This window comes from Ambystoma mexicanum, chromosome 5p, assembly GCF_040938575.1.
Source record: "Ambystoma mexicanum isolate Mex_15411 chromosome 5p, UKY_AmexF1_1, whole genome shotgun sequence".
Classification (NCBI taxonomy): domain Eukaryota; kingdom Metazoa; phylum Chordata; class Amphibia; order Caudata; family Ambystomatidae; genus Ambystoma; species Ambystoma mexicanum.
Window position 1 is genome coordinate 14,576,535 of NC_090930.1, and position 72,089 is coordinate 14,648,623.

The window sequence follows — 72,089 nt, forward strand, 5'->3', positions numbered from 1 at the left end:
GTCCTATCATTGCATCTACTGTAGGTGTGTCCTATAATGTCCTATCATGTCCTATCATCTAGTGTAGGTGTGTCCTATAATGTCCTGTCATGGCATCTACTGTCCTATCATGTCCTATCATTGCATCTACTGTAGGTGTGTCCTATAATGTCCTGTCATGGCATCTACTGTAGGCGGGTCCTATAATGTCCTATCTTGGCATCTACTGTAGGCGTGTCCTATAATGTCCTGTCATGGCATCTACTGTAGGCATGTCCTATAATGTCCTGTCATGGCATCTACTGTAGGCGTGTCCTATAATGTCCTGTCATGACATCTACTGTCCTATAATGTCCTATCATTGCATCTACTGTAGGTGTGTCCTATAATGTCCTATCATGTCCTATCATTGCATCTACTGTAGGCGTGTCCTATAATGTCCTGTCATGGCATCTACTGTAGGCGTGTCCTATAATGTCCTGTCATGGCATCTACTGTAGGCGTGTCCTATCATGTCCTATCATGTCCTATCATTGCATCTACTGAAGGCGTGTCCTATAATGTCCTGTCATGGCATCTACTGTAGGCATGTCCTATAATGTCCTGTCATGGCATCTACTGTAGGCGTGTTCTATCATGTCCTATCATGTCCTATCATTGCATCTACTGTAGGTGTGTCCTATAATGTCCTATCATGTCCTATCATTGCATCTACTGTAGGCGTGTCCTATAATGTCCTGTCATGGCATCTACTGTAGGCGTGTCCTATAATGTCCTGTCATGGCATCTACTGTAGGCGTGTCCTATCATGTCCTATCATGTCCTATCATTGCATCTACTGAAGGCATGTCCAATAATGTCCTGTCATGGCACCTACTGTAGGCATGTCCTATAATGTCCTGGCATGGCATTTACTGTAGGCGTGTCCTATAATGTCCTGGCATGGCACCTACTGTAGGCGTGTCCTATAATGTCTGTCATGGCATCTACTGTAGGCGTGTCCTATAATGTCCTGGCATGGCACCTACTGTAGGCGTGTGCTATAATGTCCTGTCATGGCATCTACTGTAGGCGTGTCCTATAATGTCCTGGCATGGCATCTACTGTAGGCGTGTCCTATAATGTCCTATCATGGCATCTACTGTAGGCGCGTCCTATAATGTCCTGTCATGGCATCTACTGTAGGCGCATCCTATAATGTCTTGTCATGGCATCTACTGTAGGCGTGTCCTATAATGTCCTGTCATGGCATCTACTGTAGGCGTTTCCTATAATGTCCTGTCATGGCATCTACTGTAGGCGCGTCCTATAATGTCCTGTCATGGCATCTACTGTAGGCGTGTCCTATAATGTCCTATCATGGCATCTACTGTAGGTGCGTCCTATAATGTCCTGTCATGGCATCTACTGTAGGCACGTCCTATAATGTCCTGTCATGGCATCTACTGTCCTATCATGTCCTATCATTGCATCTACTGTAGGTGTGTCCTATAATGTCCTATCATGTCCTATCATTGCATCTACTGTAGGCCTGTCCTATAATGTCCTATCATTGCATCTACTGTAGGCGTGTCCTATAATGTCCTGTCATGGCATCTACTGTCCTATCATGTCCTATCATTGCATCTACTGTAGGCGCGTCCTATAATGTCCTGTCATGGTATCTACTGTAGGTGCGTCCTATAATGTCCTCTCATGGCATCTACTGTAGGCATGTCCTATAATGTCCGTCATGGCATCTACTGTAGGCGTGTCCTATAATGTCCTGGCATGGCATCTACTGTAGGCATGTCCTATAATGTCCTGGCATGGCATCTACTGTAGGCGTGTCCTATAATGTCCTATCATGGCATCTACTGTAGGAGCGTCCTATGATGTCCTGTCATGGCATCTACTGTAGGCGTGTCCTATAATGTCCTGTCATGGCATCTACTGTAGGCGTTTCCTATAATGTCCTGTCATGGCATCTACTGTAGGCGCGTCCTATAATGTCCTGTCATGGCATCTACTGTAGGCATGTCCTATAATGTCCTGTCATGGCATCTACAGTAGGTGTGTCCTATAATGTCCTATCATGTCCTATCATTGCATCTACTGTAGGCCTGTCCTATCATTGCATCTACTGTAGGCGTGTCCTATAATGTCCTGTCATGGCATCTACTGTCCTATCATGTCCTATCATTGCATCTACTGTAGGCGCGTCCTATAATGTCCAGTCATGGCATCTACTGTAGGCGCGTCCTATAATGTCCTGTCATGGCATCTACTGTAGGCGTGTCCTATAATGTCCTGTCATGGCATCTACTGTAGGCGTTTCCTATAATGTCCTGGCATGGCATCTACTGTAGGCGTGTCCTATAATGTCCTATCATGGCATCTACTGTAGGCGCGTCCTATAATGTCCTGTCATGGCATCTACTGTAGGCGCATCCTATAATGTCCTGTCATGGCATCTACTCTAGGCGTGTCCTATAATGTCCTGTCATGGCATCTACTGTAGGCGTTTCCTATAATGTCCTGTCATGGCATCTACTGTAGGCGCGTCCTATAATGTCCTGTCATGGCATCTACTGTAGGCGTGTCCTATAATGTCCTATCATGGCATGTACTGTAGGCGCGTCCTATAATGTCCTGTCATGGCATCTACTGTAGGCGCGTCCTATAATGTCCTGTCATGGCATCTACTGTCCTATCATGTCCTATCATTGCATCTACTGTAGGTGTGTCCTATAATGTCCTATCATGTCCTATCATTGCATCTACTGTAGGCCTGTCCTATAATGTCCTATCATTGCATCTACTGTAGGCGTGTCCTATAATGTCCTGTCATGGCATCTACTGTCCTATCATGTCCTATCATTGCATCTACTGTAGGCGCGTCCTATAATGTCCTGTCATGGTATCTACTGTAGGTGCGTCCTATAATGTCCTCTCATGGCATCTACTGTAGGCATGTCCTATAATGTCCGTCATGGCATCTACTGTAGGCGTGTCCTATAATGTCCTGGCATGGCACCTACTGTAGGCGTGTGCTATAATGTCCTGTCATGGCATCTACTGTAGGCGTGTCCTATAATGTCCTGGCATGGCATCTACTGTAGGCGTGTCCTATAATGTCCTATCATGGCAGCTACTGTAGGCGCGTCCTATAATGTCCTGTCATGGCATCTACTGTAGGCGCGTCCTATAATGTCCTGTTATGGCATCTACTGTAGGCGTGTCCTATAATGTCCTGTCATGGCATCTACTGTAGGGGTTTCCTATAATGTCCTGTCATGGCATCTACTGTAGGCGCATCCTATAATGTCCTGTCATGGCATCTACTGTCCTATCATGTCCTATCATTGCATCTACTGTAGGTGTGTCCTATAATGTCCTATCATGTCCTATCATTGCATCTACTGTAGGCCTGTCCTATCATTGCATCTACTGTAGGCGTGTCCTATAATGTCCTGTCATGGCATCTACTGTCCTATCATGTCCTATCATTGCATCTACTGTAGGTGTGTCCTATAATGCCCTATCATGTCCTATCATTGCATCTACTGTAGGCCTGTCCTATAATGTCCTATCATTGCATCTACTGTAGGCGTGTCCTATAATGTCCTGTCATGGCATCTACTGTCCTATCATGTCCTATCATTGCATCTACTGTAGGCGTGTCCTATAATGTCCTGTCATGGCATCTACTGTCCTATCATGTCCTATCATTGCATCTACTGTAGGTGTGTCCTATAATGTCCTATCATGTCCTATCATTGCATCTACTGTAGGCCTGTCCTATAATGTCCTATCATTGCATCTACTGTAGGTGTGTCCTATAATGTCCTATCATGTCCTATCATTGCATCTACTGTAGGCCTGTCCTATCATTGCATCTACTGTAGGCGTGTCCTATAATGTCCTGTCATGGCATCTACTGTCCTATCATGTCCTATCATTGCATCTACTGTAGGTGTGTCCTATAATGTCCTATCATGTCCTATCATTGCATCTACTGTAGGCCTGTCCTATAATGTCCTATCATTGCATCTACTGTAGGCGTGTCCTATAATGTCCTGTCATGGCATCTACTGTCCTATCATGTCCTATCATTGCATCTACTGTAGGCGCGTCCTATAATGTCCTGTCATGGTATCTACTGTAGGTGCGTCCTATAATGTCCTCTCATGGCATCTACTGTAGGCATGTCCTATAATGTCCGTCATGGCATCTACTGTAGGCGTGTCCTATAATGTCCTGTCATGGCATCTACTGTAGGCGTGTCCTATAATGTCCTGTTATGGCATCTACTGTAGGCGTGTCCTATAATGTCCTGTCATGGCATCTACTGTAGGCGTTTCCTATAATGTCCTGTCATGGCATCTACTGTAGGCGCGTCCTATAATGTCCTGTCACGGCATCTACTGTAGGCATGTCCTATAATGTCCTATCATGGCATCTACTGTAGGCGCGTCCTATAATGTCCTGTCATGGCATCTACTGTAGGTGTGTCCTATAATGTCCTATCATGTCCTATCATTGCATCTACTGTAGGCGTGTCCTATAATGTCCTGAGATGGCATCTACTGTCCTATCATGTCCTATCATTGCATCTACTGTAGGCGCGTCCTATTATGTCCAGTCATGGCATCTACTGTAGGCGCGTCCTATAATGTCCTGTCATGGCATCTACTGTAGGCGTGTCCTATAATGTCCTGTCATGGCATCTACTGTAGGCGTTTCCTATAATGTCCTGGCATGGCATCTACTGTAGGCGTGTCCTATAATGTCCTATCCTGGCATCTACTGTAGGCGCGTCCTATAATGTCCTGTCATGGCATCTACTGTAGGCGCATCCTATAATGTCCTGTCATGGCATCTACTGTAGGCGTGTCCTATAATGTCCTGTCATGGCATCTACTGTAGGCGTTTCCTATAATGTCCTGTCATGGCATCTACTGTAGGCGCGTCCTATAATGTCCTGTCATGGCATCTACTGTAGGCGTGTCCTATAATGTCCTATCATGGCATCTACTGTAGGCGCGTCCTATAATGTCCTGTCATGGCATCTACTGTAGGCGCGTCCTATAATGTCCTGTCATGGCATCTACTGTCCTATCATGTCCTATCATTGCATCTACTGTAGGTGTGTCCTATAATGTCCTATCATGTCCTATCATTGCATCTACTGTAGGCCTGTCCTATAATGTCCTATCATTGCATCTACTGTAGGCGTATCCTATAATGTCCTGTCATGGCATCTACTGTCCTATCATGTCCTATCATTGCATCTACTGTAGGCGCGTCCTATAATGTCCTGTCATGGTATCTACTGTAGGTGCGTCCTATAATGTCCTCTCATGGCATCTACTGTAGGCATGTCCTATAATGTCCGTCATGGCATCTACTGTAGGCGTGTCCTATAATGTCCTGGCATGGCACCTACTGTAGGCGTGTGCTATAATGTCCTGTCATGGCATCTACTGTAGGCGTGTCCTATAATGTCCTGGCATGGCATCTACTGTAGGCGTGTCCTATAATGTCCTATCATGGCATCTACTGTAGGCGCGTCCTATAATGTCCTGTCATGGCATCTACTGTAGGCGCGTCCTATAATGTCCTGTTATGGCATCTACTGTAGGCGTGTCCTATAATGTCCTGTCATGGCATCTACTGTAGGGGTTTCCTATAATGTCCTGTCATGGCATCTACTGTAGGCGCGTCCTATAATGTCCTGTCATGGCATCTACTGTAGGCGTGTCCTATAATGTCCTATCATGGCATCTACTGTAGGCGCGTCCTATAATGTCCTGTCATGGCATCTACTGTAGGCGCGTCCTATAATGTCCTGTCATGGCATCTACTGTCCTATCATGTCCTATTATTGCATCTACTGTAGGTGTGTCCTATAATGTCCTATCATGTCCTATCATTGCATCTACTGTAGGCCTGTCCTATCATTGCATCTACTGTAGGCGTGTCCTATAATGTCCTGTCATGGCATCTACTGTCCTATCATGTCCTATCATTGCATCTACTGTAGGTGTGTCCTATAATGTCCTATCATGTCCTATCATTGCATCTACTGTAGGCCTGTCCTATAATGTCCTATCATTGCATCTACTGTAGGCGTGTCCTATAATGTCCTGTCATGGCATCTACTGTCCTATCATGTCCTATCATTGCATCTACTGTAGGCGCGTCCTATAATGTCCTGTCATGGTATCTACTGTAGGTGCGTCCTATAATGTCCTCTCATGGCATCTACTGTAGGCATGTCCTATAATGTCCGTCATGGCATCTACTGTAGGCGTGTCCTATAATGTCCTGGCATGGAACCTACTGTAGGCGTGTGCTATAATGTCCTGTCATGGCATCTACTGTAGGCGTGTCCTATAATGTCCTGGCATGGCATCTACTGTAGGCGTGTCCTATAATGTCCTATCATGGCATCTACTGTAGGCGCGTCCTATAATGTCCTGTCATGGCATCTACTGTAGGCGCGTCCTATAATGTCCTGTTATGGCATCTACTGTAGGCGTGTCCTATAATGTCCTGTCATGGCATCTACTGTAGGGGTTTCCTATAATGTCCTGTCATGGCATCTACTGTAGGCGCGTCCTATAATGTCCTGTCATGGCATCTACTGTAGGCGTGTCCTATAATGTCCTATCATGGCATCTACTGTAGGCGCGTCCTATAATGTCCTGTCATGGCATCTACTGTAGGCGCGTCCTATAATGTCCTGTCATGGCATCTACTGTCCTATCATGTCCTATCATTGCATCTACTGTAGGTGTGTCCTATAATGTCCTATCATGTCCTATCATTGCATCTACTGTAGGCCTGTCCTATCATTGCATCTACTGTAGGCGTGTCCTATAATGTCCTGTCATGGCATCTACTGTCCTATCATGTCCTATCATTGCATCTACTGTAGGTGTGTCCTATAATGTCCTATCATGTCCTATCATTGCATCTACTGTAGGCCTGTCCTATCATTGCATCTACTGTAGGCGCGTCCTATAATGTCCTGTCATGGCATCTACTGTAGGTGTGTCCTATAATGTCCTGTCATGGCATCTACTGTAGGCGTGTCCTACAATGTCCTATCATGGCATCTACTGTAGGCGCGTCCTATAATGTCCTGTCATGGCATCTACTGTAGGCGCGTCCTATAATGTCCTGTCATGGCATCTACTGTCCTATCATGTCCTATCATTGCATCTACTGTAGGTGTGTCCTATAATGTCCTATCATGTCCTATCATTGCATCTACTGTAGGCCTGTCCTATCATTGCATCTACTGTAGGCGCGTCCTATAATGTCCTGTCATGGCATCTACTGTAGGCGCGTCCTATAATGTCCTGTCATGGCATCTACTGTAGGTGTGTCCTATAATGTCCTGTCATGGCATCTACTGTAGGCGTGTCCTACAATGTCCTATCATGGCATCTACTGTAGGCGCGTCCTACAATGTCCTATCATGGCATCTACTGGAGGCGTGTCCTATAATGTCCTGTCATGGCATCTACTGTAGGCGTGTCCTATAATGTCCTGTCATGGCATCTACTGTAGGCGCGTCCTATAATGTCCTATCATGGTATCTACTGTAGGTGCGACCTATAATGTCCTCTCATGGCATCTACTGTAGGCATGTCCTATAATGTCCTGTCATGGCATCTACTGTAGGCGTGTCCTATAATGTCCTGTCATGGTATCTAGTGTAGGCATGTTCTATAATGTCCTATCATGGCAACCCATTTCCCTACCCAAACTATGTCCTGTAAGGGAATCCCTGAGAACTAGCCCTGATTACATAAAAGCCATGGGCATGACCCGCAAGTCGACCCTCCACTCACTAACACATCCATTCTTTGGCATGTGTCCAGTTAAGAGGTATGCATTCTGGAGCATGTGAGCGAGATATTCTCCCTGCTGACGCGGTCGGTGGGGAGACTCTACTTTTCTTACTCTCTAGCTGGAGAAGTTGAGACTCATTGACACTGCAGTGTGGAGAGGCCAATCCATGAGTCATGAGGAGGTGTATTGGTGGCAGGCACTGTGGTGGATTTGACATCTTATGGCCCCAAAGCATGACATTGAATGATGATAGAACATGGCATGAAGGCGCGAGTGATTCTATGAAAAGTCAGGGTAGGCCTGAATATTCTGTACCAGCCTCTGTACTGAGCTCCTAAGAGTAATCGTGCACTCTTGTTGTTTTGTTACAGGTTTTCAATCGCGCCATGGCTGGACAATATGCACTCGTTACTCTGGCGGTCCTGATGTTGGCCCTTGTGTTCTATTTCGCAGGTTTGTGCAGCTAAACATTCTATTAAATTCAATCAAAAGATCAAGCAGGTTTTTCTTTGACACCCTGCGCCCCCACTCTGATACTGATATGGGCATGAAATGCAATGTATACAGTTCCTGCCCACCACTGACAGACATCCATTACAGACATCAAATAGAGATGCCTGGTAGAAGCAGAATATATAAGGGGCTGTTCCCTCCAAGGTATACAGACACCTGATGCAGACATCAGATGTGATCTAGCACTCCATCTCATTGATCCAGAATCCTGTTACAGACATGAAATATAGAGGCTCTCAGAATCACAGACTCCTGAAAGGGACATCATGTATAATTTAGCACTCAATTCTATTTACTATACATCCTGTCCCAGACATCAAGTGTCGGTTTCTTAGACTCACAGATGACTGAATCAGACATCATGTTTGCATCACACTCTCAATCTTTTCAACTAAATGCTTATGATTCTAAATAGCATTGAGCCTATGGAAACGGCCTACAGACAACCCCAACATTGCATCGCACTTTCTAAAATGATAGAACAAGAACATTTACAGTGAATCTGTCTAAACAATAAAGTAAAAAATGAAAACCCTTCTGAAAGGATTCACAAATCCCCCAGATGTGTGAATCCTTCACCTTGTCACTCTCCTTTCACCCTCGTAACCTTCATCAGATTCTTAATACTATTCTTTCTCCTGCCCTCCTTATCCCTCTCATTCTTCCTCTGTCGGCTTCTGACATTGCTAATTATTTCACCACCAAGTTTCTAATCTTCGTGCTACTTTTCGGCCTTCCTCTTCTTCTCTTTCTTCTTAGCTTCCTCCCTCTTTATGTCCCGCTCCTTCCTTTGTTGCTTTTTCTCCTCTTACGGAGACTGACACTGCTCTCTTTCTTCCTTGTGCCCATCCTACGGCCTCTCTGTCTGATCCTATCCCATCTACATGAATTGCTCCTGTATATCCTCAGCTCGCCTCATATCTTACTGCTCATATTAACCTTTCTCTCTCCACGGCTGTCTTTCCTAGCTCTCTTACGCATGCTTCCGTTATTCCATCCTAAAAAACCCTCACTTGGACCCCTCTCTCGCTGTCATTTATTTGCTCACTCCACTGAAATTGCTCTCCTCCACGTCTCTGACACTCTTCTTTCGACTCTGCACGATAAACTATCCTCGATTCTAATTCTTCATGATCTCTCTTCTCTTTTTGATACCGTGGACCATCCTATTTTGCCATCTACTCTCTCTTCCATGGGTATATCTGGTTCCTCCCGTGCTTGCTTCGAATCTTACCTTTTCTTCTAACTCTGTGGCCCTCATTACGACCTTGGCGGAGAACCATGGTGCTATTAGCACCATGGTCCATGGCGCTAAATTGCCAACTCCGCCATGGTGGTTGGCGGACTTACCGCCCCATTCCGACCTTGGCGGGGCGGTAAGTCCCCAATCCCCATTTACCCTTCCCCATTCCCATTTTTGCCCCATAGGGCATAATGGGAGTGGGGAAGGCGTTAATTACGCCACCGTAAATTACGGTGGCGTAATTAACAACAAGTCCCTTAGCGCCATGGATTTTACCGCCTGCAAAAAGCAGGTGTAAAAATCACCATGGCGCTACGGGAACTCGTACTCAGGCGGTAAGGGTCGGCGAAGTTTACGCCGGCGTAAACCCCTTACCGCCTGGGTCGTAATGAGGGCCTGTGTCCTGGTGGTTGGGGGGCAGCTTAGCCCTCTCTGTGTTCTTCAGTATGGGGTGCCTGAAGTCTCTATCCTTGGCCCTCTTCTATTTTCTTTAGATACCATCGCCCTTTCTGCTCTTGTTTCTTCTTTCCATCTCTCCTGTAAATTTTATGCCAACGACTCACAATTCTTATTTTCTTTCTCTGAATTCTCTGAATCTCTCCACTGTACAGTATCTACTCATCTCTCTTCTGTCCACGTATGAATGCCTTCTCATTTTCTTATTTAAACCTGTCTAAAACAGAAGTACTTTTCTTCCCTTCTTCTTTCCCTTCTCCTTCTGCCATTCCATCGTCTCTCTTTTTTTCCGCCTTCTCAGCATCCCGTTGTTCAGTAACTTGGGAGTGCTCTCGGACTCCTCGCTGTCCTTTTCCTCTCATATCTCTCTTACAGCTCGGAACTGTAGCTTTCTCCTCTTCAATCTCCGTTGCGCTCGTCCGTGTCTATCCTTTCATGCTACTAAACTTCTTAAATTTGCCTTAGTTTTCTCTCCTATCGACTACTGCTCTGCTCTGCTGATTGGGTTAGCTGCTACCTGTCTGGCCACTCTTTGCTCTCTATGTAATTTGGCTATCCGTCTTCTCTTTGAACTCTCAACTCGTACTTCTATTTCAGCTGCTCTCTCCTCTGCCCTTATTATCTTTGAGTCTCGTTTAGTGTTTCACTTTTTCTCTTCACGATCTTGCTCCTTCCTATCTCACCTCCTTGGTTTCCTTTTATTCTCCTTCCTGCCCTCTTTGTCCCCAATCCACTTATCATTTACTTGTCTCTGGCCCCCTTTGTGCATTATCTGGTTTCTGTTCTTTTTCTCTTCTTGCCCCTCTTCACTGGAATTCCCGCCCTATTTCTATTTGTTCCTCCCCACTTATTCTCCTATCTCCTATCCATGCCCGCTGCCTTATGGTCTTCATCCCAGATTAGCCTTGATTGACTGTACCGTTTTGCTGTTAAATTGTGTTGGTGCTTCGGCAAAACCGCAGGGCATACAAACTACAAGTGGCGTTCATACCTAACCTAACCTTTCCAGGTAAACCCCTGCTCAACACACACCCAACTACACCCACATCCTGCTGGGGTCACCACAATGTGGAGGAAGTGAGAGCACTAGTTCTGTTACACTGTGATTATTACTACAATCTGTAGATAGGCTTTCCCGAGAAAGTCATGAACAGACAACGGCTGACCCAGCTTATAACTCAGAGGTAGCGAGGCACTTTACAAGGGAATTACATCTACAATATTAATAAACAGATAAAACAATCAAGAGATTAAACAAAATACATGTGAATTAAGGACTATCCTTAAACCACAGATCAAACACAATGCAAGAGGGACAAGCTTTATGCATTCTCTTTTATTTAGTCAATTTATTTATTTATTTATTTATTTATTCAAATTTGTTGAGCGCACATCAGCCCAGAGGCATCGTGGCGCTTGTTACAGACATCTTAGTTGCAGAGGAAACCGTAGTTACAAGCAGTACATAAATTACAGGGGAAATATATACAATAGCATAGCTAGCGAATAAAAGGGCCCTCCCTCCATTCATGTAAAGCTCTGTGATTGACATCAGGGAGACCATGGGTGACGTCACGTAATGCCATTCAGGATGATTTGGGTGCATTCGGACGTCCGGCGTATGAAGCATCCCGAAAGCGTCTTTACCCCACCCTCTGCCTGACTGTCTCGGGCTGGGGGCTCAGTCCCTTTTGCAGATTTGTGAAGATAATGTATGCCCCACCAATTAAACAATTCAGTAGACGCCACTGGGCACGGCTCTCCCTCACACCAAGGGATTGGATTAATAAATGGACCTGCCTGTACCTATTTCCTTATGATACAACAATATACACGGACACTGCCAAATGAATGACCGGTGTGATGAATCCCGAGATTTCGTGACTTCTCCCCGAGGCAGAGCCTCTTCACTTGAGGCTAGGGTAGTGAGGCCACTACACGATAGTTCCGCTGGGGGTGGTACACAACGAGAGGATCTCATGGGGAGGACCACCCTCTGGGGACAAGGGAGAACATCTTGGGAGAATGTGGTATGCTAACCCTCCACCAACCACCTTTACATCTTCCTATCCCATGAACCCCACCTCCTTATCCCACCCTTCTATCTATGGCTGAAATCTTAACATCTACTGAGATGAGGAAAAGCAAGGACCACCTAACAGAGAACTACTACTCAAGAAGTAGGACGAGGAGGAGGTGCAGAACAATTAAGAGCACCAGTGATAATTTGAATGAACGTTCTATTTAGTTTTGTCCATCAACCATATGAAGGAAGGAAGGACTCACAATGTTGTCAAACCATCCCTAGAGGTGAGCAGGTAAGTGGTTCGGCATGGAAGAGAGAAGAGGCTGACCGGGATCCTGCTGAGAAGGCAGAGACATCCTTGCACAGTCTGACGTTGAAGGGCCGGTCTGGAAGCTGGCGAAGTAGAGGTTCAGGCCAGTGAAAGAGCTTGACTGCACAGTCAAGCACAGAAAAGCAGTCTGCAATGGGGCAGAGACTGCAGAGCTGCCGCAGAGCACCATTGGGCGAGGGATGCCACGAACATCATTGCAGAGTGAAGAAGTAGTAGTCAAGTTAGATCCAGATAGTCCTACTTCATTTACCATGTAATGTCTCATACGTAGACTGACACATCTGCCTCATAGATTCTGAGTAATGAGCCAATGTCTGTCAGAGGTTCAAGTAATTGGTATGAATGTAGAACATCTGTGATCCAATTACCCACGTGCAGAATAGTTTGTGTGCGGTGTAAGGGTGCAGAAGAAGAAGACTGACACACAGGTGGCATAGTGGTGGCTATAAACCTTTTGTCATAAAAGTAAAGAGAAAACCTAACACCCCCTTTCTCTAAGAGGGGTTTCCCTGCCTCAACTAAAACACTAAGGAAAATTCAGTCAGAACGTCCCTACCTAGCTAAGTCTTTCTAATTATTTAATGATTTGGAATAAACATAAACAGCTCTCCTCTATCTGTGAGCAGCAAAAGCACCATTCCAAAACTCACTTTAAAAGACAGGCTACTTAACAGTCCCACATGCAAGTTGCGTGCAAAAAGGAAAATGTATGTTTACTGTGTATTTTGGCGATATTGCCTTCAGTGTTGTTTCTATTGCCTTAGTGTGTAATAGTGTACATCTGTTATTTTCTATTGCAACTTAAAGGTGAGACAATGGATGGCTGTTAATAGCCCTTTGCCCCCTTTTCTTGAGTGGACCAACATCAATTAGAGGCATCTGTTTGGTAATGAAACCAGGAAATGACTTCCATTACATTCGTTTTCTAGTTATTTCTGCTCCCGATCCTTGCTTGATCATTGCACAAAGGAGGAGCATGGATGTCCCCATATACACACCGTTTGGATCTATTTGGTCAAATCCATAATTCGAGACGCACATATGCTTCTGAAATATTTACTAATTTCTCAGGATATGATATGATGATAGTTTATTTATATTGCACCTATACACAATGTGTTTCAAAGCGGTTCAAGGCAAGGGAGGGAACAAGGGAAAATACTTACAGGCCATGAACCATAAGGATGTGAAATCAACTATCATACTTTGCCTGACTAGAGCCAGAGAAAAGCAAAGGTGAGGGAGAGGGGTGCAGAAAGGGAGGGAAGGAACAAAACAAGCGACTATCGTACTAGGCCTTACGACATTTCAGATAGTGCTGGAAGGGGGACAGTAAGGGGTGGGGGCAGGAGAGACAGACGAGGTTGCTATCATACTAGGTCCAGGGACAATTCTGATAGAGTAAGTGCATAGAAGAAAGTAAGGGGAAGAGGGGAGGAGATAGGAAAAGGGAGAAAGGGAGAGGAGGAGAGAACAGAGAGTTAGCAGTCAGAAAGTGTGGAGAAGCAAGAGGGGAGAGCGAATACAATTGCGGAAGTCAGTAGTAACACATAATGTTGCAAGCCAGGATACAAGATGAAGATGAGAAGAGCATGTTTCAGGTCCACCATCAGTACAGGATGCAAAGGAAGTCCAGCATAAGAGGATGTACAGTCAAGTTATATACTCCCACTCCCTCAGTACATCCACACATTAAATCTTGGCTGGGATTTAATCTTGTCCCCTTTAGAGTATCGATTCGCTCAGAATGATTTTCCCTTAATATGATACTTACATAGGAATTGCTTTTTGGCTGTCTCACAGACAGCTGGGCACCCTCTTAAGGACTGGTCCAATTCCCCCCTCTGTGAACAGGTGGTCATCAATCAGCAAGATGGGGACAACTTCCCTCAACAGCCTGGTTTCCCTCCTTCTGTGCTGAGCCTGTCTGCTGCCTCTTCAGCTGCAGAAGACCTGTGGTATAAATTCCAAGTAGGCCCGAATTACACAGTTAGTGAGCAAGTGAGTCCCCCAGAATTCATGGGTTTGGACCTTTATAGACCAGAAACTACTCCCTTTAGAAGTATGTATCATTTCTCTAATCTAATTGATTAGTCTATGTGACTGGAGAGTGTTCCAAAAGTGACATCCCAATAATCAATCCCCTCTGTACTCATTGGGCATAATGGGAAAGACTTCAAAACCCAGTTTCCCTCCCATTTGATGTGATGTCATTTTGGATACGTCTACATTAAATTCAATCAACTATAATTTTCTGAAACATCATGTTCCTCATATGTGATCATATTCAAAATCAGTTCATCTGATTGCTCTCACTCAGTGAGTCAAATGATGTGATTCTCATCTTGGCACGATCTGTGATGTGCGCGTCACAGAGTTTTCCTTTTTGTTCTCAGATACGTTTACACAAAAATTCCAATCCCATCTCAGAATAAAGGGCTCGCCGGCATAGACACTATGACATATGAATCACTGGCACATGCCATTTTAAGCACGAAAATATCCACCTTTGCACTGGTGGCTCGTCTATAATGAGGGGGCATCAACACACCGGCCTGCTCGCCCATTATGAAGGAGCCAAAGAGCCAGCCCAGTGAAACACAGAGCGCTCCCTCATCTGTTTTTTCCAGCTGAGGGTGCACTCCTGGGCTGGATCTGGCTGAGCTTTCAAAGGGAAATACAGTTCCCTTTGACATTTCAGTTCAGTTCAGTTCCCCAGCCGCGCATGCTCACTAAGCCATGCAAGGCTGTTTTTTTTATTTGCTTCCCATAGCTCATTGGTAATGATGACTGAGGAACTACATGTCTGTATGTGCGAGGGGGCACTCCTGCGTCTTCCCCTCACATACAGACAGAGCAGGCCGGAGCAGAGTGTTTCATCACCCACCCTCAGACCCCTGCACATGTGCAGGAACCAGGAAGGGACCAGGAAGGGAGGAAACCTCAGGAGCGGGACAGAAGGTAAGTTATGTTTGTTTATTGATTTTTTAAATATGTGTATGGATGCGTGGATGCTTGTGTTGTTATGAGTGAGTTTATGATGATGGGTGCTCGTGTGAATGGGTAGGTGCATGCTGTGTGAATGTGTACGTATGTGTGTGTGTGCTGTTCCATTGAGCTGATTTTGGCGAGTTGGGGGAGGAGGGTTGTACAAAAAAGGCATTTTAAAAATGCCTTTGTTGCACAATCCCTCTCCCCACCAGCCAACATCAGCTCTCTTTCAGAGGTGCTGTGGGGGCCAGGGAACAGGGATGGCATTTTATTTTACTGGTGTAAAGGTAGACCTCCAACAACCAAACAGGTAAAAGCAATCCTCTAGGGAAAAAAGCTTGGTGCACCTCTTTGCAAGGAAAACAAGGTTTATTGTGTATACAAAAATAAAACTATGAAGCCCAACTGCCCCAGAGCTCTCTGGTTAGTTCAAAGGATACAAGCCATCATAAAGCATGTCATTGTCACTCATGAAACACCCGATATACAGTGTTTATCCCCCACACTCACTGGCTTCCACCTATTTACAAGCTAACAGTCCCCTATGTTTCCTCATCCAATTGGACATATCCGACTCCATGCCTGCCATCTAACACGTGGGCATCTGCTCCGTCACCTTGGATCCATGCTACCCAATTGGTGGGTTGCATGGTAAGTTCCCCTCCCCATGGGTCTATTCCCGTGGTACGGACCTGGCCGTCAACATAAGCTCAGTGGACACACAAGGTCAAATCATCCCACCCATGGATTTGTTCTTCGGGACAAGCGCAGCCCAGCCAGTGCTCGGCCATTCATAACGTGGCAGAACTATAGCAGCACAGATTTGGGCCTACGTTTCCCCTACTATTCAATACACTTCTATTGTTCTTCATAAGTTTAATATAAGTGTAACATGCCCTACAGTGGAACCTACTTATATTATCACATCTGTTATACTATACCATTGTTATACTATCTGCTGTTTGCACCTAACCCCCTTTGGTTGCATTTTCTCGCACACTCGTTTATTTTCAGCAACCAAAATGTTTTTAGCGGAGCTGGGAGCAGGACATGCATCCCAACATTCACCCCTTTAGTTAATCCTACATTAACAAACCCAGTTGCTTCCTGCCACCTAGGGGTAGTCTCCCATGTAGACCTGAGTATCCTCTATTCAATGGCCAAGAGAGGGCCATCGCTCTTGGATCCCAATCCTGGGGGTGGACGAGCGAGGGAGGATCACCTGGGTAGGGGAGTCGGGGGTTGCCCTCATGGCAATACCCCAGGTGAGACACAGTATCCCCACAGGACGGTAGGTGAGGGGGAAGAGGTCCCGGAAGCCTTTATGGGATATCCAAGTCCCAATGTCTCCAAACCAAGACAGAGGTGGAAATATCCGGCCAGACAAAGATATGACTCTAACAGCAACATCTATTTATCCTCCTCTTATTCAGGGCCTAGGGAGTATTACCAAGACGTGCCTCTTTATTCTATCAGTCCACTTGCCATAATTCCACCTACAAATGGCCCTTTCCATCTTGTCCTGTCTCGCTCTCCCCAATTACAACAGGTACTGGGATGAGGATGAGGCGACCGAAAGCAATGAAGATTACCCATAGAAACAACATGGAGATGCAAAGAGAGGCCTGCTACATATCGCCATTAGGCTGCCCCAATAGTAGCGTCAGGCAAGGTCAGTCCCTTTACTACAACTGTGCACACCTGATTCCACTTGACTCTTCCCCTACACTATAAAAGGGGTGGTTCTGACAGAAATAGTGGGATTGCTGGTTAGAAGGTGGATGCTGCAGCACAAGAAGCCTGTGAAATCAAAGGGAAGAACGAGATGCCGGGAGGCTGTCCCTGCAGGGTTGAAGAGCTAAAGCGTGGCACGGAAGTTGTGTCTCCGTGAAGATAAAGTAAGGACATTGAAGGACAGAAAGAGGGGGCGCGAGCAACCTGAAACAAAAGGAAGGGTGTGAGCGACCCAAAAGACAAAGTGTGATTTAAGAAAACGGAAAGCCAAGAAAGGAACGAAAGGGCGAAGCTACCCGAAAGACAGGAGAAGGGTGCGAGCGACCGAAAGATAAACAAAGGGTGATATAAACAAACAAAAAGCCAAGAGATGGTACAAGTGACCCGGAAATAGGAAAAGAGTGTGCCAAGGGCACGGAAGAGCAAGGAGTGTGCAGGAAGTGCAAGGGTGCACAAGAAAATTGAAAAGTGTGCCAGGGCACCGAAGAGCAAGCGGAGTAAACAGGACGCACAACAGAAGCAAAAGACGATGCAGGTGTGCACGTAAATTGGAAAGAAAGAAGAAAGGAAAACAAGAAGAAAGTGGGAAGGCGCCAGAGGGAAAAAGTGCCAGAAGAAAAGATTACCAAGCGTGAAGAGAGGGGTCAAAAGTCAGAGAGGTCACGCAGGGTTGGAGCCAAGCCTGGCATTTTCAAAGGTCTCTGACATGACCCCCTTGAAGGAGCTGAGTGAACTTTTTACCCGAGGGGCCTAATCCTGGGGAAGGGAACCCCAAGAGGCCCACAGAGACAATTGTCTACCTTGACAGGAGAGGCCTAAGCTTGGGGAAGGGAATCTGGAGAAGCCTAGTGAGATTGTGTGCCTTTTTTGTGTTTGAGGCTTAAGACTTGAGGAAGGGAACCCTAACAGGCCTGAAAGTTACCATATCCTGTTCTGTGGAACTGGAAGGATTGAAGCTTGGGGAAGGGAGCCCCAAGATTCCCAGAGACATTTGGAACTTTATTGACTTACTGCAAGAGCCCTAGATGGAAGGTTCTGAGGGCAACCCTTTTAGATTGAACTATTTTGAAACTGGCAGCAATGCATGTGAGGGTAAGGCTACCTGAAACCAGTCCTAGCTTACATATTTTCTTTTGAGTAACCAAGTTTCCGTAAAGAGGAAGATCACAATCACCTTTTTATCCAAGAGTGAGGCTAAGCATAGGTTGTGACACAGAATGATTTTGATTTTGGACTTACAGACACCAACGGTTTTCAAACTGTTATATTTGCGTCTGTCTCTCTCTTGATACCATGCCTGACTCACAGTACCCATACTATGCACACATGATGCAAGCTTTCTCCAATCTAGGCATATTTCTTTGGGGTACACATGAGATGAATAGAACCACCATCACCAGCTAAATTGACCCAGTGTTCTACATAGTTCTCTGGGTCCACTGGGGGTGAGGTCAATATCCCTGGGCGATCAATGGCTCTTGCAATTCTAACCATTTCTGGCTTTATTGGATCATCTGTTTGGACATGCCTATCCTTTGTACCAGAGGAAGCCATATTCGCTCCTATCGAGACCATCATCATAGCACTGTTTGGGAGTGGTTTTACGTAGCATCGAAGTATCATTTTGCACATGTGGAACATCACCAGCAGGAGAACCATAACATGAACCAATATCTTTACCACTGCTCCGAGCCATGTTGGTGCCCACCAGAACATTGTGTTGAACCAATATTCAGCCTCCCCCTGCTTCAGTTTTCATGCATGAAGGGCTCCTATAATGTGCGGCAAGGACCCATTTTCTGCATCATAAGGTGGATACGTATATACAACATGATAGTCCTATTATTTGGCATATGCCCTCCTCCATTGCCATCAGGTCATCTGATGGATTGCAAGTAGCTCGTTCTTGAGCACATTCAGTCCTGTGCTGTTCTATTCACCAACTGGATCCTTTGCCACCTGACAATCTGCAGCCATTTTACATTGGCTGCAGCCTGGACCCCTGGTAGCAGCAGGGAGGTGAGGAACACCTTTGTTTTAGTGTATGGGCACTATTTATCTGGTATGTTTACAAATAGATTATTTCTGCCATCTTCTCAGTGAGCACTTCTTTCATCGTGCTTGCAGGGATTGGGGCAAAGTTGGGCTCGGTTATGCATCCGCAGGGTGGTGTGCTATGGTCAGATGAGCCTCAGGAACCACAGGACTGCTGAATGTAGAGTTGCTATTGAACATACACCTCTCCATGATGGTGGGAGATACATGCTCGCTGACCACACACCCATAATATGTCCATTAGGGCTGCTGTGACCATGTTAAGATCGGGAATGCTTCGCGTTTTATTGCATTTGTCATTGTTTCCCTTAGGAATCATTCCATTCCCTCGAAAAGAGACCCCATACTCATCCCCTGGTTGTATCTTCACTGGAGCTTCTTTTGCGTCTATCCAAGTTAGTTTTGACACGTATGTAGTCCATATTATAAGACAGTTCTTGATGATTTTTGATTACTTTTTTGCCAAACCCTGCCACCCACCTGCAGCGCAGCTCACTACCACCTCTTCCCATCCGTCTGATGCGAACAATACTCCATCCAGTTTTAGCAATGGAGTGGCTTGCACTGTGGGCCTTTATTGTCCATTCCACACCTTTCTTCATCTTTCTCTGTAAATTCAACTCATACTCTATGTCCCTGGAGCATGCTAGGAACCCGACACAGTGCCAGATGAAGCAAACACTGGGCTTCTAGAGATGGCTTTTCGTGGGGCACTAACATTTGCATTTGACTTCGCGGTATAGGGGAGAAAACAGAACAGCCCCCATTTCACCTCTGCTTCCCCACTGAGCACATGTGACTGTAGCATAAATTATTGAATTCTGGGTGGTGCACATCAGACATCATATCAAACCCCATCCCTTTATACGGATTATACTCTTTTCCCTCCTATACGCCACATTTCACCCAGGGGTGCAGGTGTCATGTTACAGTATCAATTATCTGCATACTTTTTATGTTTATCACTCTAGGCAGAATAGGCTCTTTGTGGGCAATACCATACTCCAACAAATGGTTGTTTAGGTAATCAATTAAACTGTAACGCTCACCTGATTCCCACGGAGGCACTGATCCCGGCTGGGCTGCTATCGTTTCTTCAATTGAGAAGCGTAGAGCTCGGACGACTCTCAGGACTGGGCTTCCTCTTATCGAATGTCTGACTTGCAGGGTAAGTTTTCTGCAGGTGGACGAAAAAGGGTTAATCACCGTTTGATGGGATTTCTTCTCCCACCAATCACCAGTTTCTCCCACAGCCTAGCTTTCTACTTGTCTCGGCGAGCTCTCACCTTAGGCGTATAAATGCTGAGCTCCCCATCCTGCGTCTGGTGCAGGGGTGCGTGGATTCCAGTTACGTCACTGGATGAGTTCAGTGTTGAGGCTCAAGTCTTTTGCGGCCTTAGTTGTGGCACTGGTGCTGGGATGCCGAAGAGCGATGCCGCCGTTACTGCACGAGCAGATGCCTGTAAGTATACTGTAGTCTTTAGGCTTTAAAAGATGGGCACCTCAATAATGTCCCTTTTCCTTTGTTTCAGGCCTCGGGATGCTGTGGGCGTAGTTTTCCGTTGCCGCTGCACGTGCCGATGCACGTAAGTATAATGTTCGTTGGCCGCTTTTAATGGCACCTCTAATAATGTCCTTTTTCTAGTTTTCAGGTGCCGGGATGCTGCGGTTGATGCGGCCGCTTCTGCGCGTGCAAAAACTGGTAAGTTAAGATGAATGCGACTGCCTTCACCCGAACCCCTTTTTTATTTTTTTTTTTTTTTTTTTTTTTTTTTTATTATTTTCAAACAACAAACAACTTCTCACCCACATTAGGGTGGAATTAGCCTATCCATGTCCCCCTCGACCTCCCCCTCTACCTCCACCCCCCGCCCCCCGGCCCCTATCCTGTGTATACTCCCCCAGGTCCATGAGTATGCAATCGAGTCAGCGGTTGGTATGAGAAGGGAAACTTCCCTAGTTGCCATTAACGAGAGGATACAGCTTCTACCGAGAACTGGTCGGCGAGGCAGGAGCCCCCGCTGATTCATTCATCAAAAAGGTTACTAAGGGTCCCCAGATGTCGGGTGGGCGTGCATGTTGTGGCAGCAGCTTAATGAAATCTGTTTCGACATCTTGGCAGTAAAGAATATCTCTGCGCCATGCGGTGACTGTTGGGGGAGGACCACGGCTCCATGCCATGGCGACTCTTCTGCGAGCCAGTGTCAGTAGGATGCCTGCTAGCTTTCTCGTAGGGGCCTTCAACAGTCTGGTCATGCCCAACAGCGCTGCCGTGTTGGCTGGGAGAATCGGCTCACCGATTATCTTGCTCGTGATTTCCAGCACTTGGGGCCAGAATGAGGCCAGTTTAGGGCAGTCCCATGCTAGATGAAAGAAGTTTGCAGATGCCAATCCACACCTCTCACAACTGAAGGATGAATTTGGATGCTGTATTTTTGCTTTGGCTGGTGTAAAGTACGTTTGGTGCAGGTAGTTGAAGTGGATTAACTTGAGGCGGGTGTTGAGGGCAATCTTCTGTGTCTGTCTAAGGATAAAGGACCAATCGGTGTCGGAGAAAGTTATATTTAGGGCCCTTTCCCATCTAGTCTTGGCTCGGGACATAGTGGGAGATGTGTCTGTAGTGATGGTTTTGTAGATCTTAGAGAGGGGTCTCCCTTCACCCTGAGACTGAATTACTGAGTGTAAGAGTTGCCATGTTTGGGGTTGTTGTGGAAAGGTAGGAAGGATTGCTCGCAGAGTGTGGCGTACCCTGAAGTAGATAAAAATGTCTAGCGAGGTAGTGCCACCTTTTTCCTTCGCTTGATCGGGGGTCAGGAAGCTGTCATCAGTGAATAGGTCCCCGAGGTTCTTAATTTGAAGTTTCTCTAGCCATTGGAGGTACACTTTTTCGGACGTCAACGAGATCCCTGGTATGAATTTTGCAGGTAGGAGTGGAGAGTATCGAGTGACGATGTTGTGTTTCTGCGCTAAAAGCGTCCATATCTTGTACGTTGTTAAGATTACATTCATCGTGTCGTTGGGGACCGGGATTTTCCCGAAGATGACTGCTCTCAGTAGATTCGGTGAGGCTAGGGCCCTCTCAATCTGGACATGTGGTCTGACAGGGTTTGTGGCGTACCAGTGGCTAAGAAATTGCGCCTGGGCCGCCCAGTAGTACCTCTCCAGATCGGGGAGCGCCAGGCCACCTTTCGTCACTGGGAGAGTTAGCGTGGAGTGAGCCACTCTGGCGGGTTTACCGGCCCACAATAGTTCCAGGACCAGACTCTTTAGTTTTTTCAGGAAGGGTTGTGGAAGTAGGATGGGAATGTTGGTGAAGAGATAAAGAAGTTTCGGAAGAATCACCATCTTAACAAGAGAGGTTCTTCCCCATAGTGTTAGGGGTAGGGATTTCCATCGGGCCACCTTTTCTGTTAGGGACTTAAACACCACCTCGTAATTGTCCCGGAATACTTCTTGGTGATTTAGTGACATTTGGATGCCTAGGTATCGCACCTTGGATGACTTCCAGGTGAGGTGGAAGTCGTCCTGAAATGGCTGAGTCGCCGGGGTGAGCGGGAAGATAATTGATTTTGTTTGATTGATTTTGAGGCCAGATGCTGCCCCGAATCTGATCACTTCGCGCATGATGGGGTTCAGATTGTCGATTGGGTCTCTTATGTAAAGAACCACGTCATCCGCGTACAGTGAGATGATGAGTTTGTGTGGGCCTATGACCAGACCTCGGTGTTGGCTATGCTCGCGAAGATTGGAGGCAAGGGGTTCCATTACTAGGGCGAATAGTAGAGCTGACAGTGGGCAGCCTTGCCTGGTACCCCGTTGTAAGTTGATGATGGACGATCTAGCTGTGCCGACTAATATGTTGGCTGTAGGTTTAGAGTATAGCAGGGAAACTAGTTTAATGAAGCGAGCCCCCAGGCCCATCCTGGCGAGTACCGAGAAAAGAAATGGCCACTCCACCGAGTCGAACGCTTTTTCAGCATCAAGAAGAAGAGCAACGGCTTGTTGGGCTGGGTCCAGTGCTCCCATCACTCCAAATAGTCTCCTAATGCCGAATGTGGTATTGCGGCCCGGTATGAACCCCGCCTGGTCTGCAAGAACTAGAGCAGGCATTAGTGGCATCAGTCTGCTCGTTAGGATTTTTGCTAGAATCTTGTTGTCTAGATTTAGGAGGGAAATGGGGCGATAGGAAGCACAATTATCCGGTGGTTTGTCTGTTTTGAGCAGGAGAATCACATTGGCTTCACGCATGGTCTGGGGTAGGGTACCGTTCTCTAAGGCTTCCTCGTATACATCGGCTAGAAGGGGAGCAAGGGTAGGCGCGAAGGCTTTATAGAATTCCCCGGTTAAGCCATCAGGGCCGGGGGCTTTGGTGTTCGGAAGTGATTTAATTGCCTCAGCTATTTCTTCTGGGGAAATCAGTTCATTGAGGGGTTCCCTTAGTTGTGCCTCTGCCCAGTATAATTCAGTCTCCCTCAGGTATCTCAGTGGGGCATCAGAATTTCCGGGGTGTTGGGAACTATAAAGCTCCTGGTAGAAGAGCCTAAATTCCTCTGCCATGTCGGCATCTGTGTTCGACGTTCTTCCCTGTTGGCTGCGAATCTCTGTAATAGGCGTCGGTGTGTGGTCAGCCCTCAGCAACCTCGCCAGGAGAGCTCCAGGCTTTTGCCCCTCACCGTATTGCCTGACTACCGTGTCACGGTGGAGAAATTTTAGTTCGCGCTCGGCGAGTGTATTAAACTTCAGCAGTTCTTCTTTCAGGATAGCTTTCGTCTTCGGTTCGTCCGAATCTCTGGTTTTACGTTCGAGATCTTTGAGGCGGTCCTCGCAGGTTTTAAGTTCGCGTCTAATGAGTTTGACGATGCCGTTCTCCTTGGCTTGGCATACGCCTCTTACGAAGCATTTCAGAGACTCCCATAGCACTCCGGCCGAGGAGACTGACCCCACGTTGGCTCTGAGAAAGACTTCGATCTCCTCTTTTAGCTCCGCTGCGAAAACTGTGTCCAGCATGGAACCTGTCTTGAAGCGCCAATTCTGTAGTCTGGGGACAGGCTGGGAGGGGAGGAGACAAAGGACCATTGGCGAGTGGTCTGATAGCGTCCGTGGAAGGATGTGACAGGGACCGGGCTGTAGGGGGCCTGTTCTGGATGTGAACAAGTAGTCGATGCGAGAGCTGGTGTTATGGACCGCTGAGTGGAAAGTGTAGTCCCGCAGATCTCCGTTAACAGTTCTCCAGGCGTCCTTTAAGTCAAAGGCGCGGCAGATTTCTGTTATTTGCAAGCTGGCTTTAGAGGTCTGCTGAGACGAGGAGTGTGATCTGTCTTTGGCCGGGTCTATGACCGTGTTCATGTCGCCACCCCAAACCACCGTGGAATGTTCAAGTGAGGAGAGCTGCGACATCACCCAGCCAAAGTTATCTGGACCATCTACATTGGGGGCGTAGGAGTTAATGAAGGTTATCGCTTTGCCTGCAATTATGCCTCTGACCAGTACGGATCTTCCTATGGAGTCTTTTGCAACGTGTGTGAGACGGAAATTGGTTCTTCTGTGTACTAGAATAGCCACTCCTCTGGAGTAGGAGGAGTAAGATGAATAATATCTATGGCATCCCCACGACTTGGCCCATGTGCGTTCTTTCACGGGTGTTAGGTGGGTTTCCTGTATCATTGCCACATCAATCTCGTGTCTCCTTAGGTATTGTAGGATTTTGCGGGTTTTGGAAGGGATGTTACCTCCCCTTATATTCCATGTCGCAACCTTGAGTGTTGAAAGGAGAAGAAAGTTTGGAATAGCGTTGGGAGTTCTCTGGTCCAACGGTCGTTATATAGTTTGGGGTGGAATGGTGGGCATGGAGCATATCATGGTACATTACATGGAGCATGACGACAGGCAGCAGAGAGCGAGGAGCGAAACCGAGGGGAGGCAACTCGGGAGGGTGCTGGTCTCTCCTAATGAGAGATTTGCACGTAACAAGATCTGGCCGTGCCAGAAGGGTGGTTGTTAACCTGACCCTGAACAAAAAACAATAAACAGTCCAACAGCCCTTAGAACTATTCCCATTTCGCGGACAACCCCCAACATGTCCGACGGGATCCCCCTCAACCTGAGTGAGAAAACAGATGCTGTGCTCGGGGCGCTTGGGGTCCTTCCAAGAACTCTGCCCAGATTTTTAATGGTGAGTGAGCGTGTTCCGGCAGTTTGGGTATATTTCGGAGCCTGGCTTGGGTTTTAAGGAGGATTCCTGGGGACCCTCTCTCTTTGTGCGTGGGGTCGTTGAGGATTGTGAGCTGGGCAACCGTTACGGTCCAGAAATAGATGGACTTCCTCAGGAGAATTAAAGAAGTGGGTCTTTTCGTTGTATTGTACCCTGAGACGAGCAGGGAAAATCATGGAATATGCGAGCTTCCCTTCACGTAGTCGCTGTTTGACGCTGGTGAAAGCTCTCCTCTGGGTCTGTACTGTTGATGAGAAATCGGGGTAAATATGAATTTTGTCTCCGTCATGGTGTAGCTCTCCCTTCTCCCTCGCCAGTCACAGGATGGTGTCGCGGTCTCTGTAATTGAGCAGCCTCGCTATGATGACTCTAGGAGGTGCGCCCGGGGCTGGTCTGGAGGACGGGGTCCTGTGGGCCCTCTCAATCATGAACATTTGCGAGAAGGAGTCTCGGCCGAAGAGGGAGAGGCACACGGACTCTACAAAGACCTCCATCTTCCCTGGGGTAGTGTTTTCCCCAACCCCAACGATTCGGATGTTGTTCCGTCTAGAGCGACCCTCCAGGTCCTCGCACTTGGCCATTGTTGCGGACATTTGGCTTTCAAGTCGCGCGACTTTGTTGGAGAGGGATGTGGCACCGTCATCGAGGCTCGAGATTCTTTGCTCAGCGTCGTTTAGCCGTTCTGTATGTGTGTCTAGGCGATGTTGCATCAGATCAACTTTGGAGGATAGACCATCCATCTTGTTATTTAGACTCCCTATGCCTGCTTTTAGATCTAGAAGGAGTTCTTTTATTTCCATCGGATATCTTTCGGCTACTGGTTGACTGGAACTGCACGGTGACGGGTCATCCCCTTGTTGTGGGTTTGGGGTTTTGGGTGCAGTGTTGCTGTCAAATGTCAGCTTCTTTTGAAGTTTGTCTACTTTGCCCATCTTGGCGGGTGAATGTATGCAGTCTCTGCGAAAAGGGTCAGCGGCGGCGAGGTGGCTTGCAGTTGCCGCCGAGACCGAGGGAGATCCGGCGTTAGGTCGGTGGGGGTGCGACCCCTAGTAAGGTATCAGGAGTTCTGGGGCGAGGTGGTCCTAGGGGTCCCAGGTGTCTTATGGGCTTCTTCGTGGACTGGAGGTAGTTCCGCCCTCCGAGCCGCCGCCACCCACGGCCAACCGTGCCGCGGCCACGTCTGGGGGCCGCAGCAATCTACTCTCGGGGCTCTCGACGAATCCGGGCACGTACCTCAGGTCTTCATCTGTCGGGCGGGCGTCCCAACGTTCCACCGCCCACGTCGCTGCCTCTCGGATTGGTGCGGCCCTGCACGATGGCTGCCCACGGGGTCCGTCGGCGAGGCGGTCCCAGGAAGGATGGGGAGCAGCTGGCTGCCTGCCGGGCCCCCGGCGGTCCCACCAGCACCGGCCAGGGCCCTGATTCCGGAGCGCCGACGCCCCGATCCGGAGGGGGGGGCTCCGCAGGCACGCGTCGGGACTCACTTCGGCCCCGAACCCGGTGTCTGTGGGCGATGGATCTCCGGAGCAAGGAACGATCGCTCAACGGCCTCTGCAAAGCCGCGCCCCGCCCCTCGGCGTTCGCCCGGCGCCCGGGGAGGCCCCGGCCTTCGCGCCGATGAAGTGGTGTGGGGACTTGGACTGGCCGATTCTTCCCCAAATCTCGGCAGGGAGTGTGTGGAGCAAACAGAAGCAGGGAGAAGTCCTCTAATTTCCAAAATGTAGCCGGGAACCGCAGGATTCAGCAGGATTTATTCGGGCAGAGCGGGAGCTCAGGTAAGAGCGGCCATCTTGGTTGGCCCTCTAGCGCCCCCTCATCCACCCGAACCCCTTTTTAATTATGTCCTTTGCCTTTCAGGTGCAGAGAAGCTGCCGAAGAGAAGGCCGCGGTTAGCTCCGTTGCAATCACGGATGGATCAGGTAAGCGGGCGCGGCTGCGAGCGAGTTGCACTTTTCTAACTTTATGTTTATTCTTTGCAGGTTTTGCCGGTGACTGGATTCCGGGATCTGGTAAGTATTGTTCTGTGTCTTTCTTCATCCACAGGTTGCTGCGCGGAAGCTGAAGATGACTCTGGACCTGGAATGCAGGAGCCGACTCGGTGAGCGTCCTGCTGCTGCTGCAGAATAACGCGAAGCACGTGTTTTCCATCGGGCGTGGTTTAAATAGCAGAGAAGTGCTTCCAGTGTGTGTTCTTCCACCGGTTCCACCCAGGTAAGAAAAGAGTTCCTGAATGGAGGGAATAGTTCCTCCCAGCCCTGATGGCTGGGGACTTCAACCAGACTGGATTGTTCTGGGTAAATATACAGCATGGTCTGCCTCAGGTAAGTCCACCCAAGCATTATTACACTGTTTATCAATATGAGCCCGGCGCCTATGGCGCCGGGACTGAAACCCTTCATGAGCCTGGCGCCAAAGGCGCCAGGACACGGTCCAAAGGGCCCCTGTAGGGGTCTGCTGGGTCCGGAGTAGTGGAAGACGGGTCTGCTTCCGAGGGCGCTGGGCCAGTCCTGGCCCCTCGGGAGTAGCGCCCATGACAGCACCCCCTCTCAAGGCCCCTCCCAAACTTGTCCTCCCCGGAGGTTTTGGTTTATCGGGAAAGGTTCGGTGAAATTTCTGGACTAGACGAGGGGCATGGACGTGGTCATAGGGTTCCCATGGCCTTTCCTGAGGTCCGTAGCCTTTCCAGTCGATTAGGTAGAATAGCTTCGATCTGATGATTTTAGAGTCCAAAATGTCTTTTACTTCAAATTCGGGCTCCCCATTCACTTGAATGGGTTCTGGAGGATTGGTCAATCTGGTTCCAGTTTACATGGGTTTCAAAAGAGATACGTGAAATACAGGATGTATTCTCATATGGGTTGGCAATTCTAATTTAACGGCCACTGGATTAATTATGGCCGTAATTGGATATGGTCCCAGGTATTTGGGGTTGAAGGTGCGAGGCCCTTTAAGCGATAAATGTTTGGTGGACAGCCAGACTTGATCCCCAACCTGGTATTGAGGGGCATTGCTTCGGTGTTGATCTGCTCCTTTTTTGTACCTCTCTTTAGCTTGTTGTAGATGTGCAGTCGCTTCCTTAAAAGCTTGGGTAATAACGGTGTGCAATTGATCCACGGCGGGTGTTCCAAGATCTTGAGGTGGATCAAGGTTGGAGGTTCGAGGATGAATCCCATACAAGATGTAGAAGGGACTCTTCCCGGTACCCGAATGAACTGAATTGTTGTAAGCATATTCAGCTATCCAAAGGATGTCCTTCCAGTTACTCTCCGACTGTTGTAGCATGCATCGTAAATATTGCTCGAGAGTCTGGTTTGTTCTCTCGGTTTGCCCGTCGGTCTGGGGATGATGGCTGGTCGAAAGTCTTACATTGATTTGAGCTAATCGACAACAGCTACGCCAAAAGTGGGAAATAAACTGGCTCCCCCTATCTGAGATTAGTACTGACGGGAAGCCGTGTAGCCGGACGATGTTTTCAAGAAATACTTTGGCTAGGACTGATGCTGAAGGTAAGCCTTTTAGCGGAATGAAGTGGGCCATTTTAGAAAACAGGTCCACAATAACAAGAATGGTGTTGTACCCGGAACAGGAGGGTAGGTCTGTGATGAAGTCCATGGAAAGGGTATGCCAGGGACACGGTGGGATGTCTAATGGTTGCAGAAGACCAGACGGCCTCTTCTTCTGACCCTTGTTTTGAGCGCACACACCGCAGGACATCACGAATTCCTTTATGTCTTTTCTCCACGAAGGCCACCAGAAGTGTCTCTTCACCTTTTCTGTGGTTTTGGCAATGTCAGGGTGACCCTCAATTAATGAATCATGATAGCAGGAGATTACCTGTCTTTGTAAATCGGCGTGTGGTAGGAACAATCGTCCTTGGAAATAAGGCAAGTCATTGCTTACGGTGAAATCTTTTCCTTTTTGTAACCAGTTCAGTAAGTCTGGTGAGGTTACAAGTTGTTTAGTTTTTTCTTCAATATCCTCAATGGATTGTGAAGAAATGAGACCCACGATCCTTTGTTCAGGAATTATTGGTACAGGTTCTGGATTGGCAACGTTATCTCCCATTCCAATTCGGGAAAGAGCATCCACTTTGCCGTTCTTGTTGCCGGGGCGATAAGTGATCACGAAGTCAAATTCAGCAAAGAATAGAGCCCAGCAAAGCTGTCTGGAGGATTGAGCCTTGGCGGTTTTCAGATACTGCAGATTTCGATGATCGGTGATCACTGTGACGGTGTGTCTGGCCCCGAGGAGATAATGCCGCCATGCCTTAAAGGCTGATTTAATCGCTAGAAGCTCTTTGTCTGTGATGGTGTAGTTGATCTCAGGCCCCGAGAACTTCCGAGACCAGAATGCCACAGGATGCAGTTGGTTAGTCTCTGGATCTCTTTGTGATAGGACTGCTCCCATTGCTAAGCTGGAGGCGTCGGTTTCAACGATGTAAGGGAGGTCCTGGCGTGGGTGTTGCAGTATTGGCGCCGAGGTGAATTTAGCCTTTAGCTCTTGGAAGGCTTGTTCTGCTTCTGCGGACCATTCAAAGCGTTTATTTTTTCTTAAGAGGGCGGTGATGGGTTGTACCACTCGTGAAAACTCTGGAATAAATCTATGGTAAAAATTGGCAAAGCCCAGCATGCTTTGAACGCCTTTCACGGAAGTAGGAGACGGCCATTTGAGGATAGCGTCTACTTTTCTCGAGTCCATGTGGACTCCTTTGGGTGTCAGAATAAATCACAAAAATTCGACCTCAGTGACATGAAAAACACATTTTTCGAGCTTGGCAAAAAGTTTATGTTGGCGAAGTTTTTCAAGGACCGCCCTAACATGATTTCGATGGTCAGCTTCTGAAGATGAGTACACAAGAATGTCATCTATGTAGACGACAACGCAGACATCAATGAGCTCTCTGAGGACATCATTCATATAATATTGAAGGCGGCCGGTGCATTGCATAGTCCAAATGGCATCACTTGGTATTCAAATAGCCCATACTTAGTGCGAAAGCCCGTCTTCCATTCATCTCCTTCCTTGACCCGTACCAAGTGATAAGCTCCCCGGAGATCAAGCTTAGTATAAATACAGGCGTTTTTTACCTGGTCAAGGAGTTCCGGGATCAGAGGTAAGGGGTACCGGTTTTTTACTGTTATCTGGTTCAGAGCACGATAATCTATACAGGTTCTGAGGTCACCTTCTTTTTTTGGTACGAAGAACAGAGCCGAGGATGCAGGGGACTTCGACGGACGGATAAAGCCATTGGCCAGGTACTGGTCTAAATACTGTCGCAGATGAAGGTTCTCAGGCTCGGTAAGGGCGTAAATCCTACTGCAAGGGAGAGTTGCACCGGGTAGCAAATCTATCTGACAATCGTATGATCTGTGGGGTGGCAAGGTGTTAGCCTGTTCCTTTTGAAAAACATCTTGGAACTCTTGATACTCTAGAGGTAATTGTGGACCGTCAGCCGTCACTGACGCTAGGCCAATGTTGGGTCGTGGATAACAAGTTGGTGTGCACTCTGGGAACTTTATCGTCTTTGCTCGCCAATCAATCTGAGGATTGTGTTTCTCCAACCAAGGAATCCCTAGAATTACTTGGAATTGAGGAGCCTTGATCACGTCGAACACAATTACCTCCTGATGCCCGTCTTGGCCTAGTATCGTCACTTCAATAGTGGTATGGGTCACTGGTCCGGAGGCGATTTCCATCCCATCCACCGTGGTAATGACGTCTTTAACCACCTTTGGACAAAGAGGTAAGTTCATCCTGGAAGCCAATTCGCGGTCCACATAATTTCCAACTGCTCCGCTATCAATGTATGCCTTAATTGCATGCAAACGATCCGGTTGCTCTGGGTTTACGAGGACCATTGGCATTATGAAGTGCGAGGTCAAAGAACTGGTTTTTACGCTCGGCAAGCGGACCTCTACACTTGTCGAGCGAGGTCGTTTCCCGGCTCAAGCTTTTCAGAACTCTTATCAGAAGCTCCCACTGTCTTCTTAGGTGGTTTCACCGGGCAATCTCGAAGAAAATGTCCTGAATTTCCACAATAGAGACATAGTTGCATTTGTCATCTCCTGTCGCGTTCTTTCTGGGTTAGGGGACCCTTTACAACCCCAATTTGCATAGGTTCGACGGCTTCAACTCCTTTGGTGTGACTTTGAGGCTTAGGGAACACTCGTGTTTCAAACCTGGATCGATCCGCCTTTCTGTTTTGTAGTCTGTGATCCAATTGGACCACCAAATCAATGTACTCTGAACAATCCTGAGGAGGATTCACTACCTGGGCAAGGACGTCTTTGAGTTCGCCACGCAAACCCCTGTGAAAAAGCGTGATTCTTTTGTCCTCAGGCCATCTGGTTTCCACGATTAGCCTATTGAATGATGCAATGTAGGCCAAAAGATCTTGATTGCCCTGTCGTAGGGAAAGGAGTTCGTTGTCCAGGGCCTGCCCCTGGGAATGCCTTGCAAAAAGTCTTTCCATATTTGCCTGGAAGGTCGGGAAATCACGAAGGATCGGTTCATCCTGTGTAACCAGAGGGATCGACCAATCATCGGCACTGCCGCTAAGATACGAAAGCACAAAGGCTACCTTAGTCTGGTCAGTCGGAAAGGCTGCAGGTCTACAAACAAAGTGCAATCGGCATTGATTTATAAACACCGCAAACCTTTTAGGGTCACCAGAGAAGCGTTCAGGCGGTGCCAATGGCACATTTCCGGGTAGGTTGATTTGAACAGGATTGGCTGAAGCCACTGGGATATAGCTCCCTCCTGAATTAGGTAGCAGGGTTTGCCCCGCTTGTGTCTGTAATAACTGTCTGGCGAGATCATCAGTTAGTTCTTTTGATATTATCAATTCCCTCCTAAGGGCATTCGTTTCCTGGCGGGCAGCATGAACTTCAGCTCTTAATTCCCCTAATAACTGGGCCAGTTGGTCTGTTTCGGAAGTTTCCATAGCGCCTGGGTAGGAGGTTATTGGTGGTCTTCGCGTTCTGTAACGCTCACCTGATTCCCACGGAGGCGCTGATCCCGGCTGGGCTGCTATCGTTTCTTCAATTGAGAAGCGTAGAGCTCGGACGACTCTCAGGACTGGACTTCCTCTTATCGAATGTCTGACTTGCAGGGTAAGTTTTCTGCAGGTGGAAGAAAAAGGGTTAATCACCGTTTGATGGGATTTCTTCTCCCACCAATCGCCAGTTTCTCCCACAGCCTAGCTTTCTACTTGTCTCGGCGAGCTCTCACCTTAGGCGTATAAATGCTGAGCTCTTCATCCTGCGTCTGGTGCAGGGGTGCGTGGATTCCAGTTACGTCACTGGATGAGTTCAGTGTTGAGGCTCAAGTCTTTTGCGGCCTTAGTTGTGGCACTGGTGCTGGGATGCCGAAGAGCGATGCCGCCGTTACTGCACGAGCGGATGCCTGTAAGTATACTGTAGTCTTTAGGCTTTAAAAGATGGGCACCTCAATAATGTCCCTTTTCCTTTGTTTCAGGCCTCGGGATGCTGTGGGCGTAGTTTTCCGTTGCCGCTGCACGTGCCGATGCACGTAAGTATAATGTTCGTTGGCCGCTTTTAATGGCACCTCTAATAATGTCCTTTTTCTAGTTTTCAGGTGCCGGGATGCTGCGGTTGATGCGGCCGCTTCTGCGCGTGCAAAAACTGGTAAGTTAAGATGAATGGGACTGCCTTCACCCGAACCCCTTTTTAATTATGTCCTTTGCCTTTCAGGTGCAGAGAAGCTGCCGAAGAGAAGGCTGCGGTTAGCTCCGTTGCAATCACGGATGGATCAGGTAAGCGGGCGCGGCTGCGAGCGAGTTGCACTTTTCTAACCTTATGTTTATTCTTTGCAGGTTTTGCCGGTGACTGGATTCCGGGATCTGGTAAGTATTGTTCTGTGTCTTTCTTCATCCACAGGTTGCTGCGCGGAAGCTGAAGATGACTCTGGAATGCAGGAGCCGACTCGGTGAGCGTCCTGCTGCTGCTGCAGAATAACGCGAAGCACGTGTTTTCCATCGGGCGTGGTTTAAATAGCAGAGAAGTGCTTCCAGTGTGTGTTCTTCCACCGGTTCCACCCAGGTAAGAAAAGAGTTCATGAATGGAGGGAATAGTTCCTCCCAGCCCTGATGGCTGGGGACTTCAACCAGACTGGATTGTTCTGGGTAAATATGCAGCATGGTCTGCCTCAGGTAAGTCCACCCAAGCATTATTACACTGTTTATCAATATGAGCCTATGGCGCCGGGACTGAAACCCTTCATGAGCCTGGCGCCAAAGGCGCCAGGACACGGTCCAAAGGGCCCCTGTAGGGGTCTGCTGGGTCCGGAGTAGTGGAAGACGGGTCTGCTTCCGAGGGCGCTGGGGCAGTCCTGGCCCCTCGGGAGTAGCGCCCATGACATAAACCATTCCCACTCATCATACACCCCTTTATATATCCCAATCATATAAACTGGCTGAATTGAGTATATACACAAACCTAATGTGAAACCAATAAAAACATACAAAATAGAACATACTCTACGGGCGCATATTACAAGAACCCTGCAGGGTATAAAAAGAACTTGCTATAGATACAGTATATACAATATCCTTCATATATTATACATAGCAACAATCCATTTGGAGAAATAAAGAAATATGGCATTGATGGAAATACACATTGTTCGACGTTGCAGTCTGTTCCATTGATGATGAGGTAGATGATGTATGTTGTTGAAACGACAGGGGTGAAATACACAACACACTATACTGAAGGGAAATCAAATTCAACAGAGGAAATGCCAGAAATCACCCATCATTCACTAACGGAGGTGCTGCATGCGGTGACCTAGGACATCTGAGAGATGCACCCAATACTGCAGTTCCTTCTCCTTAACCCCAGATGGAGTGGCGTTTATCATGGTGTATGGGCCACTATACCTCAGCTCACTCCACCTGCAGACAAAGCTCCTGATGAATACACTGTCTCCTGGTGACAATTGCAGTGGTGGCAAGCGTGCAGTCTCTGGTGCAGCACTGTTTTCTTCTGTTATCCTTGGCGCAATCTGTCGAGAAAGGAGCTTTAGACACTTAGGGAAGTGACACAGATATGCAGTAAATTCATCACCCAGGATGGTGCAGCCCTGTGAGAACCAGAAGCACTATGTGTAGGTGAAAGTGGCATGTGCATTTGTCGCCCCGTCTAATTTTGTGAGTGGGAGGTGATGCCTTTTGCATGACTGTGTCTGCAAACTGAAGAGGGCCAGGGGCAAACAATGGACCCAATCCTTTTCAGGGTTACACATAGCTTTGATAATATAGCTTTCAACAATCCATTGATTTTCTTGACAACATCGTTGGCCTCGGGTGGTAGATTGTGCAGATTTTATGTTTACTTCCTAAAAGAGCTGTTATCTCTTGCCATTGTCTGAAATAGGGGCTTTCTACACTGCCAGTGAGGAAATACCTCACGTACCAAAAATGTGGCCGCTAATTTAGCTTCTGGATGTGCACAAGTGCCCACCTCAACCCAATGTGAGGAGGGGCATACCATAACAATCAAGTATCAATAGGTATTGCACTGTTCTCCCATATCGGCGAAATCAAGGTGCCGCAACGTTTGCCCAGTATTATTTGTTTGGCAGACTGTACAATTAGAAATGAACACATTCAAAAACTCTTGAATATTGGGCACGTACCAATGCTCTTGTAAGTCTGCAACAATGTGCTGCTTTGATACATGTTAGGGGTAGTGCATTTGCTCAAAGGCATACACATGCGCAGGTCTTGGGCATAACCAGCTTACCTGTGAGGCCCTGTCTCCATATGAGATCAGTGGGAGATTGCTTACACTGTGTGGTTGCTAGTCGTGCCTGGGGCTCCATATCTTCTGAGGCGGTGGGTGCAGTGGATGAAGCTGGGGTCGAAACACATGGCTGGGATGGTTCACTCGATGTCCTTATAGGGCACAAGGGGGTATCGTTTAGATCTTCTACGATCTTCCATAGTTCCAATACCTCCTTTCTATTTTTAATATCTTCCCCTTGTATTTTGCTCTAAAAAAGTGTACCTATGACTCAATACATCTTTATTATAAATTCCCTCTTCTGGCCATGGCCTGTACATGCCCCCCTCAACTCGGCCAACCACATTGTGGTATTTCATGATCTTCACCCTATATAACGGAAGTGCTGTGCAGATATACTCCAATGGGGTCGCCGGCTGCATTTTAGCTGCTCCTTTGGCCTGGTTCCATATGCTACCTCGAACTATCTGGCTCTGTTCCAACAGTGTTCTGTTACTCACCTTCTTTCACCTGTTCCCCGTACCCCAAACTCATCCCACTTCATGCCACACACCTTCACCCCCACTTACCTATTTCTCATCCCATGTCAGCTCACTCCACACACTCACATCACCCGCTCCACACTCTTCAAATACATATATCTCTATAATACAACTGGACCCCCCCTCGGTCCACACTGCCACAAAAAACACCAACAATACTATTTTTTTAATTCTCACGCCCACTTTATATCCAGCAGAGAGATCCGTAGCCCTCTCCATATACAGGGATTCTATGCTTATTCCACTTTGCCGTTTAGCCATACCGCGTCTTCTTCCCCCATTCAGGAAGTAGTAAGAATAGAGTCTCGGGCAACAATTAGCATATCCCACACGTTTTTTGAATTATTCAAAATTCTGAAAGAACAAGAGACCGTTCCAGAACCTGTAGTATCAATGATTATGAAAAATGACGACTGGTGCTTGAATATTCAGAATGCCATGGCCAATAAACTCAATGGCATTCGAGAATCTATAGCAACTAAAAAAAGTGCTCTCGACACACAGGGCACTCACATGGCCAATAACATCTTTACTAGGGATCCAAACATCCCTATCTTTGACTTTGTTCCCATATCAGAGGTGGAGCTTGCCTCCATTATCGACAAACTCAAAGGTACTAACTGCACAGGGGATCCATGTGCTTCCATTATCATTAAACATGCTCCCCCACACTGGTACAGGCTATATGTAAATTCGTTAATGCCTCACTTCAGAGTTGTACGGTTCCAGATGACCTGAAACAAGCCTGGGTTACCCCATTATTGAAAAAACCTAGTCTAGATCAAGGAGTACTCACTAACTATAGGCCAATAACTAATACCCCGTTCCTATTAAAGATACTGGATCGAGTTGCCTATATTCAGTTGGCTCAACACCTTAATTCACACCCTATTCTCAATTCTTTCCCGTCAGGGTTTAGACAAGGCTTCGGCACTGAAACTTCATTACTGGATCTTAAGTCACAACTGCTCCAGAGAATGGACAATCAGAAGGCCTCTCTTCTCATCTCTCTGGACCAATTGGCAGCGTTCGACCTTGTCGATCATAGCATGCTGGCAGAAAGGCTTATGTCTGTAGTCAACTGCTCGCAGTTCGCCACTAATTGGCTACTCTCCTTTCTTTCTTATAGATCTAGTAGAGTACGCGCTCATGATGCCAAAGCTCCTGCTATTAAGATACACTTTGGTGTACCTCAAGGAGCCAGTCTGTCTCCGTGCATATATAATATTTTCATGACTTCTTTCTTCGCCCACCTTGCCCAGGAGGGTATTTTATTTTCTAATTACGCAGATGACACCCAATGTGTCATCCCCCTCACGGGTCAGCACACCCAACACGAAAGAGAACTAAATCGCATATTCACAATCATCGAACACTGGATGATGCTGAATAATCTCACCTTAACTCGAGGCAAGACGAACTCATGGTTGTGGTGGTGCTGGACCAATCGCTTACTATGAATTCCTATGTGGCTAGTACTGTGTCCTCAGCCACCTACTATATTAAATTGCTATCCCACATGCGACCATTTATCTCTCAACCCAATGCAGAGTCCATTGCTCGTGCCATCATAGGATCTAAATTGGATTATGGTTGCAGCCTCTTAGCAGGTGCTAGCAAAAAGACCATTAGTTGCCTTCAGGTGGTGCAGAATGGAGCGGTCAGAGTTATCTGGGGCCTGGCCTACATGGCACATGTGTCTGAGGCACGCCGCGCGTTGCACTGGTTGCCCGTGGATGTGCGTATCACTTTCAGACTCATGGTTATTACTTTCAAATGTCTCAAGGGCACTATGCCCATTTACCTTCAAAGATACATAGGAATAAAATCCAATCTCAGAAATCTTCGCTCCAACAATCGGAACCTGCTCCACCAGCCCAAATTTAAAACCAAAAAAGCCCAATGGGGTGCCTTTGCCTTTGTGGCACCAGCTATCTGGAACACCCTACCACTGCAGTTGAGATACTCTGTAGCCCTGAACAACTTCAAGAAGGACCTAAAAACCTTCCTTTTCAAGTAGTTGTACACGATCCTCAATCTCTCAGTCTGCTTCCGAATCTACTAGTATGCCTGACCTTTCTTCTTTTTGTCTTGTCTGCGCCCTCACACCTACGGGTTTATGGCTGCGCAATGTAAATGTATTAAAGTAAAGTAAAGTAACTAGGTGTATCAGTTCAGGATAATCCTCATATTAGTGTAAAATGACATATTGTTCAGGTTCTTGCATAAGCTGATGAACAATGGGAGATTGCTTTGGCCACACCCTATAATGATACAGTCTGTATTGCTCTTAGTACACCAGGTATTAACTTGCACCCTGCGCAAGATCCTCAAGTTCTGGGTTCTTTTATATTTTTGCCCCATTCTTTGACGCAACCATGCCAACACTTTGTTCCTGAGCGCCTCCGTTGGCTCAGGACCCCGCAAGTTCTCCACATTGGTAATTTTGATGTTTCGTGGGTCCATACACAAGAAGCTCCTTCATGTTTTTGCCAATAACCTTAGGCATTAGGGATTTCGCAATACGAATATCCTTTGGTGGTAAAAAAACCCTGGATGGGTTTAGAAGTAACCACTAATCTAACTGGTTTCAGAAAAGATGGAATAACACCAGGGGGAGGTTCCACCACTGAGCTCTGGGCTGGACAGGGTGGCTCTGCATGGGGTTCGACAGATTCCACAATTCCAATCTTCAGAATTCCCAAAGAAGGGATATCGGTTACATTTGTCTGGCTATGTTGATTAACTCTAAACGTGCCTTGGTCAGTTTGACAAAAATGTCCCACTTTTTCAATGTGCAAACGTACTACCCCCGCGTCCAATATGTCAGCCCAGGAGCAGAATCCTGCGACATTTGTACATGAGTTAAGGTCGCAGATAATAATCTCTTTGATGCGTGACCACCTTTCAGCATTAATTAACTCAGTATCCACCCCCGTCGTGTTCAGGGAGGATTGCACCACGGCTTCCATTATAGCATCCTCAATATTTTTAATCGGAGACTGCACAGGCACAGCTAACGAGGAGGATACAATGTTGGTTCTACAAGTTTGTTTCTTCAAAGGCATTTCCCCGAGAATGTCCATATGTTCCTTCACTAACGGTATAGGGGGATGGGATGATGAGTCCTTTCCCCCTTCCCGCCTCCATGCTGGTCATAGAAATATCCAAGATTAATCCTGAAGGTCCCTGTTCAAAAGCATCATCAAAGGATTAGAGCTTCCTAACCTGGCGTTGTTGTCTCCTCCGAGCACTCCGTGCCATGACTTCGGCCAGTCGACTCCTGTTCCTATTTGAATCTGAAGACTCAGAGGGAGTACCGGGCTGACTAATAACATGCCCAACTTGACGGGACTCGTGACTTGCCCCTAGTCAGAGGGATGTGGACATAGGGGAGGTCTCAAGTGTAGATGATGGCATCATTTGAAGGGAATGGGGATAAGCATACGGTCTGGTGACAGGCATTGTATAGATCACAGATAGCAAGATTAATAAAGTAACCAAAGGTGACCAAGCCTGCCCACACGCAACGGGTAACAGCAACCCCCTGCACTGACGCCTGTGAATATGAGCATTATAGCTCTGGGAAAACCAGGGGCACAAAAGTGGACCAATCTAAAAAAGGCCTAAAGCATGTCCTTTCTGACATGCCCCATGCCTGAACCTGAGGTACTAACTGATATGCAAAACTCAGCATGTACCAATGGATTCACCGGGAGGCAACACAACATGCAGAGCCAGCCCGATCAAAGCCACCAGCGAGCAAACCCCCAGAAGCCAGAAAGGGAACTCCGCTGTTGCGCTGCAACAATCCAGCACAGGCCTACAGAACCAAGGAGAAACTAGGAGCCCCCCTGAGACATGCCTCCACCTCCAGAAGTGCTGGAGCCTCCAGGCATGCAGGGAAGAAGCACGTGAGCCGCCAGCAGCCGCCAAGCCGCACCAGAGCGAGCACAGAAACAGGCACACACACCCGGCCACTTCTCTCAGCTTGGAAATTGACTTTCTTTTGATAAGATTATAGCATGAAGATGAGACCGTTACAATTTAAGAATGTGGGCAGGTTTCCCATTACTCCGTGATTCACATTGGAATTATTGACAACCCAACTCCCCTTCCTTGTAGATTCAAGAAAGCAGCAGAACTCTTCTCTTCAACATCTCTAAGGAAGAGAGAGGCCACCAGCTAGAATAATCCTGATCCTGACTGCAGTTAGGGGCCCTGGAGAGACCACCAGCGAGAAGAACCCCAAGACTGGCTGCAGTTGGGGGCTCGGGAGAGACCACCAGCGAGAAGAACCCCAAGACTGGCTGCAGTTAGGGGCCCTGGAGAGACAACCAGCGAGAAGAACCCCAAAACTGGCTGCAGTTAGGGTCCCAGGCGAGAACAGCAGCTAGAAGAACCCCAAGACTGGCTGCAGTTAAGGGCCCTGGAGAGACCACCAGCGAGAAGAACCCCAAGACTGGCTGCATTCGGGGGCTTGGGCGAGACCACCAGTGAGAAGAACTCCAAGACTGGCTGCAGTTAGGGGCCCTGGAGAGAACACCAGCGGGAAGAACCCCAAGTCTGGCTGCAGTTAGGGGCCCTGGAGAGACCACCAGCGAGAAGAACCCCAAGACTGGCTGCAGTTAGGGGCTCGGGCTAGAATAGCAGCTAGAAGAACCCCAAGACTGGCTGCAGTTAGGGTCCTGGGTGAGAACAGCAGCTAGAAGAACCCCAAGACTGGCTGCAGTTAGGGGCTTGGGCTAGAATAGCAGCTAGAAGAATCGTGAAGCCTGACTATGTGAGCAGGGCGGGGGGACATGTCCCTGGAAACCTTCCTCACTTAGCAAGTGCAGAATGGGTTCAGGTGACTTTTAAGTCAAAGGCAGTTCCCTCTGTCAACACTGTTGCTCAGCATTTGATTTGGAGACAGGTTTGAGTGTGATGAGCCAGGCACAGAATCCCTGCTTTTCGTCACTGAGCCTGCCCTGACTATCAACTGTGATGTCTGCTCCCAGCCATCTTCTGATGATCGAGTTGACTTAATGTCTGAAGATGTCTAGATCCAATCACCTGCTTCTGCTGCGCAGAAAAGTGCCAAGAAGCCCTATTGGCTCTATTCTGCCACCTTAAGGGACAATTGTAGTGATTTTATGGATTAGATGCCCTTGCCAAGTCCTTTCAAAGTCCCCTAGTCACCAGAACCTTACCATGGGCCGTTGATCTGGTTAGGACCACTTTCTATACCTTCCATTATTAATGACGTTTTTGCCGAAGTGAAAAGCAAATCACCATTTAGGTCTTCCTTCCTTTGGCCCAGGTTACCAGTATTCCCGTTTACCACTTTAAACATTATGACTGAAACACCACTGAGACAAGTTGGGGTTCAGGTTTGGGCACAGCACATGGACACTTTGTCTGTCTTGTGTGCATCTTCTAGTCATTATCAGATTGTATCAAAGAGTTTCAAAAACAAGCACTCTAGGCAGTTTTGAGAGCACAAGCTGCATCCGAACCCCCCACGTAACCTCCTATTCTTCTAGACCTAAATGTGTTCTTCGCCCCAGGCCCAGCTGTGCTTGCTGAGCCTGCACAGACAACATTGTAGAGCCAGACAACACATTCTGTTTAGTGCTATCCCAGCCTGCCGAACCTTTCTGACCCCCACTTAACCTCCTATATTTCCAGACCTAATCGTTTACTGCACCCCAGGCCCAGCTAAGCTTGCTTAGCCTGAGCATAGAACACTGAAGAGGCAGCCGACACACCCTGCTCAGAGATATCCCCACCTAGCAAACCTTTCTGAACTCTCATTGAGCCAGCTATACTTCACAGAGATGGTTGCTTTCTTAGCCCCAGGCCCAGCTGTGCTTGCTGAGCCTGAACGGAGACCACTGGAGTGCCAGCCGACACTGGTTGGTGCTATCCATGCCTACCAGTCCTTCCTGAGCTGATCACCACATCAACTGTCTGGAATGTATTGCATTGTTTATTTATAAAGCGCATAGACACAAAAGGAGTGCTTTAAAGCGCTCCAAGACGAGAGGGGTACATGGAATACAATCCTTCATAGGGTCTTGGAAATTTCAGAATGATATACAATAATAATAAAGCATATTAGGCCTGAGGACATTTCTGCTGATTCAAGTTCGTTACCAGGTAGTTGGGGGAGCGAGGAGGGTGGGAGGAGAGGGGGGTACAGGCATGACAAACAATACTGCAAGTGCGTGACAAGAAGTGAGGATAGGAGGGGATATGAGCAGGTTATTACGCATTCATAATGTGCCACTACCCCAAGTGATACAGGTACACAGTGCTCAGGAGGGGGCAAGGGAGACCAAGGAACAGACAGACAATGACCTAGTGGTTAAGGTGTGTATAGGGCATGTAAGTGCCATACCGGAAGGGCGAGGGATGGGCGAAAGGAAGTGCGCCTGGTACAGGGGGCCGGGTTAAGTGCAGAGGGTTATCTCTTAGCAAAGTGCGTAGTGCTGCAAGTAGAGTGGGGGCCTGAAGGCAAGTGCAGGGACTGGTGTGGGTGCCTGGGACCTGTGAGGTACTGAGGCGAGCCAGGCCACCAGTCAGCTAGCTGAGCAGCAGGAGGTGATAGCAGGAAGTGTTAAGAAGGATTTATGAACTCTGACCAGGAGGGGCAGAGGTTCAGAAGGCCAACCCGGTTTCTTGGAACAAGGTAACCTCTGGACAAGCCAGACCAATCAGGGTAGCTATGGCAGGTGGTCAAGACTCAAGAGGGGTGAGGGTGACTGAAAGACCTCTATGAGCGCACAAAGCAAGGACACTTACAAATTAATCCAGACAGGTGTTATATTAAAAATATAGACACATTTATTACAAGGCCTTTGTAATAAAGACCATAGCAAAGAATCACAGTAATACAAAAGTAAACCAATACATCACAACCAACACAAGATATATACAAGACCAAAGGGGTCTAAGGGATTATAAGCACGAAATGTGTAGACCACCTAGATGGGGAGGAAAACAGGCAGTGCAGGTAATCTTTAGACCCAGTTCAACATCAAGAATACACCTAACTAAGAGGAAGTCCAAGCCCTGTTTGTTTGTTTGTTTATTTATTTGATATAGCGCGCAAAACCCAGAGGTAACAGGGCGCAACAGAGAACAGAAGAGTAAGTATACATAAAGGCTTGGTTACAGGGAAGGAAACAGTTGAATGGTGAGCGGAGCATTACATTACTTACAGGGTCTGTTAAGTGGGCATATATACAAATATACATACAGTATTGTACATTTAGCAGGTCAGTTTATACACATATATACAGTGAGGTGGGCTAGGGGTGCAGGGGCATTGTTCAGTCATGGGATCGTTGGAGCGTAACCAGGTGAGGGTGTTTCGCCTAAAACTGTAATAGGATTGGTCAGTTCTGCTGTTGAGAGGGAGGGCATTCCAGTGTTGGGCTGCCATGACAGGGAAGCTGCTACCACCTGTTTTTTTCTGTCTGAATTTGGGTACCTGTAGGCAGTAAGCGTTGGTCATCCTCGTGGGTCTGGTGGAGGTTCCTTTTACTATTCTGGTTGCCAGGTAGGGGGGGCAGCGTTGTTTAAGCATTTGAAGGTGAGTGATGCTGTTTTGAGTGAGATGCGGTCGCAGATTTTGAGCCATTTGTGTTCCCTTCTTTTGTTGGATATATGTTCCTTGTGTGGTAAGTTAAGGGCTGCCCTGAGTGCGTTGTTTTGCAGTTTGGAGTTGTCTGTTATGTATTTGTTGGCTCCTAGATACATGGCATTGCAGTAGTCGAGTCTGGATAGTATTACGGCATTGGCGATGGTAATGCAGCTAGCTTGGGAGAGGAATGCCCTACTTGCCCTGATTAGCTTGCACGTGTAAGCGGTAGAGGATGCTAAAGAGGTCACTTGTTTTTTTAGTGACATGGCTAAGTCAAGGTGAAAGCCTAGAGTTTTCACTGTTTTGGCGACTGTGATAGTGTTGCCGTCTATGTTGAAGGCCTTGTAGTCAGGACTGAGTTTTTTTTGGGTTGATGTTGGATCCGAGGAGCAGTATTTCGGTTTTCTCACCATTCAGGCATAGGCCGTGTGTGGCCATCCATGCCTGAATGATGAGGTATATTTTGTTTACCAAGGCCGTATCTGAGTCGAAGTTGCCCAAAAGGGGTATGAGAATCTGGGTGTCACCTGCATAGTTAGTGTATGAGACACCCAGTTTATCTAACTTGTCAAATAAGGGCTTGGTAAAGATATTGTAGAGGGTGGGGGAGACGCAGGATCCTTGGGGGACACTGCATGTTATTTTGATGGGGTCTGCTGAGGCTAGTGAGGAGAAGACTCTCATGGTTCGATTGTCCAAAAATGTTTGGATCCAGGCTATGGCCTCTTTTGAGAAGTGGGCAGCCGAAGCCAGGTGTTCGCACAGAACTGTGTGATCTACCAGGTCGAAGGCTGCCGACAGATCAAGGAGGAGAAGCATGGCGGTGTTTCCTTTGTCGTTAATCTCATTGATTTGGGTTTTGAGGTCGATTAAGGTGGTTTCTGTGCCGTGTTGCGGTCTGAATCCAGATTGGCGGGCACCTAAGAGTTTGTTGGTTTCTAGATATTGCTGAATTTGTAAGTATGCTACTCTGTCTATTATCTTTAGCAGGAATGGCACCGTGGTGATGGGCCTGTAGTTGGTGGGGATAGTGGGGTCTAGGGTTTGCTTCTTGAGGAGCGGCAGAACCCAGGATTGTTTGAGATTGCTTGGTATTGTGTTGGAGGAGAAGGATGCGTTGATCAATTTGGTTATAAAGCGACCTAAGTCCCTGGCAGCGGCCTTTATTATCTGGGGTGGGCAGTTGTCGCCTTTGCAGTTGGAGGGTTTGAGAGAGGCGATGACCTTTTCTGTTTCTGGTATGGAGATTTTAGCGAATCTGAAGAGGTTTGGGCCTGGTGGGTTAGTTATTTTGACAGGGATGCGAGGTGGTGAGTAGTCGTTAGTGGTTATGGAGTCTTTTTTTAGTGCGATTTTAGTTTGGAGAGTTTTGATTTTGTTATTTAGGGCGTTTTGGACGCTGGTGCTCCATTGTTTGTCTTTGGTTATATTATCTGGTGGGGGTATAGGGGATTCCAGTTCTCTCAGGATTGCGAATAGTTCCCTGGTATTGGAGCTGGATTTTTTTTTTTGTAGTTGTTTGCGAGTTGTTTTAGCTGTAGTTTGTTCTCATCTGTGGGGGTATTGCGCCATTGAGTTTCTAGTTTCCTTTTTTGCATTCTTAGTTCTTTCAGATGGGGGGTGAACCATGCGTTGAGGTGGGCTTGTTGTTTGCTCTTTTGCATTTTTAGGGGGGCAATAGTGTCTAGTCCTGTCTTCATGGCATTGTTGTAACTTTCTACTAGGCACTCTGGGTGTAGGTTGTCGGGGAGAGCGTTAAGGGTTGACAACAGTAGTGGTAGGAGGTTGTCAGGAGTTATGTTTTTTTTGCTCTAGTGTGCAGTGGTGGTGCCATGATTTTCTTCCCATTGACTTCTTTATGGAGTGAGAGAGTGAAGTCGATGAGGTGGTGGTCTGTCCAGTGTTGAGGGGTAGTTTTGGAGATGGTGGTATCGCAGTTCAGTGTGGCAATCCAGTCCAAGGTCCTACCTTTGATGTGGGTGTGGGTGAGCAGATTTTGGATAAGGCCGTGTTCAGCAAGCACATTGGCTACGGCTTGTGCTGGTTTGTCATCAGGATCATTGAGACCAAGATTCAGATTGGCTAGTAATAGTATTTGGGAGGTTTCCTTAGTGTTGTTAGCTAAGAGGCTGGATAAATCTGCCTCGAAAGAGCCAACGGGGCTGGGTGGCCTATAGATCAGGTAGATGGTTAAGGTACGACAGTTAGAGATGGGCAATTTGGCTGTGAGGAGTTCGCAGGATTTGAGAGAAGTTTGGGTTGATAGTCTTAGCTCAAGATCAGTCTTGGCTATGATGGCCAGACCGCCTCCTCTGTTGGTGGGTCTGTCCATTCTGATTATTTGGTTGTTTTCAGGGATGGCTATTGAGAGTGCTGGGCCTGCTGCTTCATGCAGCCAGGATTCGGTAATCGCTAGGAGGTCGAGGTTGTTGGTGGATAGGGTGTCTGCTATTTCTGTGGCGTGGGCTACTAGTGATCTAGCGTTGATTAAGGCTCCGGATATAGTAGTTATGTTGGGTGTGTCCTGGATAGTTATCGGGATGAGTTTGGGTTGGGTGGAGCTATTGCGAGAGAGGGTATCTCGGGAAGTGTGATTTTTAGGGGGAGTTTTGTCTGTGGTATTAGTGGTTTGCGTTAGTGTGGAGAACGGTTTCTTACACCGGGTAGTCGTTCGATTGTTGACATTGTTAGGGAAGTTTCTATAAGGTTCATAGATAGGAGACAATCTAGACCTAAGTCTCAGATTTCTATCCTTAGGAGGGTTTGTTATGATGGCAGTGGTCATAATGGCTATGATGGCACAGGTAAGTAGTGCCGTCTGGGCTAGTTTAGTCAAGTAGGCAGAGGTCATTGTCAAACTATCTAAGTTTTGATTCAGTGTAGATGAAGGGGGGACGGGACTTCTGTGCTATACCTAGCCTATGTTGTAGTTAGAACACATCTAGGCTCGTCAATGCAAAACACATATAAGCTAAATGCAGTTGTAGGCGCAGGGCACATCTAGGCTAGTCAATGCAAAACACACATAGGCTAAATGCTATTGTAGGCGCAGGGCACATCTAGGCTAGTCAATGCAGAACACAAATAGGCTAAATGCAATTGTAGGCGCAGGGCACATCTAGGCTAGTCAGTGCAGAACACGCATAGACTAAATGCAATTGTAGGCGCAGGGCACATCTAGGCTAGTCAGTGCAGAACATGCATAGGCTAAATGCAATTGTAGGCGCAGTGCACATCTAGGCTAGTCAGTGCAGAACACGCATAGGCTAAATGCAATTGTAGGCGCAGGGCACATCTAGGCTAGTCAGTGCAGAACACACATAGGCTAAATGCAATTGTAGGCGCAGGGCACATCTAGGCTAGTCAATGCAAAACACACATAGGCTAAATGCAATTGTAGGCGCAGGGCACATCTAGGCTAGTCAGTGCAGAACACACAGGCTAAATGCAATTGTAGGTGCAGGGCACATCTAGGCTAGTCAGTGCAGAACACACATAGGCTAAATGCAATTGTAGGCGCAGGGCACATTTAGGCTAGTCAATGCAAAACACACATAGGCTAAATGCAATTGTAGGCGCAGGGCACATCTAGGCTGGTCAATGTAGCCTAGTAACAATAATAGATTAGATGCATGTAATTATTTGAAGCAATGAAACTAAGTCTAAATATGGCGGGCACAGTGAAGGCTATGAGTACATATGACTGGTGAAGCAGTGATGATTCAGCTAAATGCTATAGACCCCTATAAGGGCTGATCATACAGCAATAGTAGGGGCTGTTACTTTCATCAGTCTAAGGTCAATAGTTAATAGTTAGGCAGTAATGCAGTGGATGCAGCATGTAGGATACATTTGTCTATTCATCATCTCGCAAAAGTGGGGGGTCATGTAAAAGCACTATGCAGGCACATGATATATCACAGTCACAAACGGGAGCATGGTGAGCAGCAGGACTTAGTGCAGAGAAGTCCTTGGCTTCGGCAGCTGCTGGTGGGAGTAGATTGGGAGGGTGTACTGGGTACGAAGCACAAGTTAAATGCAGACACGTTTAGGGATTTTTAAAGAGAGTCACAAAATGCCAGCCACTAGGCTTTAATTTTACCTTAATTAGCCCTACTAAGAGAGGAGCCTTATGCTCAATGGTACATGCACGCGCTTGTGCCACTGGACAAAATAGGGTCTCTTCAAGGGTCTTTAGCAGCTCAGGAAGGTGGACGTGGCGATGAAGACCAATTTTCCACTATTCAAGCAGGACCTCCACTTGAGGGCAGAGGTAGTTTGAGAGCCTGGGACAGAGTCGCTATTTTGCAATAGCTGTGGAAAGGAAAGGGGCCCTCAGGGGCCACTTCGTGCGTAAAAAGGGGCTCATGCGCTAGAGGCCACCAGTTGGGGTAAGGACTACTCACCGGTCCCCGACGCAGGCAGACCCAAACTTCGCCAGTACAGTCCACTTCGCTGGCAGGTTCGAATGCGACAATCAGGACGTCTTGACACTGCGTAGACTTGGAGATACAGCGGGGATTCCCAAATATGACCGTGGTGATTTCTCCGCTCCGGGAGGAGGAATCGGCCCAATTCCACTGCAGCAGGCTTCAGGGGCAAGGGGGTCACAAATGCAGTGAACCTGCACAGGTCGTTGCCACAGCAGGGTAACACGGTAACCGCGTTTACTCCGGACCGGGCACACTCGTCTCACTTCAGACCTGGGAATGCCAAGTGTACGAAATTCGGTGTGAGGATGCAGTGGACACAGAGCAAGCAGAATACCAAGTTTCGAGGGCCTCCTCAAAACGGCAGCGGTATCAGAGCAAACGTCCCGTGTAAGCTGGTCAGCCCACTGGATGGCCCAGGGACACTTCCGAAGAGGCTTACTTGCAGGGTTTGGTGAAGGTGCCGAGAATAGTTGATCCCACTATTCCAATGGGTCGAAGCATCTTCGCAGACCTTCTAGGACGATCAGATGCAGAGGGGTCCCACGGGACGACAGCAGGCTCATGGTGCCAAACCTTCCAGCGGGTCACCAGCGGTTCCTTGACTCGGCTTCTTGTTGCAGGATACTTGGTTCCTAATCCTTCGTTCGTGTGAACTCAGGAGATCGACCTGGTAGTGGTGTTTCCAGCCTCCTCTTATCCAAAGTTCCCTTCGTGCCAAAATGGAGAGGACCCAATGGGAGATCTGCTCACAAACACTCACTCCATACGTGGACCAATCACAGACCACGGTGGTCCCAGGCATTCAGGACACTCCAGACTCTCTGGCACCCAGGATGTGTATTGGGAACAGCCCACATCCTGGAGGCACACACACAAGGCATGCAGAAGCCCGCAAAAGCATTCGGTTTCGTGGGAAAGTGCATGACCAAATAAGGACTGGCCCGGGTCGGCTCGACCTGGGGAAGTGGAAGCAGCGAGATGGTGAAAGGACAGGACAAAGAACCTCATGGCATGACCATTTTGGAGCCAGGCCACCTATTTGTGCCAAGCGCAGTAAGCGCGTTTTACATGGCAAGAAAGGGTTAAAATTATATGAAAACGATAGCTGCCACCAGTCCTGCCTATGACACATCTGCACAGTTCATTAAAAGTCCAGCAAGAGTTTCTAGGGCCTTTGGAATGACTATAGACCCAAGGGTGCTGTAAAGTAAGTTACATTGCACTCTTGTTACATGTTGCACAAAAGATGCAACATGAGAAAGGACTAAGTCTCCCAGTACTGACTGTCTTAAGGGCATGTCAGTTTCCCCATAAAAAGTGAGCGAAAGCCCAGAGGAGTGCAGCTGAGGGCTATGCTTCTCTGGCAAAGTCTAGACCAGGGGGTAAAACAGCAGCAAAATGTTTGGGGGTTGACACATGGAGGGAAAATTACATACAAATATGAAATCTTTCCTAACAGGAAGAAGCAGTGGATAGTAGGGGAGAGGTCGAGAGAAGGCAGAGAAAAGGAAGGTCTTGAGGAGTTTCGGGAATTTGAGGAGATCCGGCTCGAGGCGAAAAGAGGCAGGGAGACTGTTCCAGAGGGGGGCCCCTGCAGAGGATAAGGTTCTACCCCCAAGTCTCTGTTTGGAAAAACGTCTCACTCTCGGGGAGTTGGAGGGGGATGAGTGGAGTACTCTAGATGGGGTGTATTTGGGAAGAGTGAGTTGTATGTAGTGCGGGCCCCGGCCCCAGAAAGCTTGTGAACTATGCAGAAGGTCTTGTACTTGATCCCTGTAGCCATGGCGAGCCAGTGGAGAGATTTCAGTGCCGGAGAGATGCAGTCCCTGGGCTTGATGCCAAGGATAAGTCTTGTGGTTCAGTTCTGGATGAGTTGTAAAGGTCTGAGTGTAGAAGCAGGGAGTTTGAGAGAGAGACTGTTACAGTAGTCAAGTCTGGAGAGAACCAAAGCTCTAGAGACAGTGAGTCTCTGGGGGAAAGTGAGAAAAGGTAGGATAACCCAGAGGATGTGCAGCTGGTAGTGAGGTGTTTTGAAATATCTGAGATGTGTGGGGTGAAGGACAGCGTGCAATCGAAGATGACTCCCAGGGGCCAAGGGTGGCCGGCCATAGTTAAAGTGGAAAAATGGGAGCAGGGGTCCCATTGAGGACAATCTCTGTCTTACTGGCATTAAGGCAGAGTTCATTAGCTGCACACCAGGACTGAATTGCTGACATTCATGAATGAGCGAGGATGAAGACGAAGCTGAGGGTAGCTTGAAGGAGAGCTGAGTGTCATCCGCATAACACTGAAAGTTGGAAGTGAAGGAAGAGATCATGTGGACCAAGGCAGCTTTGTAGATATTGAAGAACCAGGGGGATAGCTTAGATCCCTGACGGACCCCGGAAGTAGAGTCAGGGTGATTGCGGAGCGAAAGGGCCCGAGTTTCACCTGGGATGGACGATCAGAGGGAAAGGAGGTAAGCCAGGCCAGGGCCTGATCAGTGATGCCCAGGGTCAGGGACGTCATTTCACCAAAATGCCAGGGGTCGCGGAAGTGACGTCACACAACCTTTGACCTCTGATGACATCACAGGAAGTGATGTCATTTGACCCCTCCCCCCAAAAAAGTGACATTACGGGAACCATCGTTAAAAAACCTACATGTAATCTAGCACCGAGCGCCCACTGTACTGGTTCCAGTAGGAATGCTCTCTACAGGCCCCATTAGCTTAGACACCAACATTACAAACAACAACCTAGTCTTACATCCTACGCGGACATTGTGCATAACCTTGCAAACACTAGCTAAGCCCTGCAGCACCGTGGCAGTCAGGTGAGTGGAACAATGCCGGCGTCGGTTCAAGGATTTAACTAGTTGGCAAGCCCCATTGGAAAGCTGTTTAACCTAAGGTGTGGCGGCCAGCACACTAGCCTAACAATGCAAGTTCCCCCCACCACCCTATCTTGTGCTCATCCAGCGCGGAGCCAAATACCATCAAACCAGTAACATCGCTGCACCTAACCAGCAGGGACCCCTTCCATAAAACTCGAAAAATGCACCGTTGTACCCCTATAAAAATTCCCACGCAACTCACTGCAAACCCTTTGGGCATTGCTAACCAGCGACGCTATATAGGGGTAGCTTCTGCTACCCCTAACTTCCACTTTGGTGCCACTGGCATTTCACCAATGTGTTTATATTTCCATATAAATATATTTATAACGCGCCTTGAAACACTTGTGTATAGGCGTTTTATAAATGCCATATCATATCATATCATACATTTTTGAAGCATTTGTCTGCGTGTGGCTCAGCGCAGGCTCCCAGGGAAGAAAGCGCAGAGAAGCCGGGGATCCCAGCACAACACACGCCGAGCTGACTTCAGCATCGACCACGGAGGTATCCCCTTTAACACTATCACACCCTCAGCGCCCTTCAAAGCCATTCGTATTGCCTGATGGTAGGAGATAAGCAAACCAAATAAGACAGTGCCAACAGCGGGTAAGCTGGGGGCACGCCGCTGTGCTTCTGTGTGATATGCCACAGCCTTTCACAGCACTGGGCTTTCTGGGGGGATAAACCCACAGGGGAGGCTGCATGGATTATTATAATTATTCTTTTATAACGCGCTTAATACCGGAGATAGGCTTCTAAGTGCAGGATCGGGATTCGAGCCTGGATTGTGCGCGTTGCTGAGAGTTCCCCCCGTCCCCCTCAGTAATCGTGGGCAATGCCCGGGCATATCCCCCTGCTGCCATTCACCATGCCCTAGCCCAGCTTCTTGCAAAATTAAAAGACCTGGGTGCACTGTACCATCCTCCCACCAGGCAGACTTACCAAGTCTAGCTGCTAAGAGAGTGGATGAAGGATTGAATTGTGGATAAGTGGCTCTGTTCCCTGCCTTCCTGGGCTGGAGATAGCAACTTACCCCCCTCTGTGTGCACCCCCACTCTCTGAGCACACCTTTACATTGAATAACCATTTCGCGGGCATGCATTATTGAATGGTGATTAAAAGCAGCGCTGCGAGCTGAATCCCCCGGATTCAAGGTGCTAGTCCACCTCACCGCGTGAACGCTTGCACAGTAAAGAGCCACTCCCTGTGCACATCTCTGCACCCTACGCCCTGTGCTCAGCAAACTCACCCTGCTTGCCCCCGTTCTAGCGCCCAGCAGCGTGCCTGGCATTCCTGCCCTCCATTCCCCGCCAGCCGCCCCCACCCCGAGGTTGAGCAATCGCGGAAGAAGTGTAAGGGATGCCGGTGTGCCATGTGCTGCGGGCAAGTCGGGGCTTGCAGCTGGCGCGCTAGAGTTTCTGGCGGGGCTCCGGGAGGGACAGACAGGGAGCTTAACACTTAATACCCTGGCAGATAGCGAGGGGCTAAGGGTGAAACTCTGCCACCATTCCCCGCCCGTGGCCCACGTGTCAGAGGAGCTGCCCTCCCCTGGCATCCCCTGGGCACTGTCACTATCCCGCCCTCAAGGCACTACACGCTGAAGGCAAGACCCACATCCCCGCATAGCCAGGAGCACCACAGGTATCGAAAGCATGCATGCCCGCTTTACATTCAAAATAAGACAAAAACGGAGAAATAATCACAGCACTTTACGCTTTTTGAACTGAAAGCGCCTAAGAAAGTGGAAATGAAAAACAACTGGTATTTATTGCCATCCTCTGTAAGAACAGCGCCTAGATGCCTTCCGGTTAGGTGCGCTATACACATTGCAAAATAAATGCATTAAAATGCAACGCAGCCGCTGCGCCCATGTCTTTCGGCCACTCCTCTCTTGTTCGGTGACAGTGACAGTGACCTCTAGGGCGTTAACGCGGCCACACACATGCCACTCGTCACAGTTCTGGTGCAAACCCGACTATTTTAACAGGGCACTTTAAACAACATTGCTTTCCAATGGGCCAAGGCCCACTTGGGCAGGCATACCGCTGTTGCCGTGGGTCTCGCCCGGCCCCACGCAGTGGGAGCAGATGACGACTGTCTGGGCTATCAAGGGTCTTTCTGTGTAATTATGAAAAGCCGTTAATAGCCCGCTCACAAACCATGCCTTCTGCTCGAATGTGTGGTGTGATGTTAAGCGGCGGGATGGGGGATAGTAAAGGACATGTGTATGTTGGGTATGATATGATACAGTATTTATATCGCGCCTATACACAAGTGGGGTATGAATGCACACGGTGTAGTTTTCCCAATGTCCGTGCCAACTCAAGAACCTCCAATTGTATTGGATGTGACAACCTTGCATCAGTTCACATATTGATTTAATAGTATCAAAAGATAGCGTACTTACTGAAGCACTGCAAGTTGCCTGCTGCAGAATGCCGTGTGTCCTCTCTCTGCCTGGATATTATATGCACATGTACTCTGTTAATGGAAAGGAAATTCATTGCAAGTCCGTCCTGTCCGTGCTTGATTAAATGGCCCTTTTGTGAATATCTAGCTTGCTACATACTCAGAGGAGCCTAATGAGCCGTGCACAGACCAGGATTCACATCTCCCCTCCCAGGAGTTTTAATTGTTGCAGGGTCACGGAAGGGCAGGGATGTTTACTCAATCAGTGGCGCCAGCCCGGCAGCCGCAGTCCGACACTTGTAGACACAGCTTTTGTGAAATTGTAAAAACAAGAACGACCAGGCGGAAGAATAGGCATTTTCTTCCTTTTTCATCTCGATGAGAAAGGGCAGCCTGCCTTCGCCATGGCCCGTGATCATTGAAATATCACGTTTTTCAGTTCGAGCTTCGGTCCGTGAAAAAAAAAAAAAAATGCTTTCAAAAAAAGAAAATACAGCGGTCGCAAGGGAACCACAGAGGTCGCAGCCCACAGACCCAGAGGTCGCAGTAGCGACCTCTGGCGACCCCCAAATGACGTCCCTGCCCAGGGTATCACAGAGACGACTAATCAATGTGTTATGGTTTACTGTGTTGAATGCGGAGGAAAGGTCAAGGAAAATGAGTACAGAAGGAGAGTTAGAGTCAAGATTTGAGAGCAAGTCTTCATGGGTGTTCAGGAGAGCAGTTTCTGTGCCTCTGCATGCTCTGAAGCCAGACTGATGATTATGGAGACAACCAACAGATTCGGTTTGGGGAGTAAGCTGAAAGATAGCCAACTTCTCTAGTAGTTTGCCCAGGAAAGGAGTGATAGAAATCAGGCGATAGTTTGCCAGGATAGAAGGGTCAGCAGAATTACTTTTGAGTAGTGGGTGCACCAGAGAGTGTTTGAGAGAGGAGGGGCAAACTACAGAGGTCCGCGAAGGCTGAAGCTAGAGTGTCAATGTTGTTGCTAATAGTTTTGGAGGTGCATGGATCCACCTGTTTGGAAGAGGCTTTCATAGACCGGACTAGCCCAGTGACCTCCTCAGGTGTGACGGGGAAAAAGCAGGAAATGAGAGAGGGGGAGGAGAATGAGAGGCCAAAGAGGGCTCAGAGGATGTTGGTGCAGGTGTGGGTGAAGGCGCGAGAGAGGAAAGGATGTCCAAGCTTTTTTTGGTGAAATGTGTTGCCAGGGCCGAGCAGAGGGCCTGGGTGGGTGCAGTGGAAGATGAGGCTGCAGAAGGATTGCCCAATGTCTTCCAGACTTTGAAACGTTTGGCCGTGTTGTCGGATGCCGCAGAAATGCAGGCTTGAATATGTATTCTTTTTTTGGACCCGATGCAGAGTCTATATTGCCTTTGAAGAAGGTCACCGGTCAGTGTGTCAGAGGGTGAACCTGAGGCCACCCATTTCCGTTCTGCTGCTTTACACTTGCGTTTGAGAGCAGCCAGATCAGACTCATAACAAGAATTGCACATTTTGGGACAGCTAATGTCAGGGGCAAGGATGTCAAGAATGTTGGAAATAGAGAGATGAACGTTAGAGAGGGCTGTGTCAGGGTGGGAGCCAGCCGCAAGCATAGGCAGCGGAGAGTAGGAGGATGCAAAGGCAGCCACTGTCACTCTTTTCATGGGACGGGTGTCCTTGAAGACGGGAGGCAGTGTGGAGGGTGCCAATGCTAGAGGGGACGAGAGCATAAAGTGGGTAGAGAGAAGAGAGTGATCGGTAGAGGAGAGTGCCGCAGTAAGAGGAGTATAGAGAGGGACGTCAGGGGAGATCAGAGCATCCAAGGTGTGGCCTGCAGTGTGAGATGGCCCAGAAGGTTGAATGGATAGAGAGAGTCGCAGAGTTTGCGGAAAGGTCCTGAAGAGTCTGGGGAGTCCAGATGGATGTTTAGATCCTCTAGCAGGAGAAGTAGTGAGGAGGTGGAGAATAGAGAAGCAGCTAGGTCAGCCCATTCTGGGAGGAAGAGGGTGAACTGGCCTGGAGGCCTATAGAAGGTGGCCAAAGTAAGAGAGGAGACTGGAGAGAGAGCGAGCCTGCAGACCAGGCATTCAAAGAAGGAGTAGGCCTGACTGGGAATGATGGAGACAGGGATCTTCCCTGGATAGATCAGGCCTACACCACTACCTGGTCTATTAGTCCTGGGCTCTGAGAGGATCTTGTAGCCTTCAGGGAGAAGAGAGTCAAAACTCGTGACAAAGCTGTCCTTATACCATGCCTCAGTGAGGGCAGGAACATCAAGGTCTAAGAGTTCAAGGAAGTGGCACATATCAGAGGAGTGCTTGACAGCAGAGCGAGAGCTAAGAGTAGCAACAAGGAGCAGATTGCCACTATTGAGATACTTACGGGGGAAGGGGGGGTACATGGGACAGTAGTCCCACCGCAAGGGGTGAGTGTTGGAAACAGGAGAAGGTAGAGAACCAGGAGAAGGTAGAGAGCCAGGAGACAAGGCTGGTACTAGGGCCTTTGTGCATGTGGAGGTGAGAGCAGAAGGAGCCAAGGGTGCCATTGAAGAAGAGGGTGGAAAGTTGATAAGGCTTGGAAGTATCCTATCAAAAAGGAGTAGGTTGGGTTGAGGACCCTGTAAGAGGACAGTACCATTTAGACCAGAGTTGGAAACAGGAGAAGGTAGAGAACCAGGAGAAGGTAGAGAGCTAGGAGACAAGGCTGGTACTAGGGCCTTTGTGCATGTGGAGGTGAGACCAGAAGGAGGCAAGGGTGCCATTCAAGAAGAGGGTGGAAAGTTGATAAGGCTTGGAAGTATCCTATTAAAAAGGAGTAGGTTGGGTTGAGGACCCTGTAAGAGGACAGTACCATTTAGACCAGAGGTCTTCAAACTGCAGGGTGCGCCCCCCCAGGGGGGCGTGGCCGCCTCCTAGGGGGGGCGCCAGAGCCCAGCATGAAATGTGTAAAAAAAAAATATATATATATATATATATATATATTTTTTTTTTTTTTTTTTTTTAGTTTGCAGGATATGGGCAGGGCTGGCTCGCATGGTCAGACTGGACCATAAAACAGCTCAGGCACCAATGAAAAAGTGTCCCGCAGTTGCAAATGGATATTCATTCCTTTAGGCACAGAATGTTTCAATAGTACCCAAGGGGGTGTTTTTTGTTAAAATGTAAGCAAATTGTGATATTAAAGAATATTTATTCAGCAACAATGGTCAAAACTACTAGCTGCATAGTGAAGTAACTCATCAAACTGAGTGAACCATTTTGACTGGCCTACATTAGCATTTTGTGTTTTTGGTACGGGTTTTGCCCTAATACCCTATAGGCCAGTCCGAGCCTGGCAGCTCATCCATAATGGGCTCGTCAACCCAGTGGCCTACACACCCATTATGGAGGAGCCGAGGAGCCAGCTCAGTGAAACACTGAGTACTCCCTCGGCTGCTTTTTCCAGCTGAGGGAGTGCTCCTGGGCTGGCTGAACTGTCAAAGGGAAAAACTGTTTCCCTTTGACAGGACAGTACCCCAGCCACACATGCTCACTGAGCTATGCAAGGCTGGGGGGGTTTTGCTTTGCCATCCTTACATAGCTCATTGGAAATGCTGGCTGGGGCACTGCATGTCTGTATGTGTGAGGGGGAGCTCCTGCACCTCCTCGCGCATACAGACAGAGCAGTCCCTGCAGAAGGTACGTTTATGTTCTTTTATTTTTTTATTTAAATAGTGTATGGACGCATGTATGCTTGTTATGAGTGAGTGTATGGTGATGGGTGCTCGTATGAATGATAGTGATTGCTGTGGGAAGGTGTGTGTGTTTGTTTTGGTCTCTTGAGCTGATTTTCTTTATCTATCATAGATGTCCAATCAAAAATACCATGCTTTCGCCCTTCGCCCCCCAGCGCCAATTGTAAACTGTTTGGGTTTTTACCAATTTTATTTTAAATGTATGGTAAAATATGCAACATTTTAACCCATTATTTAAAAATATTCACGGTGGAAAACCCCCCCGCACCCCACTTGATTGGTTCGGGGGATGAGGGAGCCCAGCGACTGTGATGGGAGCAGGTGGGGGAGCCCAGGGACTATACTGGGAGTAGGCTGCGGTGACAGCGCAAAATAGTTCATAGCCGATTATACATACTGTCCATTTGGCATTTTGGGGGGCCCGGCCTGCCCGAATTTTGCTCAGGGGGGGCCCAGGCCAAAAAAGTTTGAAGACCACTGATTTAGACATTAATTATGACCCTGGAGGAGGAGAGGAGGCAAGAAGGATTTCCCAGTGGGTGCCACCATTGATGTGTGAGGAGGAGTAGGGAGAGAGCAGAGCGATCATATGAAGGGTCCATAGGCCGGGTAAAGGGATGACAACGAGGATGTCGGTAAGGGTTTCTCTGACGGAAGCACTGGCATAGGTGTCAGCATAGGTAGGCCTGGGTTGGAGGCCAGGGGGTACCACCAACCTCTTGAGGGCACCAGGTTCAGGCTCAGTGGGCTCACTAACAAGGAGGTGAAGGATAGTCGATGGAGAAGCAGTTGGGAAGATGGGGGAGATAGAAAGTGCCATAGAGGGTACAGGTGGTGCACTTAGCCCCGCAGGAACCTGAAGAATGTTGTCGGAATGAAGCAGGCAGGCACACACAGACACAGAGGGATGGGACATGGACAGTGTGAGAAGCAGAGGGTGGGGAATGACAGAGTGTGATGCTGGAAATGCATAGGAGGGACAGGGCCTCCGTATCCTTGTCCTTTATTGCCTTTTTATCGTGTGTTCTGTCATATTTTCTGCACAGGAGTTCATGGGGAACTCCTGGCGGTGCAGCTCTCTCTCTTTTGGTTTGGTGAACAGACCCATGGGATACCCTTACGGCACCCATGGGTGGGGGTACAACCCTGTGCCCCTAGTGTATGTTTTTGGGCACCTGTGGGTTGCCCGCAGAGCAGGGTATGGGCTGGTGGCAGCTCCATGCTGAATTTGACAGGTGCGCTGAGTATCCTCCATTTTGGGATCCCCAGGCCCTGCCATTGGAATCAGTTAATTCCTGATGGAAAATAAGATGGCCCCTGTGGCCTCTTTCTTTCTATTACCTATTACCTTGTTTTCCCAAAGTCCTGGGAAGCCCTGACTCTGTCCCTTCCCCCTGACCGGCTGTTGGGTGGAAGTTCCATATATGGTGTTGTTGTGAAGTCCAGTCCAGACTGGCTAGAGCCTTCCCAGTGACTGTATGTTGTGGGTACCTCCTGTGGGTGGGACCTGGGTGAATGGGGTGTGTGACAAATATGCACTTCTTGTTGTGGCTGTCTGGTTTCTGGTATAAGAGACAAAGACTGAGACAGCCCTGCCCGAAACTGATCTGAATGCAGTGTGTAGTGTTGAATGGCTGGGTACTTGTCTCAATCCACATTCCTTGTTGTGAGTGTCTGAGAGGGAGGAGGATGGCCTGAATGCACTGTGTGCCTGATTGGCTGACTGACTGCATGAATGCCCTTCTGTATGATTAGCTGCTGAGAGTGACCCAGCAGTGTGGATGAGAGACAAGATAGTATATCTGGGGACCTCTCACCACTGGAAATTGTTCAGAAGCTGTGTCTACACTTTAAGAGTAACTGGAACTGCTGATCCTCGACGCCCAGCTGGAAGACGAAGACTTGCTGTTGCATTTGCTTCGACCTGATCTGAAAGCTGCCAAACTCGTCAAGGACTGATCCGAGAGAGGACCTGGTAAGGCACCCTCTTTCCGTGCTCTGAGGGACCATCGAGCACCGCTAACCTTCGCCGAAGCTCCCTGGAAGTCAGACCCTCGAAAGGCTGCCGACCCGAGACAGGACCGCTGAGGAGAACGAAGCAAAGCACCCGGACTTCGCCGCTGTCGAAGTCCATTGCCGTCGACCAGGGTTCGCAGGTTTGTGTAACCGCTGGAGGCCCATCAAAGTCATGTTGCCCAGCCGTGGGGACCACTTGAAGCCGTGCCGCCGACGACCGGAGCCGCCCGCTCCCTTTGCCTAAGAACATTTGAATCCAAGGACTCCCTTGTCCGCAACGTCGACCGCTTTGTCCCGCCGGAGAAAGTCGAGGACGACCAACACGCCGAGGAGAATCCGCCGGTGGGTTTCCTGCCACCTGAAGGCCACAAAGACTTCGACGACTTGACGCCCTTGTTGGGCCACAGTTCTGCCAAAACTCTTTGCGGTCCTGAACAATCTATCGCCGAGGTGCCCCGCACACCTCATCCTCGCAGGACGTCGCTGAAGAGCACTGCCTGGATCGATACCGGGGTCTCGGCACCCTTGAACTTCTCATTGCCGCCGTCGACGACAAGTTCACCATCTTCGACGCCTCTCGACGATCCGTGGCTCCTGCTTTAAAGGGAGTCACTCAAGAAGGATCCTCCGACGCGTCTTTGAAGAACTCTACTCCACCAGGTACATTGGGGGGGTGAAACATTATAGGAGGAAATAAGGCTATTGAACAATATATGGACTGGGCTTGTGCTATATATCTTTATTTTACAGGTTGCCCAGGTGGGGGGATCTCCGCACAGAACTGTGTCTATCGGTAGAGGCCAGCATTCTGCCTATTGTTTCAACCATCTTACGTTCCTTCCTATCTCTATTGCTGGTTTCCTCGTTATTGATCTGTGTGACATTTTAACCGTACAGTTGATGCACTTTAATGAGATTTAATAACATTGGTGGTGCCACTTTAGAATTGTATATATTTATCATTGTTGATTTCCGAGTATAAAGTGCGTTATTGTGATCGTGTACATACCTTTGAATATTTATTATATAAAGACTGTGTTTTCAGTAATACAGTGTGTGGACATTCCTTTGTGGGGGTTCGGGGACTACACTGTACTTAAGAACCAGCCTGCATCATCTCCTGAGAAGCTAGGCCTTGATTGCTCGTGCATTGCTACCGTAATAGAGAATCTTGGCTGGGGTCTTCTGTGCCTCTCCTCTACCATATAGAAAGCAGAAGTACAGACACCCCCCTCCAGCCTTTACACCGGTGGCAGCGGTGGGATGCTTATGGTTTTAAGAATCAGTGTATAACCGTGCCACTTACAAAATATCTGCACTTTAATAAATTAAGGTTTGGTTGTGTACAAAATAACTGCATTAAAAGCGATGGAGTCTATTGCAAATGGTAAATTGACTAGGATGAGCTTAGAGGCTCTCCAGAGTGCTTGTGAAGCCAGGGAGTTAGACTTTGTGGATAAGTCTAGGGCTGAGCTGATAGCTGCCCTGGTGGACTACCAGACCAATGGTGAAACTCTTGATGAGGGGGGGAATGCAACCAATGAGGACTCTGCCCCTGGGGGTTCTACTGAATCTGTTTCTGGGAATGCCACCATTCCTACTGCCTCTGTTCCGAACCCCAGCAATTCCTTGGAGCTTGAGTTATTAAGGATGAAATTGGCCTTTGAATATCGCGGTCAGTATGAGTGTATGAAGTCTGCTTTAATTGCCAAGTTTGGCAAGACACCTACCCAATACCTTAAAAGGTTCAGGGATTTTAAGAAAAGAGAGAATGTGTCTTCGGTTGACTGGATGAGTGCTGCGCACATGAACACGATGGGGTGGATTGATGGTTACAAGGTGAAAACTTTTGTTGAATTGTCCCACCTGTTGTTTTTTGAGCATTTTTCTGAAGCCTGTTCACCGGAGCTGCGTCAGTATGTTGCTGACCAGAACATTTTGGATCCCTTTGAAGCTGGCTAGGCTGGCTGACAAGTGGGTCTCCCACCAGGTGTCCCCTAAGGACTCCAGTGGGAAGGACAAGGACAAAGAAAAGGGGGCCTCTCAGAAAGCTGAGGAGTCCCAAAAGCAGTCACAGTTGGGTAAACCTAAAGCCTCCTCTCCGAAGACCCAAAAATCTAGTGGGGATAAGTCATCTGTGGGTGGGAATAAGAGTAGTGGTCCACCTGCTGCAAGGCAGGCTCCCAGTGATTCCAGTACCGTATCCCGCACTCCCGGCACTTGTTGGGATTGTGGGGCTCTGGATCACAAGAAGGGTGACTCCAAGTGTAAAGGTAAGGCACTTGGAGTACAGGCTGTCAGCCTGACCTACCCTTACCCCATGTCTGAGGTGGAGGCCACTGTCCTCCCCTCCTCTACAGGAATCACCTTTGGTGCTCCTGTAGAGATTTCATTAGTGTCCCTTGGGGCCTGGGACCAGTACGCAAAAGTACTGGTGACTATCCCACAGAACACCCGTAGATTTTTGAGAAGTGTCCTCCTGAATGGCCAGCCTTCTAATGGTTTGAGAGACACTGGGGAGAGCATGACAGTGGTGGACAGGACCCTGCTCAAGCCAGAGGACTATATAGGTGCTCCTCTGAGAACCACCAGGTTAGCTGCTGGGCCTCCCAAATCATCGCCTGTAGCCTTAGTCACACTCGTAATTAGAGACAAGACAGCAAAGCCTCCTGTCCTGGTTCAGGACAATGTCCCTGCTAACATTCTGTTAGGTAATGATCTAGTAGAGTTGGGATTGATCTCGGATGGTCTTCCCATGACTGCTGCTGCGGTCACTAGGTCACAGGTGACCCCGGGTCTGGCTGTGAGTCAGGTACCCGAGCCAAAGGCACGGCCTAAGGCAAGACGAAGGAAGAACAAGAAGGACACTTCTGTGGAGGGAGCTCCTTCTCTTCCTGCTTTTCCTACAGCACCCATTGGGATTCATGCTCCGGACGGTCTGGGTGCAGTGGTAAACCCCGTCTCAACTCCTGTGGGAGTAGAGCCAGAAGACTCTCCTGTGGGAGAGGTTCTCAACCCGGAGGATCATCCCAATCTTCAATGCTTATTAGCTGAAGGGGGACCCTCCCGGGCAGACTTCTTTAAAGGACAGAGAGAGTGCCACTCTGTTGAGGGTCTGAGGAAACAGGCCTTGTACCAGGCACAAGGAGAAGTGCCTAGGACATTCCGGATTTATTGGGAGGGTGAGCTCCTTGTTAGTGAGCCCACTGAGCCTGAACCTGGTGCCCTCAAGAGGTTGGTGGTACCCCAGGTTTACAGGCCCTTCCTACTGCAGTTGGCGCATGAGGTGCCCTTGGCTGGTCATCTTGGTACCAAGAAGACTAAGCAGAGGCTCTCTGCCCATTTCTACTGGCCTCGGATGGGAGTAGAAGTAGAGTCCCACTGCAGGACCTGCCCAACTTGTCAGTTGTCTGGCAAGACTGGAGGCAGTGTCATTGCCCCACTGCAGCTATTGCCAGTGGTTGGCACACCATTTGAGAGGGTGGGCATCGACATTGTCGGTCCCCTGGACCCTCCCACTTCAGGTGGACATTGGCTCATCCTGGTTTTGGTAGATCATGACACCAGGTACCCTGAGGCTATACCCCTTCGGACTGTAACTGGCAAGGTGGTTGCCATGGCTCTCCTGGGCATTTTCACCCATGTTGGATTCCCCAAGGAGGTTGTCTCTAACAGAGGATCCAACTTCATGTCTAGTTACATGAAGACCATGTGGAAAGAGTGCGGGCTAACCTATAAATTCTCCACCTCTTACCATCCCCAGACCAATGGTCTGGTTGAGAGATTTAATAAAACTCTCAAGGGCATGTGGGTGCTTTAGAAGAGCCCCTAAGGAGGAAATGGGATCTCCTCCTGCCATGCCTGCTGTTTGCTTACAGAGAGGTACCTCAAGAGGGTGTTGGTTTCAGCCCCTTTGAGTTACTCTTTGGACATCCCGTGAGGGGGCCCCTTGCCTTGATCAGAGAAGGGTTGGAAGCCACCCCTCCAGGTCCCGCCAAGCAAGTGGGGGACTATGTGTTAGGCCTCAGACGGAGGATGACACAGATGATGGGTCAGGCAACAGCGAATCTCAAGGCCAGCCAGGAATTGAACAAATACTGGCATGACCTTAAAGCATCGCAAGTGGATTGGACTCCGGGACAGGAGGTCCTTGTGATGGAGCCTACCAAGCCTCGGGAATTGGCAGAAAAATGGACTGGACCCTTCAGGATAATCTCCAAGATGGGCGAAGTCAATTATCTGGTTGACATGGGAATCCCAGGGGTAGCCCCTCAGGTATTCCCTGTTAATCGGCTCAAGCCTTTCCACAGGTGAGCAGAAGTCTCATGTCTCTTGCTAGCTTCAGAGCAAGAAGAGGATGAGAGTAAGCCCCTTCCTGATTTGCTGTATAGCAACCCTCAGGATGGCTCAGTGGAGGGAGTGCATCTCTATCCAGATTTGACAACAGAGCAGCAGAGGACTTGCAGGACTTTGCTCCAGCAGTATGCCTCTCTGTTTTCGCTGACGCCAGTCCTTACACCTGTAACGCTCACCTGATTCTCGCAGAGGCGCCGGTCTTGACTGGGCGACTACCGTATCTTCAAAAGTGATGTGTAGCACCCGGTTGGCTCTTTGGGCTGGACCTCTGTGCACTGTATGCCTGACTCGAAGAGTAAGATGTCTGCAGATAGAAAATATGGGATTAATGAACTGGGGTTATTGGGGTGTCCCTATCTCTTTCCTTTTCTCCTCTCCTGTAGAACCCCAAAGGTTAACGCTCTCACCTTAGGTAAGTGAACGCCGAGCTCTCCATCTGCCTCGGGGCAGGGTGCTGTAACCAGTTTCTTCACTGGATCGGTAGCGCAGGCCTCTTGACTTCAGAGGACTGCTGTCCGTCGTTTACTTCACGAACGGTGAGTTCCGAATATTTCAAATGTCTTTAAAAGTCTTTTGTAATGCTGTCTCTTATTTTGCAGGGTTCCGGCGATGGCGGTTGACTGGCTGAAGTGAGTTGAAGATGGAGCCCGTGTGATGAATAGAAGCGCCTGGAAGCACGTAAGTAAGCGCTTGTTGCCTGCTTCACGATGCGCTCTTACTGTCTTTTTATTTTGCAGGTACAAGTTCGGAGCAGCTGCAGGGTGCCGGAATGCCCACTGAGTTCGGCGTGGATGGAGTAATGGCACGTGAGTATTTAACGTTACCCAATGTCTTTAAACGCACCTTCTTATGTCTTACAGATGCGGGATGCAGCGCCGAAGGCCTCCGGAGCGTGCGAAGAGTAGGTAAGCCTTTGTCTTTCAGATGCAGGAATGCTGCGCGAGGCGTTGATGACAGCCGATGGACCAGGTAAGAGATGCGCTGTCACTGAAGACCGTAGTGCTAACCTGTTCTTTCTTGTCTTTATAGATGTTGCTGAAGACTGGATTCAGGATGGTAAGCCTTTTTCCTTTCGGCCCAGGATCAGATGCAGAAGACACGATGAGCGTTCTGCTGCAGAGGATGCAGAATAACGCAAAGCAAGATTCATCCATCGGGTGTGGTTTAAATAGCCTCCTGTAGTGCTTAGGTGTCTCCTTCCACAGCCACGCCCAGGTAAGAAAAGAGTTCCTGCTTTCCAGAAGAGTTCCAGTGTTCTGAACCTAGGGAGTGGCTCCTGCCCCACCCAACAGGAAAAGTAGTCCCAAACAGAAGAGGATCAGGGGTTCAACTGGCAGGTAAGTAAGCAGCATGGTCTGCTGCAGGTAAGTCCACCCAAGCATTATGAGCCCGGCGCTTGCAGCGCTGGGACTGGGCATATTTATGAGCCTGGCGCCACTGGCGCCAGGACAGGGTCCAAAAGGTCCCAATTGGGACTGGCTGGCACTCGGAACCTGGGTTATGAGTCTGCTTCCAAGGGAGTTGGGTAAGTCCTGGCCTTTTGGAAGCAGAGATCATGACAACACTGTGGTGTAAGCACAAGATTGACACTGGTGACAGCGTGCCTGTCAAAAGCAGGAGCTACCGTATGTCAGACACTGTTAAAAACCACATACAGGCTGAGGTCGCCAAGATGTTGGATCTGGGTGTTATTGAACCCTCAACCAGTCCCTGGTCCAGTCCCGCGGTCCTTGTCCCCACGGCAAGTTCCCAGGCAGGTACCAAGGATTGGAGGTTCTGTGTGGACTACCGAGGAGTCAATGCCGTCACCAAAACTGACGCGCACCCATTGCCCCGGGCTGATGAGCTTGTGGACACCATAGGGGCTGCCAAATTTGTGAGCACCTTTGACCTCACCTCAGGCTATTGGCAAACAGCTCTGATGGACCATGCCAAGGAAAAGACGGCGTTCTCAACACCAGAGGGACTCTACCAGTTTAGGGTCATGCCTTTTGGGTTGAAGAATGCCCCTGCCACCTTCCAGAGATTGGTCAATCATGCTCTCAGTGGGCTGGAAGCCTTTTGTGTGGCTTATTTAGACGACATTGCCGTCTACAGTTCCACTTGGGAAGAGCATTTGACACATCTGGGTAAGGTGTTGCAGGCCTTGAAAAGGGCTAACCTCACTATCAAGGCCACCAAGTGCCAGATAGCTCAGGGGAAAGTCACCTATCTTGGTCATGAGGTAGGAGGGGGTCTAATCCAACCTCTCCCCAGTAAGGTACAGGATGTACAGGACCAGGAGACTCCCACTACTCAAACCCAGATGAGAGCCTTTTTGGGCCTCACTGGGTATTACCGCAATTTCATGGCGGACAATGGAACCATAGCTGCACCACTGACAGCTCTGACTTCCCCCAAACAACCTAGGAAGGTTAATTGGACGGAAGACTGTCAGAGGGCCTTTAATGGCTTGAAAGAAAGTCTGTGTATCGCACCTGTGTTGTGTGCGCCTGACTACAGCCGACCCTTTGTCGTCCAGACGGATGCCTGCGACACAGGAATTGGAGCTGTCTTGTCCCAGTTAGATGACAAAGGGAGGGAACATCCTATCATCTTCATCAGTAGACAACTCAAAGGTAGAGAACTTAGGTGGGCTACTGTTGAGAATGAGTGTTTCAGTATAGTTTGGAGCCTTAGGCGTTTTAGGCCCTACCTTACGGGGTCTACCTTCAAGGTCCAAACAGATCATAAGCTCCTGAAGTGGCTTATGCAGATGAAGGGTGAAAATCCGAAACTGCTCAGGTGGTCCATTATCCTGCAAGGGCTCGACTTCACCATAGACCATAGACCAGGGAAGAGTCACGATAATGCAGATGGCCTTTCCAGAAGGTATATTGACCGTCTGGATGAGGGTGTCAATCCCGTGGGAGTTTAGGCACCCTCCACCTCAGTCTGGGGGGGAGCGACTGTGATGCTGGAAATGCATTGGAGGGACAGGGCCTCTGTATCCTTGTCCTTTACTGCCTTTTTATCGTGTGTTCTGTCATATTTTCTGCGCAGAAAATGTGGGACTCCTGGTGGTGCAGCTCTCTCTCTTTTGGTTTGGTGAACAGACCCATGGGATACCCTTACGGCACCCATGGGTGGGGGTACAACCCTGTGCCCCTAGTGTATGTTTTTGGGCACCTGTTGGTGGCCCGCAGAGCAGAGTATGGGCTGGTGGCAGCTTCATGCTGAATTTGACAGGTGCACTGAGTATCCTCCATTTTGGTATCCCCAGGCCCTGCCATTGGAATCAGTTGATTCCTGATGGAAAACAAGATGGCCCCTGTGGCCTCTTGCTTTCTATTACCTATTACCTTGTTTTCCCAAAGTCCTGGGAAGCCCTGACTCTGTCCCTTCCCCCTGACGGGCTGTTGGGTGGAAGTTCCATATATGGTGTTGTTGTGAAGTCCAGTCCAGACTGACTGGAGCCTTCCCAGTGACTGTATGTTGTGCGTACCTCCTGTGGGTGGGACCTGGGTGAATGGAGTGTGTGACCAATATGCACTTCTTGTTGTGGCTGTCTGTTTTCTGGTATGAGAGACAAAGACTGAGACAGCCCTGCCCGGAACTGGCCTGAATGCAGTGTGTAGTGTTCAATGGCTGGGTACTTGTCCCAATCCACATTTCTTGTTGTGAGTGTCTGAGAGGGAGGAAGATGGCCTGAATGCACTGGGTGCCTGATTGGCTAACTGACTGCATGAATGCCCTTCTGTATGATTGGCTGCTGAGAGTGACCCAGCAGTGTGGATGAGAGACAAGATAGTATATCTGGGGACCTCTCACCACTGGAAATTGTTCAGAAGCTGTGTCTACACTTTAAGAGTAACTGGAACTGCTGATCCTCGACGCCCAGCTGGAAGACAAAAACTTGCTGTTGCATTTGCTTCGACCTGATCTGAAAGCTGCCGAACTCGTCAAGGACTGATCCGAGAGAGGACCTGGTAAGGCGCCCTCTTCCCGTGCTCCGAGGGACCATTGAGTACCGCTAACCTTCACCGAAGCTCCCTGGAAGTCAGACTCTCGAAAGGCTGCCGACCCGAGACGGGACCGCTGAGGAGAATGAAGCAAAGCACCCGGACTTTGCCGCTGTCGAAGTCCATTGCCGTCGACCAGGGTTCGCAGGTTTGTGTTACCGCTGGAGGCCCGTCGAAGATGTGTTGCCCAGCCGTGGGGACCACTTGACGCCGTGCCGCTGATGACCGGAGCCGCCCGCTCCCTTTGCCTAAGAACATTTGAATCCAAGGACTCCCTTGTCCGCAACGTTGACCGCTTTGTCCCGCCGGAGAAAGTCGAGGACGACCAACGCGCCGAGGAGAAACCGCCGGTGTGTTTCCCGCCACTTGAAGGCCACAAAGACTTCGACGACTCGACGCCCTTGTTGGGCCACAGTTCTTCCGGAAATCTTTGCAGTCCTGAACAATCTATAACCGAGGTGCCCCGCACACCTCATCCTCACAGGACTTCGCTGACGAGCACCGCCTGGATCGACATCAGGGTCTCGGCACCCTTGAACTTCTCATCGCTGCCGTCGACGACAAGTTCACCATCTTCGACGCCTCTCGACAATCCGTGGCTCCTGCTTTAAAGGGAGTCACTCAAGAAGGATCCTCCAACACGTCTTCAAAGAACTCTACTCCACCAGGTACATTGGGGGGTAAAACATTATAGGAGGAAATAAGGCTATTGAACAATATATGGACTGGGTTTGTGCTATATATCTTTATTTTACAGGTTGCCCAGGTGGGGGGATCTCCACACAGAACTGTGTCTATCGGTAGAGGCCAGCATTCGGCCTATTGTTTCAACCATCTTAGGTTCCTTCCTATCTCTATTGCTGGTTTCCTCGTTATTGATCTGTGTGACGTTTTAACCGTACAGTTGATGCACTTTAATGAGATTTGATGACATTGTTGGTACCACTTTAGAATTGTATATATTTATCATTGTTGATTTCCGAGTACAAAGTGCGTTATTGTGATCGTGTACATACCTTTGGATATTAATTATATAAAGACTGTGTTTTCAGTAATACAGTGTGTGGACATTCCTTTGTGGGGGTTCGGGGACTACACTGTACTTAAGAACCAGCCTGCATCACCTCCTGAGAAGCTAGGCCTTGATTGCTCATCCATTGCTACCTTAATAGAGAATCTTGGCTGGGGTCGTCTGTGCCTCTCCTCTACCATATAGAGAGCAGAAGTACAGACACCCCCCCCCCAGTCTTTGCACAGAGTACAACAGAGGGCAAAGGAATAACAGTCAACTAATGAACGTGGACACTGCTTATTTCTATTTTAGGCTAAAGCAGAATAAACACAATGCAGCATGTGCACACAACCAAGTTCGATTTTAAGCGAGAGGAGAATAAACACACTGCAGCATGTGCACACAGGCCAAGTTCGATTTTAAGCGAGAGGAAAATAAACACAATGCAGCATGTGCACACAGGCCAAGTTCGATTTTAAGCAAGAGGAGAATAAACACACTGCAGCATGTGCACACAGGCCAAGTTCGATTTTGAGATTGAGGAGAATAAACACACTGCAGCATGTGCCCACAGGCCAAGTTCGATTTTAAGCGAGAGGAGAATAAACACACTGCAGCATGTTCACACAGGCCAAGTTCGATTTTAAGCGAGAGGAGAATAAACACACTGCAGCATGTGCACACAGGCCAAGTTCGATTTTAAGCGAGAGGAGAATAAACACACTGCAACATGTTCACACAGGCCAAGTTCGATTTTAAGCGAGAGGAGAATAAACACACTGCAGCATATGCACACAGGCCAAGTTCGATTTTAAGCGAGAGAATCAACACACTTCAGCATGTTCACACAGGCCAAGTTCGATTTTAAGCGGGAGAATAAACACACTGCAGCATGTGCACACAGGCCAAGTTCGATTTTAAGCGAGAGGAAAATAAATACACTGCAGCATGTGCCCACAGGCCAAGTTCGATTTTAAGCGAGAGGAGAATAAACACACTGCAGCATGTTCACACAGGCCAAGTTCAATTTTAAGATGGAGGAGAATAGAGATCTACTTATGCTACATAGAGAAGCGCTTGATGCCCTTGAGCCTTCTAAGAGACACAGATTAAGAACTCATTGTCTGACCGCCTCTTCCCAGGCATTTCTATCTACTCTGACCCCCTGGCTTTGCCATGAACCCTGAAGACTGGTTAGGTCTCCTTCTCCTCTTTTAACCAAGAATTGTTCTTTTTGTATTTCTTTTTCCTTGCTCTGTTTATAAACCCTTTGACATTCCTTTCATTTTGGCGCTGTGTGCAAGCTTCTGCTTCTCTCATCTTTGCTGAATATAGCCAGCCGCCCGGGCTACCATTATCAGGCGGAAGACGTATTGCACTCACGTTCTCCTGTTTTACCCCTATGGTTGAAAGACCTATGAGTGGAGTTGTGGTTGTGTTAAGTGCCAAGTAATCCTGTACTTCTCTGGCCAGAATAGGATTGAGTCAGAAACAGAATTCTCTGTATCCGACCATGTCTCATCCCCGCCACCCGGTACAGCTGTACCCCTCCTCTGTGCCCCTCTGTATCCCAACCCCCCGCTGGGTATCTGCTCTGCTTGTAACTGTATTGTCAGTCTGTCATTTAGCTTTATTACGGCGTTAGACAAAGAGCAACAGATAAGTACAGCAATATAAGTTCAGGCAGGACAGATACAATGACCACAGGCACTACCATTACCTCGCCGATTTTGCTTCTCTTTAGTCATGCCCTGGGAATATATTCTGATACAAAGTGTACAGTTGTCCCTTTACTGGCACTTTGCAACTGTCTAGGGCATCAATAACATGGCGAATACAGCCCCGCAGGTCAGGCATATATTTCCCCTGGACCCTCTCCAATTCTGCGTGAAGGATGCCATTGTTTAGAATATTGAGATGGAGCTACATACACACATGTATGTATGGACTGGGCATATTGCAGGCCAATCATGTGCATGTAAAGCTTAAACCCAAAAATCAGGTTTATGCAATAAACAATGCAAAATGATACTAAGACTGTTGCATTCCTCTTCTAACCTGTATTGGTGTATAATCTACTGGTGCATTTCTCTTCATTCCTCTTCTAACCTGTATGGGTGTATTATCTACTGGTGCATTTCTCTTCTAACCTGTATGGGTGTATAGTCTACTGGTGCATTTCTCTTCTAACCTGTATGGGTGTATACTCTTCTAACCTGTATGGGTGTATAATCTACTGGTGCATTCCTCTTCTAACCTGTATGGGTGTATAGTCTACTGGTGCATTTCTCTTCTAACCTGTATTGGTGTATAATCTACTGGTGCATTCCTCTTCTAACCTGTATTGGTGTATACTCTACTGGTGCATTTCTCTTCTAACCTGTATGGGTGTATACTCTACTGGTGCATTCCTCTTCTAACCTGTATGGTGTATAGTCTACTGGTGCATTTCTCGTCTAACCTGTATGGGTGTATACTCTACTGGTGCATTTCTCTTCTAACCTGTATGGGTGTTTACTCTACTGGTGCATTCCTCTTCTAACCTGTATGGGTGTATAGTATACTGGTGCATTTCTCGTCTAACCTGTATGGGTGTATAATCTACTGGTGCATTTCTCTTCTAACCTGTATGAGTGTATAATCTACTGGTGCATTCCTCTTCTAACCTGTATGGGTGTATAATCTACGGGTGCATTTCTCTTCTAACCTGTATGGGTGTATACTCTTCTAACCTGTATGGGTGTATACTCTACTGGTGCATTTCTCTTCTAACCTGTATTGGTGTATAATCTACTGGTGCATTCTTCTTCTAACCTGTATTGGTGTTTAATCTACTGGTGCATTCCTCTTCTAACCTGTATGGGTGTATACTCTTCTAACCTGTATGGGTGTATACTCTACTGGTGCATTTCTCTTCTAACCTGTATTGGTGTATAATCTACTGGTGCATTCCTCTTCTAACCTGTATTGGTGTTTAATCTACTTGTGCATTCCTCTTCTAACCTGTATGGGTGTATACTCTTCTAACCTGTATGGGTGTATACTCTACTGGTGCATTTCTCTTCTAACCTGTATTGGTGTATAATCTACTGGTGCATTCCTCTTCTAACCTGTATTGGTGTTTAATCTACTGGTGCATTCCTCTTCTAACCTGTATGGGTGTATACTCTTCTAACCTGTATGGGTGTATACTCTACTGGTGCATTTCTCTTCTAACCTGTATTGGTGTTTAATCTACTGGTGCATTCCTCTTCTAACCTGTATGGGTGTATAATGTACTGGTGCATTCCTCTTCTAACCTTTATGGGTGTATACTCTACTGGTGCATTCCTCTTCTAACCTGTATGGGTGTATACTCTACTGGTGCATTCCTCTTCTAACCTGTATGGGTGTATACTCTTCTAACCTGTATGGGTGTATACTCTACTGGTGCATTTCTCTTCTAACCTGTATTGGTGTATAATCTACTGGTGCATTCCTCTTCTAACCTGTATGGGTGTATACTCTACTGGTGCATTCCTCTTCTAACCTGTATGGGTGTATACTCTACTGGTGCATTCCTCTTCTAACCTGTATGGGTGTATACTGTACTGGTGCATTCCTCTTCTAACCTGTATGGGTGTATACTCTACTGGTGCATTCTTCTTCTAACCTGTATGGGTGTATACTCTACTGGTGCATTCCTCTTCTAACCTGTATGGGTGTATACTCTCTGTAAAGCGCTGCCTTGCTTCTGGAAGCTAGGTCTGCGCTCAATAAACACCATAACAACAATAATTAATGTCTTTTGAGTGCTCTGGTACTTTTACTACTATGCCAGAATCCCATCTGTGAGGGTGTGCTATCCTGTACTTTTCGGTTTTGTTGCTAGGCAAAATGATGCTGGTTTTGCCTCGCAGAATGTGAGTTCTGCTAAACAGGCCTCACTTACATGTGTTGGAGACACG